Consider the following 72,089-nt stretch of genomic DNA (forward strand, 5'->3'; position numbering starts at 1 on the left):
GCTTTTTGACTCTATTGCATAGTTCTAGGAATTTCTGTCTAGCTGAGGGAGGTTTGGTTTTGTGCCAGTGCTCCCAGGCTTTATCCCTGTTTTTCATTTCTGACTTACTGGTTTTCTGTAGCCATGGGGAGGGTTGTGCTTTGGTTCTGGAAAATCTTATGGGGGCATGATAATTAAGGATGTTCAGGAAGGTAGTATTAAAAAATTCAACTGCGTCATCTAGACTGAGGTACTTTAGAGGATGCCAGTTACATAATGGTGTAACAAACTGAAACAGTAGCTGGTGTTACACGTGTTGTTGTAACATAGCATCCCTGAAGGATATGATGTCTGGAACACTAATGAATGTCAACAGTTACTGACTACAATCCTCACATTATCCTACCAACCCCACAAAAACAGATGTTGTTTGAGGAACAGACCAAGCATAACAGGCAGACATCTGCCCAGTTTGTGGACAACATGCCAGTTGAGAGGTATGTCAGAGGCATATCACTGTCAGATGTTAAGTCATCCAGTAAATGCATGTCCAGATGAACCCTGTCAATCTAGCAACATTCGATGTCTATATCAACACTAATAACATACAATTTGTACTAAATTCTGGAGTTTTGCCCCCCATGTTATTGGGTTGTCTCCACATGTCCTGTCCTGTGAGGTATTTCCACCTGCTGTCTATGAAGCTGAACTCCCCACACCTCCATAATGTTCCCCTGCACAGGTAACAAAAATGGGCAAGGCCCACACGAAGGGTGTCCCATATGTTGGAACTAGCAGCAGTGTCCAGTCCTACACCACACTACTATGTGGGGGACCTACATAGCTTAATGGCCTCAGCAATACTGGACAGGACAACATCAACCCCCTCAAAGTAGGCTGAATGCCTGTGTTGGACATCAGCAATATATAACTACCATCATAGGTGGAAAAAATTGCAGGACAGGCCGGGAAGAAACAGATGCCTCATTGGAAGCCATGTCACTTTGTTCTGCACAAGCAAATAAGGTCACAGGTGATGCACCCAAAGGCTGTCTATGAGTGCAAAATAAAGGCATCCATCAAGGCCAATCACTAGGCCTTGAAGATCTGTGTCTGCAATTACAGAGGCAACACACATATCTGCTCTGTAGTAGTGGTCAATAACACCACATACACATATGCCATGGATATAGGCAACTGGCTGCAGATAGGTGAAGTGTAAACATCACTCCCTGTCCCCCCATAGGTACACATGTGCATATACAGCACCTGCCTCCCCCTCATGATCAGGAAGCAGGTCTGTAATGCCATTTCAAAGGCAACACATAGAGGTCTCCATAGGCCTAATACCATTCCTGGCATCCAACATGAACACAGGCATGGGCTCTCAGACCCATTCTGCAGTGTAGTCAACCACACCCTGAGCACTGTTGTCATCCCATCTGCACAGAGACAGACAGAAAGTTGACAGAAAACATGCTATGCATTAGCATTAATGTTAACAAGGATACAAGTCTGAAACTGAAATGTATGCCATCATGTCATGACAGCAGTCCTCAATGACATGGCCAAAAACTTCAATACTCTCCGTTTAATATAGTAATATAATATTAATATACAATAGGCAAGAAATAAAAATATACAGCTCAAATCCACAAACCAAGATAGTGTAGTGGTCAGAGTCCCAGCTTTGTATGTAGGTGTACACGGTTCGAGTAATACATCAGGCAATCCAAATTTACATGGGAAAGCAGTGTCAAAAGTGCTATGTTCATATTAAAATATGTGGTAAGTTATTTTTGTCACCCAGGGTAGTGTAGCTGGTGTAACATGGATGTGTGAGTGCATATAGCATGTGAAAACACCCATGTATACACATGTCCCATACAGTATAGTTATACTCCTTGCTACTGCAATGAAAGCACATACAGCCATGTCATGTAATGAAAATCATATACACTTACTAAATGAAGTCATTAGTGTGGTATATTATGAGAATGAACTGTGAGCAATGGTTAGCAATGCTAAGCAGGTTTAACAACACATTTCTGTTGTCCTCACATCTCCCTTTGGGGTTTGAGTGTCCAAATTCACCTCCAAATTCTGTACAAATGCACAGCTGTTGCTGTATAAGAAATTGACAGATATGGACCTTCTGTACACCTGTCCTGCACATCCGTTGCTATCTGTCATATTGTTTCTCCCTCGGTGAGCCTCTTTTCCACCACTTTCCTATCACCCTTTTCTCTTTTCTTTTAAAGAATCAGTGAGGGTGTAAGAGCAACAAAATTATCAGCCCTTCCAGGTCTTGAATGCAGGACCCTGTAAACCATAGTCAGCACAATGTACCACAACACTATTTGAGCTGTAGGGATTGCTGATGCTTTTTCAAACAAATGCTCATTCATCAGTAGGGAAAAGATTCCATAGAATCAGTCACGTTTTGTATTTATACATATACACATTTATATATGTATGGAGATGCATATATATATATATATATATATATATATATATATATATATATATATATATTGGCAAATATATACATAATATAAATAGTGCTATACATATACAATATACAGATATACATATATATATAAATATACACATGCACGCACACACACGCACACACACACACACACACACACACACACACACACACACATATATATATATATATATATATATATATATATATATATATATATATATATAAAAAGAGAAACTATACAAATTTAGAAAAACAAATATATATATACATGCTCATAACATGTATGAGACATACCTCAGAACTATACCTTCCAACCCCTTACTGCAAGAAATCTGGCCCAAGGCTGTCTAGATGGGGGGACATTGGGACCAAACTAGGGACATAAGTCAAATATCGCTCTTATAAATATAGAATGTTGCCAGAGTGACAGGGCTTGTTTCAGCATACATTTTCTGAAGGATGTGAGTTCTGAAACTGAAATGTATGTCATCATTTACTGTCAGAAATCCTCAGATCCTCACAGTGATTTACCAGTGATATGAAAAACATGCATCTGTAGAAAAGACCAAAAATATGAGCAATAAACCTGGACATACTGCAACAATCCAGACAGTCCCAAGGTAGGCTCAGAACCCCTTAGTGCAATGAACTTGGGCCAGGCCTGACAAAGTTGGGGGAGAAAGCAATGGAAATAGGGACATATCTGAAATACTGGAGTAGATAATCTGACACAGTTGCTGCAGTAACACCCTCATGTCTGTCCTAACATATATTGACTGAAATAGCACAAGTCCAACACTCAATTACTTCCCACTAGTTAGTGATCAAAATCCTCACATCAGCCCACTGATGTGTCAGAAATATACAACACTTATGGGGACCAGGCAACACTACATCTACAAATATCTGGACATAATATCACATTATGGAAACTACACTCAGCTGCTAAGCATGTCACTAAGCACTGTCCAAACTACAATTAGACTGACACAAAACTAACCCAAATCTTCTAGGGGGAATTACACATGTATTGGCAAATATATCAGGCACTACAGGCATGTCACAGCACTGAAAAAAGGACACCAGTGTGAAAGTGCTTAGCCACAACCAGTTCAACCAAAGTCACAGTGACATACCAGTAAGCAAAGAAACGGTACAATATAAGAACTGTGTGAACAAAAACATCTCAACATGTTTGCCACTCACACACAATTCGCAGTGTAGTATGATGCCTGACTGTGGTATGGGACATGTTTCAGTCTGCCCCTACAAATATATAAAGCCAGTAGACCACCAGAAACAGGAACAGCGTGCACAGTCAAATTGAAAAGGAGCCATAACACATACATCCATGCCCCTCCCTACACAAGCCAAATAACATTGACACAACACACTGCTACACAATCAGGACAGTCTGTCAACAATTGCCAGAAATACAGACTTCTCAACTCTACAGAGTCCCACAGAATGTCCAGGCTTTCCACTCATATATAAGGCCTCTTCCACATAACTTGTCTGGCAGTCTGATACATCACTGAGATAATGTCAGGAATGTAGCCACTAAATAATCATATACCATACCTATCAACCTCTTACTGCATGACATCTGGACAAAGCATGAAATAATTGTGGGATAGAGGCCCCAAAACAGGGGCATATTTGAAATACAGCTGCTATAAACTGAGAATGTTGCTGTTGAAACAGGGTCAGTTGTAACATATATTTTCTGAGGGATATGAGGTCAGAAACACAAATGGATGTTAGCAGTCATGGACTGCAGTCCGCAGAGTATGCTAATGATTTTCCAAAGACAAAAAATGTCTGATGAACACACCAAACATAGGACTCCAAATTCTGGCCATTCTGCGGATAGCTCTACAGGTGAGAGTTATGTCAAACACATAACACTGTCAGAGTTAAAATCACCTGGGAACACCATGTCCATACAAACCCTGTTAGACTAGCATTAATCCAAATGTATAACAGCAATACTTACATTGTGTCCCTATGTCTGGAACATCCTCCCCCAGTCTGTTGGCCTGTCTCCACAGACTTGGTTGTAAGAGGTATTTCCAAATAACTTCTGTGATGCTGTTGTTCACACACCTCCATGAAGTCATCCTCACTGTCAAGGACAAGGGCCAGTGCTCACATGACATACTCAATGTTAGGAGTGTGTTGCCATGCCATTGGCTATATAGATTCATAGGTTCATAGGTGTGTACTAGGCTAATGGCCCTGGAGCCTTTACAAGCCTAGCCCATAGGATTACCCTGGCATCATTGCACCCAACCTTAGTTCCCAGTGGCTCTGTCAAGTAAAGCCACTGGAGTGATCCCTAGGGTGAATTTTTTATTTCCCATCCACTCATCAAGATTTCTCTTGAAGAGGGACAGTGAGGTGCTCTACTTGACATGTATGGGAAGTCTATTCCATAGCATGGGCAGTCTCTGGGTTATGAACCTGTCCCTCCAGCATGTTCTGTTGATTGTGGTAATGAGGTTGAAGTCTTTGGAGCATGTGGAGGGATTGGGATTTCTTTATATGTAACATTTTTAACAGAGCTGGGCCAGACATTACTTTGTAAGTCAAGCAGAGATTGTCTCTATGTAGGCAATATGAGATGGAGAATAATTGGAGTTTTTTTAGTCTATCCATACAGGACAAATGTTTAAGACCTAGTATCCTCTTTGTGAAGTACTTTTATGGCCTCTCCAGTTGTTGCAGGTGTTTAGTGAGGTACATGCCAAATGGGGCATTGTACTCAATGACTGGCCTAATGAGAGAAGCGTAGAGGGAGACAATGACCTCTTTCTTCCTGGATGCAAAACTCTTAGCAATGAGATGTGCCACATAGAAGGGCTTTCTGACCACAGAGGCAATGTGGTGGTCAAAAGAGATGTTGCTGTCAACCTGTGTTCCCAGATCTCTTATAATGCCTTCTGTGTTCTGTAGACTAAAATTGATGTGGTAATTTATGGGAACCAGATTTTTCCTAAATGGGACGATGACACATTTTTTGGCATTGAGCTTAAGGCCATGGTTCTAACACCAGTCATTGGTCTCAGTGAGGCCTTTCTGTAGGACATCAACATCACTCGGAAAGTTAATAATAGCTCCCAACTTGCAATCATCTGTGAACTTTGTCAGCCAGAGTTCCTTCGTGTTGGCCTGGAATTCAGAGAAGTAGATACCAAACAGGAGAGGACCCAGGACCGAACCCTGTGGGACCCCACTCGTGACTGGTCGGCAGTGTAACTTGGAGATATTTTCACACTGTGGGTTCTACCTGTGAGCCAGTTGGCATCCCACCTAGTGATATAGGGTTTGATGCCTAGCTTAGTGAGATTTCTATGATTCCTGAGTGGGGAATGGTATCAAAGGCCTTGGCCAGATCAAGATAGGATGTATGAACCACCCTGCCTTCATCTACAGCTCTGGTGACTGACTCAAAGAAGTTGACCAAGTTGAGCAGGCATGATCTACCCTTCACAAAACCAAACTGTGTGGGATACAGAGTTTGGAGATTCCCTATATCCTTGTTTATTAGGTCCATGATGATGATGCATTCCATAGCTTTGCATATCAGGCTCATCAGGCTAATGGGGTGATAGTTCCCAGGGTCTGTAGTCGTTCCTACTTTGTGAAGAGGGATGAGACTGTAGCATTGTGCCATTTGATAGGGTTAAAGCCTAAGGTAAGGCTGTGATTGAACAAGGCACACAGGTGAGGTGCCAGTTCATTCTGTAGTTCATGTAGAATACAGCCCGGTATATTGTCAGGTCCCATATAAGCTGTATTCCTGGCAATGGAAGGGCTGTTTTAACCTGTGCAGCAGTAATACTGGGTGCATGACAATCTACTGGTATTGTGACTGGTCCCTTGGGGGAGGGGTAAAGTTGGCACTGCATCTGTCAGCCAGTATATTGGCAATATCTGTTGGCTCAGTATAGGAGATACCATTGTGCAGCAGCTGAGAGCAAATCTGGGTATTGCTGTGAAGATTCTTTACATAACTATAGAATAACAATACAGCTGTCCTGTATGCAATTATCAAGTGGGGGACACCAATTGGTGCACAGGCCATCAGCTGCTCATGAACATTACCTACAAAAGGCAAGCTGCTGCCTATGCAAACCAGATGTACACCCTACTTCCTTGAGAGAGAGAGAGAGAGTGAGAGAGAGAGAGAGAGAGAGAGAATCAGTGAAAAGAAAAATAAAAGGCGAGCAGGACATAACCAACTTCACTTGAATAAAACAAACAGATATGTCAAACAAGTAAGCATGTAATGGACTGTATTAGGGGGTATGTAAGAAAGGGGAATAGGAACTCGATGAACCAACGTAACTTCCTGCCCATACGGCAACTGCACAGCTCAAACCAAAATCTAATAAAGCAAAACTCAGCCAACAGATGGTGGCAAGCTGTACTCCTTTAATGGCTTATAGTAAAGCACAAAGAACAAACCGGTTTTGGCTCCATTACATGTTAGCCTTCTTTCGTGTTAAGAGTAAAATAAAAAATGTTGTAAATATCCATATCTTACTTGTGAATACAACCATGATATACTTGGTTGTCTCAGAAATGTGAGAGACCTATACATGGTCTTTGCATAGTAAAGTACTGTTGCACATGTGTGTGTTGAACTGCATGTGATATATTGAGCTCATACCATTAAACTGTCCAGTGTCATGCACACTGACCTCATGTGTGCCTCATATTTGTAGTCCTTTACTCATACAGTTGTGTTACTTCTGGCAGATCAGTGGCAAATTGAAGACTGACATTACAACATCTCCTTCTTTTTCGTCTGGCTGTTCCCGTTAAGGCCACCAAAGTGCATCATCTGTTGCCATTTCTGCCTGTCCTCTGCATCCTGTTCTGTCACACCAACCACCTGGTGACCTCTCTCACCATGTCCAGGAAACTTATCTGAGAACTTCCTCTTTTCCTCCCACCTGACAGCGTCATTCTTACCATCCTTTTCCCAATATACACAGCATCCCTCTGCAGCACATGTCCAAACTGATGTAATCTTGTCTCTCTGGCTTTGTCTCAAAACTGCCCAACATGGGCTAACCCTGTCATAGACACATTGCTACTCCTCTCCACTTTTGTTACAACCAGTGCAAATCCTAACATCTAACTCTGCCATGTCTAACTCTGACTCCTGCCTTTTTGTTGATGGCACTGTCTCCAAACCTATAACATAGCTGGTCTCACTACCCTGCTGTAGGCCTTCCCTTTCACTTTTGCTGCTACTTGACTGTCACAAATCTGTACTGACACTCTTCTCCGCCCTCTCCATCTTGCCTGTACTCTCATCCTCACCTGTCCTCCACAGTTGTTATTACTCTGAAATGTTAATTCACATAATTTATAGTCATCCACCTTTGCCAACTCTACTCCCTACATCCTCAGCATTCCAGTACCCACCCTCTCATTCACACACTGCTGACCTTAATTCCTCTTTTCTCTAGAGAATATCTCCACCTCTACAGGGTGTCCTACATCTGTACCCTACTCTCAGTACAGCTCACAATGTCATCTGCAAACATTATAGTCAATGGGGACTCCTGTATGATCTTGTCTGTCAACCTGTCCATCGCCATTACAAATAAGAAAGGGCTCACAGCTGATCCCTGATGTCATCCCACCTCCACCTTAAATGCATTTGTCACTCCTGCCGCAGACCTTACAGCTGTCACACCACCCTTGCATATATCCTGTACCAGTCTTACATATATCTCTGCCACTTCCTCATACAATACCACAACTCCCCTCTAGGCACCCTGTCATATGCTTTCTCTGCATCCAGAAAGAGACAAAGCACCTCCTGACCTTCTCTGTACTACTCCATCAACACTCTCAGAGTAAACATCACATCTGTAGTGCCCTTACCTGGCATGACAACATACTGCTGACCACTACTCATCACCACCCTGCTTAACCCAGCTTCCACTACTCTTTCCCATGACTTCATGTTGTGACTGATTAATATTATCCCTCTGTAGCTACTACAGTTCTGCACATCAACCTTATTCCTAAAATGGTATTCAAACACTTTCTCTCCACTCCACATGCAACCTCTCACCTTTCAAAATATCATTAAACAATCTGGTGAAAAACACCACTGTCATTTCTCCTAAACACCTCCATGCTACCACAAGTATGTCATGTGGACCAACAGGCTTTCCAGTATTTATCCTCTTCATAGTGATCTGTACGTCCTCCTTGGTAAGCCGTTGCACTTCCTGAGTCAACATACCCACATTATCCAACCATCTCTCTATCATTCTCTCCATTCATCAGCCTCTCAAAGTACTCTGTCCATCTGCCCAACACACTCTCTGCGCTTGTGAGTACATTTCTCTCATTATCCTTTAGCACCCTTATCTGCTGCACATCTTTCCTGGCTCAGTCCCTCTCTCCAGCCAACCGGTAGAAGTCCTTTCATCCCTCTTTAATGTCCAACCTGTCATATAAGTCATCATATGCCTCATCCGTAGCCTTTGCCACCTCTCTCTTTGCCATACACCTCATCTCCTTATACTCCTGTCTACTTTCCTCATCTCTCCGACAATCCCACTCCTTCATCCCCAACCTCCTTCTCTGTATACTGTCCTGTACTTCCTCAGTTCAACACCAGGTGTCCTTGTACTCATTCCTCCATCCGCATGTCACACCAAGCAACTTTCAAGCCGTCTCCCTTTCTAGCTCTGCTGTACTTACTCAGATATTTGGTAAATTGTCACTGGCACCCAGTGTCTGTCTTAACTCTTCCCCGAACTCCACCTCACAATCACCCTTTTTCAGTTCCCACCATTTGATCCTTGGTGCTGCACTCACACTCCTCCTCTTCTTGATCATCAATGTCATCTTACAGACCAACAGTGTCTGCTGCCTAACTACACTGTCCCCTGTCACCACTTTACAGTCTGCAATCTCTTTCAAACTGGCCCACCTACATTGGATATATTCTACCTGTGTACATCTCCCTCCACTTATGTATGTCACCCTATGCTCCTCCCTCTTGTTATAGTATGCATTCACCACAGCCATGTCCATCCTTTTTTGCAAAATCCACTACCATCTCACCGTCTGCATTCTTTTGTTTAACACCATACATACCCATCACTTCCTCATCCCCTCTATTCCCATCAACATGCCCATTAAAATCTTCTGCAATCACCACTCCCTCACCCTTGAGTACAGCCAACACCATGTCATCCAACTGACATCACATTCCTCTTACTCGTCCATCGCACAACCAGCTTGCGTAGCATATTTACTAACAACATTCATCATTACACAATCAATTTCCAGCTTCATAAATATGACTATCAGACAGTCATTTCATCCTCCAAAAACACTCTTGGCATACTGTTCCATCAGGATAACCCCTACCCCCTCCCTTCTCCTCCCATCCACACCATGATATCACAAGCTTGACCTGCCTCCGATACACCTAGTTGTACTCCCATTCAGTCTGGTATCTTGCATACACAGTATATCATCCTTCCTTCTGGCCATTATATCAGCTAGCTCTGTCCCTATACCAGTCATACTGGCAGCATTAAAGGTTCCTACCCTTACTACTATACTCCTAGCCTTTCTACTCCCTTCCTGCCATATGAGTGTTGGACATCCTCCAGGGTATGTCTGTCAATACAAAGGCTACTGTGCTATCGAATGACTCTGGTGTGTTACAGCAATATGAAGACAGTGTCACTAATTTTGTCCCATTGCCTCCCATGTATGTGTGGCATCCTACAGATGTCCTGCTGTAATGGGTGGAGAGGGATGAGTGGGCATCAAGGGTGTGAATACAGTGTGCCATACTGATATAGAACAGAAATGTCTATCAGGTATTACCTGTGCACATGTTAGTATGAGTAGTTGTATCTGGCTGCCTCATAACAACAGACATGGGATGCAAAATGTCAGTTAAATAAGCTGTACATGTTGTATGTGTGTAATGTTTGTTACTGTACATCTAACAGAGTTCGATTTCTACAGCTACTGGTTGTTGCATTGCCCTGACACAGACATGGGTAGTAGAATAAGCATGAGTATCATGTTGACATGTTAGAGGTGTCCAACCATGTTATGAGCTTTTGTCCATGCCTGCTGCACACAGCCATATGGCCACCAACATAGCTGTATGGACTCAGCAATACCTTACCTGTAAAACCTTTCTCAACCAAAGTAGAGTAATCCCCTTTGCTGGACAGCAGCAATACACAAAACACATGACTGATTGCTATGTCAACTGTACAGTTCAGAGTAATTACAGGCACCGACTTGGCAGTGATTCAGCCTTTGTCTGAACGACCATATGAGGTCCAAGGTGGATTACTCTAAGTCCAACTATGAGTACAAATTGGACACATCCACCAAGGGCAATCACAAGGCCGTCTTCACATATGTTTGCAATCTCAGAGGTGACAACACAACCCACCCTGCAATGGTGATCAATCACACCATATACATACACACCATACCTATAGGCAACCTGCTGCAGACAGGTTTAAGACAAACATCACCCCACTGGCTCACAATCAGTGTAGGTGGATATGCACAAGACTTGCACCCCTCCCCTCATCATATGGGAGCAGGTACATACTGCCTAATTAAAGTCAACAAAAGCAGGTCTTAATGGGACCTGAGAACATTCCTGTCTGCATGCTACATGAACTCAAGCATATGCTTCCAGCTCCATTTCACACTGTATGCGAGCAAAGCCTGAGCAGCATTGACATCCCTTCTGTAAGGAAGATGTCCACTGTCATCCCTCTACACAAAAATGAATGATGAATGGTGGTTTATGCAATGCACTGGCCCTCACTGGGGGGAACATGACACATCAGGACCAAGAGTGCAATGCAGGTTCATATCGTGCTGGTAGAACAAGAGTATGATGTGGTGGTACATGGTGGCTGATGATAGCCAATGCTGATGTGTTTGGTCTGTAAATGACTCTGGTCAATGTCTGAGGTCCTGTGATGTGTTTTCCCGTTTATGTCTTCCATGTGCCATGCAAAGACAACCGTCTTACATTTCTCAGGAGAATGCAGCAATAACTGAAGCCATCCTGCAACACTATGCAGTGCTGTTTGGCCGGAGCCGACAAAATATGCAGGAGTGGACTACCCTGTTAGATGAACTTCTCCACAGAGTCAACACCTTGGGCTACCATGGCCGCACATATGAACAGGTCAGGCATCATGCAACTGACCTGCTATGTCATGCCAAGCATAGGGCTGCTGCCATGGCCAGGAACCGTTTCATGACAGGTGGGGGCCCACCTACACAGGTCCCACTCACACCAATGGAGGAGCTCCTTGCCAACATTGGGGTAGCCCCCACACAACAACCATCACATGTAACACCAGTCATGGAGGTGGGTGGCACCCAGGCAACAGGCGAGGAGTGTCCAAGTAAGGCCACAGTGCACATAATTTTAATATTGTTGCACTAATACTGCCTGCTATAGAGTATCCAGATACATATTTCAGGAAAAACTGCATTTGTGGCTGGGGTTTAGTAATGCACACAAGTGCACATCTATGGTGAAGGATAGCAAATTGTGTACTATCACAACCTGTGATGTACATGTGCAGAAAAGTAGCATTCATCTTGTAACACAGCCAAATGTGAGTCTGCTGACAATACATTTCCCCCACAACTATATAAGTACCTCTGGTCTGCATGTGGGACAGCAGCCTGAAGCTGGTGAGTATTTGATTTTCCTGTTGTGGCTCACCAGTACCCCAGTAATGTTGAGATCATGCATGTTACCATGCACACACTTGTTACTCTCAGCTATTCTAATCTGCATGTTCACTTGTGGTGGGGATAACTGCAGTGCATCACAGTGGTCATCACAGGGACCTACTTGCAGGAGATGTCACATATCTGTAGCATACCTCACAACCTGTCATTGCATGGAATGTGGACAAAGATTGACAACATGGCGTTACAAAGGGCTAAAACTAGGGACATATTTTATAATTTAGTGCTATACAGTGCATATACAATGTGTACACACAACTGTTTTAATGGCAGGTATTTGTGAAATACAAAAATGAGAGTAGAAGAACACAATTCCAAACCCTTCCAAACTTTCATGTGACCTATAATCTGTACAATTCCATTGTTAAATACACAGATCTGTTAGGGGAACAATTATGACACATGAAAAACATACAAGAAGCTGGATGTATACATGTGGCTAGGCTGAAGGTGAATTAGCTTTGCATATGATGACATCATTACATCTTTTTGGGTACACATCCACCATCACTGACAGAGACTCTTTGATTAACAGCCTATAACAGTCAGCTGCCCTACCAAGATTATCGTAACATTTACTCAGTTGCCTGCAACAGCCATAGTTTGCATAGAGCTTACAAAGCAGCAAGGGATCACATCTGTGAGAGTTATCAGCCCAGAGAAGGGTACACACACATTTCCACAACATTGCATATACCATGAAACACAGTGAAGACAGTCATCAAACAGCGGTGAACATATGGGTCAACAGTGACATTGCAATGAAATGGGCATCACTCCAAATGTATGGAAAGACAAGACCCACACTGGTCAGTGTAGCTGCTAGGACACCTACAGCAATAGTAAAGGATTTGCAGGAACTCTGGCAAGTAATGCTTGTGTACTACATATGACAACATTCTCCTGTATTCTCCACATGTCTGGCCTATGGGGTAGGGCTGGAATATGGCAGCCTTGTCACACACAGAACAACATCCAGGTCTGGCAAATGTCTCAAGAACAATACATCAGGCTTCCCAAATGCATGTGGAGAAATGTGTTATGGTGGAATGAGACCAAGGTTGCACATTTTTGCCATAATACCAACAGGTTTGTTTGGCACAATAACATCACTGTGCATCACCAAAAGAACACCATCCCCATGGTGAAGCATGGTGATGGCAGTATCCTGCTTTGGGGTTGCTGTTCATAAACTAGAAGTGTGCCTTTAGCCAAGGTGGAGGGGATTATATACAGTACCAAATACCAGTCCCTTTTGGCCCAAAATCTTCCTGCGTCTGCTAGGAAGCTGTAGCTAGGGAGGAATTACACCTTTCCACATGACAATGACCCAAACCATACATCCATATCCTAACATGGATGTGTTCACCACAAGACAATACATGGTTTGGAATGGTCCAGCCACAGTCTACACCTACATCCAATAGAAAACCCATGGGGTGCCCTGCAGAGGGCTGTGCAGAAGACATGCCCTTGCAATCTGATAGAGTTAGAGGGCTTTTGCATGGAGAGTGTACAAATATTGGTAAGTTGAGATGTCCCATGGTGATACACACCTTCCCAAGAGGACTGACTGCTGTTACGATATTCAAAGGTGCTTTAACAAAGTAGTACCTTAAGAGTGTGCACACTCATGCAACCAACCTATTTTATGTATTTCAAATATTATATGTCACCCCTAACAAATGTGTTTGTTTTTCTATTGGATTGCACAGGTTATAGGTCACAGTGAAAGTGAGAATAGTTAACACATGATTTCTGTGGTCTCGTGTCATATACCAGACAAACCTGGCACGTTAACGGGGGTGTCTACACTTATGATATCCACTGTAAGTTTGGGAGGTTGTTCTTGTAAATGGTTCTGGTTTAACATACATGTACTGCAGGTTTTAGTGTGAAACCCAAAATACATCATTAATTAGTGACACCAGTCCTCAGATCATCCCAATAATGTGTCAGACTAACACAGGATGTATGAGGAATAGACCAGCAATATGAGCCACACATGTACACATTCAGCAACACTATATACAGTTGAGAGTTATATTCTGTAGGAGTTGCCATTGTGTTATACAGGTGAACAGCAATCATGTGTACATGGATGCAGTGTGTGCCATGTGAAGGCCCTTTATCTACTAACAGTATGCACGTTTCACAGAGGTGTAAATAAGTAATGATATTAATTGGAAAGGGCTGAATAGCATGATGTAAAGGGCCTGTCCAGGGTGTCTATATAGTGGTCTGACTCTTGTGAATGTCACCATTTGGCTGTTGTGAGGCCTGTGTAATGCCTGGCTACCACCTCACCTCTGTGTGTGTGTGTGTGTGTGTGTGTGTGTGTGTGTGTGTGCGTGTGTGCGTGTGTGTGTGTGTGTGTGTGTGTGTGTGTGTGTGTGTGTGTGTGTGTGTGTGTGTGTGTGTGTGTGTGTGTGTGTGTGTGTGCATGTGTGTGCATGCGTGTGTGTGCGTGCATGTGTAGCAGCAAATGTTGTAATGCAGGTAGTAATTTACATGTGTTGTCTTTCCTCCACAGGTGGTCAAGGTCCTGCCTGCTCAGAATCTGATGTCAGTGTTTCTGCAGACTCTGACAATGATAATAGTCATAGTCAGGCCCAGGTGGTTTTGTCAGGGGCTGAATCTGTGCCATGGGTTGGCATCCAACAGTACTCACCACTGTCCTCGCACACAGTCACAATGCCCACACATACCGCGTCCCCAGTAGCAACAGATAATGGACAGTTGGCAGATGGTGGCATGAAACAGGCTAGTGTGGTGACTATGGCAAGTGTGCCTGCAGCCACTAGGCATAGCTAGAGTGCTGATGACGTCCCACACAGGCAGATGGACAGGGGTGCCCAAAGGAGGACTGCTGCCTGTTAAGTCACTGTCTTAAGAGCCACAACAGGTGTCACCAGATGCATGTTTCAGGCTGTAATGGATGCACAGGCATGTAGTGAATGCAACACCGGACACATACTCAGGGTGGTGGATGAAACTCTTCCTGCTTTACGTGGTGACATACATGACCTAGCTCAGGCCACATGTCAAAATACTGAGGTCATGAATACATGGTGAGGTGAGATGCTGGCGATCCTTGACCATGCTATGTCTGTGATAGAGCATGTGGTAGGTGATGGGCATTGGCCATGTGGACATAGGTCAGCAATGACATCAGCTGACAGTCTATATGTGCCCCTTCACAGTCCTTTACTGGCAGTGACATCAACACTACTGAGGGTGGGAGGGCTGTCTACATCATTGCTGTCCACATCACACCGGAGCAGGCCATGGGCATGCGGTCCTGGCCGGTCCTGTCAGGGACATGGATCCAGCAGACAACAGTCACCCTCAGGAATCAGTACTGCATCTGGCATTAAGCTTATTGGTTTAAAACACTAATTGATTTTAATTGCATTTAGTGTATATGATATAAAATGGTTGAGTTTGAAGTTTTGTTTGTATCTGATGAAGTCTTGACTCTCAAGATGAAAGCGCTTATATTGTATTTAAAAATAATAAACTTTCAAGACCGGAAAAACAAACTAGCGAAAACCACCGCTAATTCAAAAGCCAAGAACTCGACTATATAAATATATAAATTATTGGGCACTTGCTCATGGTATTGGACCTCTATTGTGTTTTCTGTTTATTAAGCTTGTTGGTGCCAGTGAGACCCATGGCAGGACCAGTTCCCATGTCCATGACCAGAGATGGTGAACTAGACACCCTGCTATGTATGGTCCACAGCTGTACAACATACCCCTGTGTAGGGCAGCCACATGGCATGACTGTGTGCATACATACACACACACACACACACACACACACACACACACACACACACACACACACACACACACACACACATCTGTATCACACAAAGGTCACCCCCAGACACACACAGAACTTCTCCATGGGCCATCTACTGCATACCTCTCCACACACACATGCACACACACACATATGATATCAGCCGTATGGCCTAGCCTAGGCCTCTGGCAAACTCACACCGCACCCTGTGCATATGATGATACCTGTGCCACATTTCTATCATCCATACCATCGATGCAGGGACATGCTAATATGAGCTTGATGCACAGGGTGAATGTAGTACAGTGTAGCTATGTAATACTGTATAAAATGCTGTCTGCTTGCATTTGTTGTGGGTACACACACAGGTGTGTGTACCTTTTAGCCAGAATGCATTATTGCTGTTAGTACCACTGACGGCCTGTAGTCTGACATGCTGTACTCTGTTTGTCTTCCAGGTGTCTGTGTGTCTGCAGACTGTGGCCCGGCAGACATGATCAAGAGGGTGTATGGTAGAGTGGGAATACACCACCAGTGTCATAAGTAATTTACACCTTTATATGTACATCTACCAGGTGTGTATGCATGCAACAGTGTGTGAGTGACACTGTTGTCAGACAGTGTGACTTTACATACATACCCATGTCACAGACAGGTAGCCTTCGTACACGTCACCTCAGTGTTGTGTACTGCCACAGGCTCATACATACAGAACAGGTTACTACATTACTATCAGCAGGTCCCTCACAAGCATAGCCATTACATTAACCGCAACAGATTCACCTGGCAACACCTGTTGGCCCTGCCATTTTTTTCCCATACACTCAACCCTGATGCAGTTGGTGAGGGTATGCATGAAATGTGTATGACAGGTTTGTGCTATGTATTCCTGAGTTCACAGGGTGGAACATGGAAACAAAATGGTATATATTTTGCATACACACAGTCAAGACTGATACAGGGGATGTGCATACAGCAACACAAACACAGCTGGCAATAGAGAGATTATTAAAGGTACATATCTACTTTGATGCACTGTACTACTACATACACAACATGCCCCACTTAGATGATATGCATGGGACATTACCCACTACCTGTTACAACATGTACTGCTGTGAATGCCCTCATGGATGGTGAGTTAACCCACCAGAAATAACATCTAGAATCATGTATTGCTCCTGCAAACATGTACATGTGTTAGGAGAGTAGATATTGTATCAGCATGATTTTTCAGTCAGGTATGATACTTGATGCTGCCATATGTGTCAGTACACTCACTGTGGCCTATTTGGCAACAATATCACATACATGGGCATTGTTAAGGGACACAGACCACTTATAGGTTGCAAACATCTGGATATTCCAGATATATTTGTACAGAGGACTGGCATGGCCTGCACAATGTTTTAACATGCTGCAAGTGAGGCAGCTGCTGTTACCACACTATATAAGGTAATGCCATCAGGAGGTGGTAACCAGCCGTGTATGGTGCACACATCAAAATGGTATAAGCCACACAGTATATGATTCACACATACACACACAAACACACACACACACACACACACACACACACACACACACACACACACACACACACACACACACACTTAACTGTATTGAGATTAGAAATCCTGCATATCTACTAGACATGCACACACACACACACACACACACACACGCACACACACACACACACACACACACACACACACACACACACACACACACACACACACACACACACACACACACACACACACACACACACACACACACACACACTTAATTGCCAGCATTGAGATTAGAACTCCTGCCTATCTAGTTATTGCTACTATGGTGTTATACAGTTATCAGACGTGCCAGGGAGCTTATACAATTTTACCCACTCCAAAAGTATTTCTAAGCTGAATGACATCAACAGGACTAGTAAATTAGGGTGAGAGGATGTGTAGAGGGTGGTACACAACTCAAATTGGTATAGCCCACACAATACACGATTCTCACACAAACACTTACCAGTACTGAGATTAGACCTCCTGCCTATCTAGTTATTTCTATTATAGTGTTACACAGTTATCAGATGAGCCACTGAGCTTACACAATGTAACCTTATCCAAAGTTACTTCTAAGGTGAATGACATCAACAGGACTAGTAAATTAGGGTGAGGGGAAGTGTAGAGGGTGGTATACAACTCAAAATGGTATAAACCACACAGTATATGATTCTCAGACACTCGCATGCACACACACACTAGAACTCCTGCATATCTAGTTATTTGTATTACAGTGTTACACAGTTACCGCACACACTACAGTGCTTACTGGATTAACAGCTGGCCAAAGGTGATGATAACTGCACAGCTGAGTTAAAGTATTACAGGTGGCATAAAGTCTGCCTTCAGTTTTTCCCTTGGATCTTGCTAGTTCTTTCTCTCTTGCACTTCAAATAGCATAATAGCTTTGCATTTCAACAAGTTATTGTATCAGTAAGTGTAGCACACCTGGGAGCCATCAACAGTAGTCGTTCCTCACAGAATTAGCCACAGTACTTAGTAGTTATGACCACCCCTCCTGGCATGAATGAAGTGCAGTTTTCTGTGCTTTTGCCCATTAACCTGATGCACTTGTCCATTCTGAGGCACTGTTGCAACTGCCTCATGTACACAGACAACCCTCTCCACTAAACTCCAAACACTCAGACTTGTGAGAGTTACCAATATTTCACCCAATTTAGATATATGCAGTCTCCAGCAAAGCCTGAACTAGCTGGTTAAGAGGATGAGGTCAACAACTGCACCACACCATGGGGAACACATAGCTCATCACAACACTATCAAAATGACACACCTACCTTCATAGAGGCACTCAGTGTACATTTACCCACACAGCACAGACTAACAAGACAGACACCCACTCAGCCATCACAACACAGCACATACCAAAGGAGACATATATCACCTAGACAGTCTGCCCCTCAACCTAAGCCTGTAAGGCTAACAATCTTGCCCAATACAGTAATCATGGGTGACTCAATACTGAGGCACACAGATGGCCAACACACTAGGCTGAATATGGAGAAGGTAACAGCCAGCTGTCTATCACATGCCAGCATCCAACACATGATACACCCAGTCAGGTCACTCCACAACAAGTATCACTCTGTCATCATCCATGTGGGTGTGAATGACCTGAGATGCTCCACCCTGGACTACATGACAAGAGACATGGTTGAGCTCTCGGATTATGTGGTCCAGGCAGGTATGACAGTAGCCCTGTGCAGTATGCTACCATCACTCAGAATGATGCTGTAGTGCTATCAACAAATGATTGACTTCAACATTGGCTTACATGTTGTTTGTCATTCTCAGGTGATCCAGTCTTTCTCTGCTTATGATAACATGATTGACAGACCTCAATGTCTTACCAGAGATAGCCTGCATGTGTCACTCCTGGGTTTCCAGGTATTGGCTAAGTCTCTTGGCAGCCCTATAGTCCCTTTTTAGGCAGTGTTCCAAGTCACATTACCACTGTAACAATTAGACATGAATGTAATTTGGGGGTCATGCTGCTCAACAGTAGACATCTAACTTTCAAGATGCAGTCACTCAAAGCACTCCTCAAAATGGATAACATTGACAGTTGTGCTGTAAACAGAGACCTGGTTTAAAGTAGCAAACAGCAGCCCTGTGAGTTTGAGATATCTGTTCATTGAGCACTGAACATTGAATCACATCTTGTTGTCACCGAACAGAATCCAAGTTAACTAACTCAAAGTAATTAGGTACATACAACTCCCCCCAACACCATGAAATGACACCCCCTTTCAAACAAAAGACAAAGCTGACAACACAAGAGGTCCACAATCAGAAGTAATTGGGGTCAGTTTAATTTTAAAAAACAAATGCTGAGTGTACATTCTTCACATTAAAAAGTCCTCCAAGTGACAAGGCGCATCAATACAAACAGTCAGTCAATCATTTCTAAGAGAATCACTCAGATGTCAGAAAGAAAAGAATGCTTAGAACCCTTGACAAATTAATATCTATTTGTAAGTGATCGACTACTAAATAGCATAATGCTGATCCAGTCTGAACTTGTCCACCAGAAAGAAGGAACATTAACATTTACTCCAGCGATTCACTTAGTCCATCTGAAGACATAAAGCTCACTGTCAAACATCACTCACATAAAAATAAATGGATAGGTAATAAACAAAGTGAGGAAAATTATCCAAAGATGATATTTATACCTTTATATAATTTATCAAACATCCATGTTGATCATTTCCAACAGACTCCAACAAAAGCTGGTATGACTTACAAAGCCATGTCTAACCCAGCTCTGTTAGAAATGCTACATCTAAAGAAATCCCAATCCCTCCGCACTACATGCTCCAGAGACCTCAACCCCATTACCACAATCAAAAGAACATGCTGGAGGGACAGGTTCATAACCCAGAGACTGCCCATGCTATGGAATAGACTTCCCATACATGTCAAACAGAGCACCTCACTGGCCCTCTTCAAGAGAAATCTTGATGAGTGGATGGGAAATAAAAAATTCACCCCAGGGATCACTCCAGTGGCTCTACTCAACAGAGACACTGGGAACTAAGGTCAGGTGGCACAATGCCAAGTTAATCCTATGGGCTAGGTTTCTAAAGACTCCAGGGCCATTAGTTTAGTATTTTTTATTTTTTTTTTTATTTTACATTTGTTGACTGGGCTAGTCTGACTGGATGCATGTCCATTTTCAGCGGAGGCCCGGGGAGAAAAGCTCCAAGGGTAAGCAGATACAGCATTACATAATACCAGCATTACATATTACAAATAGACTATTTACAGTGATTACATAAGTAAGCAAGTTAAACAATTCCACAGATTAGAGTTAATCCCGAGCGTGAGTCAGGATTAAATTAAATTACACAGTAAACTCGTTAACAGATTTTTACACATTCTAGAGAAAGTTAGCCAGGCTTGATACATTTATATAGCCAGTTAAGTACCAAATGTAGTTGGAGTCTAGTTTTAAATTGACCTAAGGTAGAAAGTAAGGTAATATCAGCTAGAAGAGAGTTCCAGGGTCTACTTACAGAGTTTGCAAAGAGAGAGTCACCGGCTGTGTTATTAATTTTGCTAGTCTGAATTAGTAGTTTGTTAGAGGATTGAAGCGGTCTAGGATTGTTATTGGAGGTGATAATATTTTTAAGTGCAGGAGTATTGTCCGGATTATAGAGGATTTTATTGGCCATAATCAGTTGGTTATACTGGATTAGGCTGGGTAGTTCAAGCCACCCAAGCTGATTTAGATTGATGCAATGATGTGTCCTAAAAGGCATCCCAGTGGCAAACCTGGCAATGTGGTTGTAGCAAATTGAGAGTTTGTTAAGGACAGTCTTGTTTAAATTCGAGAGTAGAGGGGATGCATACAGAAGGGTTGAAAGAAGGTGAGAGTGAGCTATGGCAATTTTAACTGGAGGGGTTAGGAAGGCTTTTATTCTGTAAAGTGACCCTAGTTTTTTATTGATGGTTTTGATAGTTTGGTTAACATGTAGGTCGAATTTTAGATTATTATCTATGATGACACCTAATAGTTTTGTAGAAGGGTTAGGGTAGATTATTGTGCCATCATTTGAATTTATGGTAAAGGTGAAAGCGGTAGACCTATGTGTTGGTGAAAATAACAGCATTTTAGTTTTTTGGGATTTAGGATCAGACAACGTTCAGAAAGCCAGTTTTCTATTGTATTAAAGATGGTCTGGGTAGCTGACCATAACACTATTGGAGATGTGGCTGAGCAAATCATAGGAGAGTCATCAGCATATTGGATACAGCTGACGTTTGCGATGACAGTATAAAGGTCATTAATGAAGATGGAGAACAGCAAGGGCCCTAGTATAGAGCCTTGTGGTACTCCAAGGGTGTTAGGTAGAAAATTAGAGAGTTTGCTCTGCCAGAGGACAGCCTGCTTTTGACCATTCAAGTAGGATTGAAACCATTGAAGGGCTCTAGTATCTAGACAGAATGTTTGCAGGGTGTGGATTAAAAGTTGGCGATCAACCATATTGAATGCCTTGGAAAGATCCAAGAAGAGGGCTGAGGATATATAATTATTGCTGCGATAATAATAAAAAAAAAAAAAAAAAAAAATTTTAATGGTCGTCAGTAATTGATTCATTTGATTGAATTATTGGTAACAGTTTTTGTATTTAAAGGCTGGTTTTCTACTGTTTGATTGTAACCTGATGAAGCGCACCGGAGGGTGCGTGAAAGCGCTTGTTTTTCATTAAATTGTGAGCTTTTCACTTCATGGCGGTTCCTTGCAGTTGATTTTCTTCCATTTGTATGCTTTGGCATTTGTGTTGGAAGGAACCTTTGAATGGTCGGCTTTTGTTTGCTGCTAATATTGTTGTTATTCATCTGCTTGGCTGACTGTTACATGATGGATGTACCGAACATTGAACTGGACTATAATCCAACAGGTACAGGCGGTACCGATGGTTGGAATGGTTTGTTTCATCAATGGGAAAACCCGCTACTTAATCTGGACATTAAGTGTGATACTCCCAAAATGGTAACTAATAGTACTGAGAATTTACATGATTTTTATGGGTCTTTGAGAAGCCTAGAAAATGATTTATATCAGCTCCATAGACTCATATGACAAAGGAGGCACTTGGAAGCCTGTCTACATTTTAAGGTTATCCCACGCAGCATGCGAGTCCTGTGCATGCCGACCTATGGGGATAGCCATCCTGAACTGTTACGGAGATGGCAGCAACTGAACATCGATTTTGGTAACAAATATATTCATCTCTTAATAGACTATTTTTCCCCTATAGAGACAGACTTGATTACTAAAGTTGAAGAACAGCATGAGCGCCTCACTATGAATTTTAAAAGTGATTTGTGTGTCTCCAGAATTAACAACATGTGTAGACAACTCACCCTTTATAGTAATAGGCTTGAGCAGATTAAACTTAAAAAATTAAGACGTGACTGTCAAGATTTTCAGTTGGGCCGTATCTTTGTTTGGCCGAGAGTGAATAAAAATGAATCGGAACATGCAAACTCTCCGACTACATCGCAGATGACAACTACGGGTTCAGCTGCACCCATTGAACTTTCAACTGTATGTTCCATAAACAATGAACATTTGGGCGATACTTTAACCCGGGAAGTTACTTCCTCTAATGTCTCCATTCCATGCAATCAGCAATGTCTTCAAAATAGTGAAGGTTTGGGAGCTAGACCTAAGTCAAATACTGCTACGAGCTCTCACATGGCTCCTGTACCTTTAAATTTCCCCCTCCCATACAAACACAGAGCGCCAACGCGCTCAACCAGTCGAAGCAGAGGCAAAAGAAAGATGTTGGGGGAAGTCCTGGAGCCGAGGAGGAAAACAAGAAACTGAACAGTTTATTTTTCAACTTAACATCCAGAACATTTACCAATGATGAATTATCCATCCTGAACAAAGGACTGTCGTTCATCCCTTCCAGGGGAAGCACGCTATCTGACACCTTAATAGCTTTACACCTTTTTGCGAGAAAATTATCATTGAAGGTATTGTTTAATGACACTAATACTAATAGTAATAATCTGGACTATGACTCACAGGCTTGTAAAAGGAAAAGTTGCTTTATGCCACCAATGCCTAACATTGTTGAATGTTTTACACGTGCTTGTGAAAATGATTTCTACTCTTATTTCAAAGAGAAGAAACATAAAGGCATTTATGTGAATTTAAGTCATGCTCAGAAAAGCTGTTTGAATAGCCTTTGTGAGGATAAGGAGATTGTATTTAAACCAGCAGACAAAGGTGGAGGCGTTGTTGCCATGGACACCTGTTTCTACTCTGAGCTAATGCAGAGGTTGCTTAATAATGATCTAGCTTATAAATTATTAGACAGATCAAAAGTGGAATCTATAATAAGATATGTGCATGATACTATTTATGACATGCTTATGACCAGATGCATTGATAAATCTTTGTATGACTTTTTGATAATAGACTCCCCCTTAATTCCTCTAATCAAAGGACTTCCTAAAATGCATAAAGAGGAGGATCCACCCCCTTTGCGCCCTATAGTGTCGGGTAGACACTGGGTAACAGAAAATGCCTCCATCTATATACAGTCTAAACTAGGTCCACTGGTAAATACCATCCCTACCATTTTGAAAAACACTTATGACCTTCTACAAGATTTTGAACATGATACAATAAGGAATAACTTATGCGAAGACACTTTGATGGTAACCTTAGACATCAAAAATGTATTCACTAGTATTCCCAGTGACTTTGGCCTTGATGCTATAAGAACTTGTCTCCTTGAATATGGTACCATGGACAATAATGATCAAATGGTAATATGTTGTCTACTTGACTTAGTACTAAATAACAACATCTTTTTGTTTGAAAACCAAATTTATGCACAAACATGGGGAGTGGCCATGGGCACTCCCTGTGCCAATGCTTATGCTAATTTGGCAGTCCATCAATGGGAGAAGGAATTCATTTTTAACGATACAAGATTTAAGAACATCATCTTGTATAGGCAATTTGTAGATGATATTCTGTTGTTTTGGAATGGTGATTTAGATTAATTACGTGATTTCATAGCTTACATGGAATCTACCACCTCTTTCCTAAGCTTTACTTATGAATTTTCAGCTTCAAGTGTGAATTTCCTAGATATCACCATCACTAAGGAGGTTTATAACAGCATAACCACTTCACTTTACAGAAAACCATGCTGGAAAAATAGCATTTTGCATTTTGACAGCATGCATCCACGTTACATCTTTCGCAACATCATAAAAGGACAAATGATTAGAATAACTAGACTCTGCAGAAGTGAACAAAATGCCCTGAGATTAATAGAACATCAGAAAGATTGTTTCACTGATAGGGGATATCCATTGAATATGATAGATAAACTAACTGAGACTGTTCCTGGAACCCCCTTTTATAAGAGAGGAAGAGGCTGTGATAATTACCCAAGAAGGAATGGAAAGCATTTAGCTTTTAGTGTTAAATATACAAATGATGTGGAACATATTACACAGATTATAAGGAATAATTGGAAAATTCTGCTTCTTGATCCCATGTTGTCACTAATAGTAGGAAAGAAACCTGTCTTTAGGTTTAGTAATTGTTTAAATCTCAAGAGGCTATTATGTAAGGAGAGGATGGATATTCAACCAGTGGATATCAGAGTGAATTATAAAACTGGTACTTATCCTTGCAAAAAATGTTGTATATGTAAGTTTCTACCTACGACCCAGGGATTTGAAATTCCAGGCATTAGCATGGCCTTTAAACCAACTTTTTATGCCACTTGTGATACGCGCAACGTCATTTACTTAGCCACATGTAACATGTGTAATGCGTATTACGTAGGGATGACCTCACGTAGATTTAGAGATCGTGTATACAACCACATCTATGACATTAAGAAGGGTAACCTTACTAATGCCTTGGCTAAACATTGCCATACTTGTCCTCAGCATGTTTTTAGCTTTAGAATAATACAAGTAGTGAACCCTAATAGAAGGGAAGGTGATCATGTAGGCACACTTGAACTATGTGAGCTGAGATGGATTTTGAACTTAAGAGCACACATAGAACCAGGTCTAAACTCTACTCTTAGTATGCGACCGGTGCTTTTGGGATCCATTTAAATATGAGAGCACACATAGAACCAGGTTTAAGCTCTACCTTTGGTACTCAATCAGTGCTTTGGGGTCCATGTAATGTCATCACACTGAACTGCTCATTTTTGAATTTTGTTTTATATTAATGTCTTCAGTTCGATGACACTTTTTTAATTCAAGATATAATGTTCAAATATGTCTTGGCTTAGCCAACTTTACACTATATGGCAAGTGCTTTGGTTGTCCAATGAAAAGTGCATATTTATTTGTAATAAGAACCAATCTGAATATTATATTTATGCATATGCATAAATATATGGTTTCTTTGATGCACTTAGAATAGACATTGCACCTATATATTAGGATAGTTATGAATTCTTCTTTGTTTTTAGCGAATATATTTTTAATAAAGTGGAATTGTTTTTTAACTGCTTTCTTTTTAAAAAATTTTTGTGAATATTTGACATTTGCATTTAGAGGCAGGTCATACAATTACATCATTAATGATTTGGTGCAATTAAATATTGTATATCTTTACACAAATCTTCCTAGGATGATTATTGGTTTTAAGATTTTATCGTTCTGATAAACCCTAATATATCTATTTGTTAATGAATTGTGTCAAGAAAATGTTTCCCCGTCCCATTAGAAGATTTTCACTGAGCATATATACATAAGTATTGAATGTATGATAATGGGATGTCATCGCCCTTTTTAGAAAAGGTTTTAAAATTTTAATGGTCGTCAGTAATTGATTCATTTGATTGAATTATTGGTAACAGTTTTTGTATTTAAAGGCTGGTTTTCTACTGTTTGATTGTAACCTGATGAAGCGCACCAGAGGGTGCGTGAAAGCGCTTGTTTTTCATTAAATTGTGAGCTTTTCACTTCATGGTGGTTCCTTGCAGTTGATTTTCTTACAACGTTCAGAAATCCAGTTTTCTATTGTATTAAAGATGGTCTGGGTAGCTGACCATAACACTATTGGAGATGTGGCTGAGCAAATCATAGTAGAGTCATCAGCATATTGGATACAGCTGACGTTTGCGATGACAGTATAAAGGTCATTAATGAAGATGGAGAACAGCAAGGGCCCTAGTATAGAGCCTTGTGGTACTCCAAGGGTGTTAGGTAGAAGATTAGAGAGTTTGCTCTGCCAGAGGACAGCCTGCTTTTGACCATTCAGGTAGGATTGAAACCATTGAAGGGCTCTAGTATCTAGACAGAATGTTTGCAGGGTGTGGATTAAAAGTTGGTGATCAACCATATTGAATGCCTTGGAAAGATCCAAGAAGAGGGCTGAGGATATATAATTATTGCTGCGATTATGGTTTATGGTGTTGGTAAAGGCTAGGAGGGCTGAAGTAGTGCTGTGATGAGGACGGAAGCCATGCTGAGTGCCTGCTATAAGGTGATTCTGGATTAGGTGTTGCATGAGTGGTCTGTGAGTACATTTTTCCATAATGTTTGCAAGTGGAGAGAGTATAGCTATTGGCCTATAACTGGAGAATTCAGTAGAGCTGCCTTCTTTGTGAAGTGGGATTACATAGGATATTTTCCAGATGGTGGGAATTTTAGCTTCTACTATGGTTCAATTGATTAGTACTGAGACGGGGTAAGCAATAGCATCAGCTGATTTTTGTAGGTACTCGGCATGGAGTTGATCAGCAGAAAGTGTAGTGGGTTTTAATTTTTTGATCAAGGTACAGATAAGTGAAGTGGCGACTGCTTGGAAGATGAACGCGAGTAGGCTTCTAGGGATGGTACTTTCAGGACCAGGGGAGCTAGGAGGTAGTTGGCTAGCTAGGGCTTAAATTGTCTCAGTAAAGAATCAGTTAACACTGCCAGAAACATCTTCAGGGGTTTTATCAATAGTAGCAGCAGGGATTGGGGTTGAAGTTTGTCCAAGATGTAGTAGATTATTTAAACCTGCCCAAAACTTCTGAGGGTTATTTTGATTTACTGTCTGTAAATTACAGCAGTATTGTTTTTTGTCTTGTAAAATGGATTTTTTAGTTTTGTTCCAGGATTGCCTGTATTTAATGTGATCTTGGGGGTCTTTAGAAGAACACCATAAAGCTTTGTTTTTAAGGGTAATTTTGAGTTTAGACTCTTTAGAAAGCCGTGGTGCAGTTTTTGCCTTTGTTCTCTTTGAACGAACAGGTGCATGCAAATCAAGGATCTCAAGGAATTTGTTGTTAAAGTATGCTACTGCTTCCTCTAAGGGGAGGTGTTTTAGAACAGACCAATTACATGAGTTTAGTTCTTGTTGGAATTTGGCAGGGTCAAAGTTTTTATTGTTTCTAACCTTTCTGAGTAAGGGTTGTTGGGAATTAATGGCTTTGTGCTTAATTACATATGTGAGAAAGTGATCGCTTAGGCCATCAGGTAGGCTACCAGAGGTGTACAGTTGGGGGTGACTATTTATGAGTACCCAGTCAAGTATGCTTTCTTTTTGGTTGGGTTTACCTATCCTGGTAGGGGTGGATATGATTTGTGTAGATGCATGCAGGTTAATATGGGTGGTTGGGGATTCTGAGGAACAGGTGACCCAGTCTATGTTAAAGTCTCCAAGTAGTAGAGTTTCTTGGGGGTAGTGACATGATAGCCAGTGCAGAATATCTTCAAGTGTAGATATATTGTTACCTGGGGGAATGTACATACAGATGATATTAATGCATTTATTTGTATTAAGTTGCAATTTGGTGGCAAGAATCTCTGAGTTATTAATCTGAGGTGGTTGTATTACATCTATGGTGACATTCAACTCAGATTTATAGAGTACAGCTACCCCACCCCCCTTCCTGGAAGCACGATCCAGCCTGTGTATGTTGTACCCAGGTGGTAACACTTCATTGTCTGTAGTGTTAGGTTTTAACCAAGTTTCAGATAAACAGAGACTCTCAGGGGAGTAGACATCCAGAAGTGCATGCAATTCACGTACCTTGTTATTAATGCTTCTAATATTGAGATTACAGGCTAGGAGAGAGTTAGTTGGCCTATTAATATTAGGTTTGTAGCTTAGATTGCAAGTAGAGGGGGTATGTGTATCTGAAGTGGGTGGGCTAGAGTTGGGGTGAATATCACCACCAAGTATTAGGTTAAGTCTATACTTGGTGATGAACTTCAGGAATTTGTTTATTAGTTTGTGGTAGTGTTTGGATCTAGAGCTAATGTACCTGGGGTTCAGATGTTGATAGACTGAACAAGATGTTGGATAGGACCTGGTACTGTAAATATGGTTGAAGGTTGGAGGATTTACAGCTGGGGTGATAGTATGGCCTTTCTGGACCTGAAATCCCGTGAGAAACTAGTTTTCATACAAAGTAAGGAGGTATGGTGCGAACAAGAGGGGTAGTAAAGAGGAGTATATCATTATTTGTGATTCAGCTAGTGAGTTAAGGAACTGTTTTACCTGGTGATGCAACACCAGAAGATAGAGTGGTGAAGTAAAGATACTGGAGGGGGGATGGGAGAATGCCAGATGAAAGCTAATAGGTGCTACTAAAATGTAGGTAGAAAAATGGGGGTGGGAGGAATTATCCCAGATGAAAGCAGATAGGATCTACAAAGTGGGGGAGTGGCTATAGTACTTTAAATTTACAGGTACTAGGGGTGGGAGGTAATTGGGAACAGGGAAGGGAGCGAAGAGAGCCTGAGCATAGCGTATACACCTATGAACCTATATGAACCTGTAAGGCAGACACAACTGTTCCACAATGTCTGCAATTAAACTCTTGCTATGCACTAACTCAATATCAGGAGACTCCAGCTGGAAAAAAAAGAATGAACCAGGTGGTGATCAAGGCAACCACTAATAGAAAACAAAGTCCACAGTATATCCAGAGCATTCTACTTGCATCTTGATACTTGATGAAGCACTGCTTGACATGAAAGTTTATTTGCACACGTTTGACTGGATATTTAATAAGTTGGTGGTTCCTAAGCTTGGATTATTTTATAAGTCACTAGAACACCTGCTGGGAATATTTATTTATTTATTTATTTATTTATTTATTTATTTTACATTTGTTGACCGAGATAGTCCGACTGGATGCATGTCCATTTTCAGCAGAGGCCCGGGGAGAAAAGCTCCAAGGGAAAGCAGATACAGCATTACATAATACCAGCATTGCATATTACAAACAGACTATTTACAGAGATTACATAAGTAAGCAAGTTAAACAAGTTCCACAGGTTAGAGTTAATCCTGAGCGCAAGGCAGGATTAAAATTAAATTACACAGTAAACCGGTTAACAGATTTTTACACATTCTAGAGAGAGTTAGCCAGGCTTGATACATTGACATAGCCAGCTAAGAGACAAATGTTGTTTGAGTCTAGTTTTAAATTGACCTAAGGTGGAAAGTAAGGTAATATCAGCTGGAAGAGAGTTCCAGTATCTACTTACAGAGTTTGCAAAGAGAGAGTCACCGGCTGTGTTATTCATTTTGCTAGTCTGAATTAGTAGTTTGTTAGAGGATCGAAGCGGTCTAGGATTGTTATAGGGGGTGATAATATTTTTAAGTGCAGGAGTATTGTCCGGATTATAGAGGATTTTATAGCCCATAATCAGTTGGTTATACTGGATTAGGCTGGATAGTTCAAGCCACCCAAGCTGATTTAGATTGATGCAGTGATGTGTCCTAAAAGGCAGCCCAGTGGCAAACCTGGCAATGTGGTTGTAGCAAATTGAGAGTTTGTTAAGGACAGTCTTGTTTAAATTTGAGAGTAGAGGGGATGCATACAGAAGGGTTGAAAGAAGGTGAGAGTGGGCTATGGCAATTTTAGCTGGAGGGGTTAGGAAGGCTTTTATTCTGTAAAGTGACCCTCGTTTTTTATTGATGGTTTTGATAGTTTGGTTAACATGTAGGTTGAATTTTAAATTATTGTCTATGATGATACCTAATAATTTTGTAGAGGTGTCAGGGGAGATTATTGTGCCATCATTTGAATTTATGGTAAAGGTGAAAGCGGTAGACCTATGTGTTGGTGAAAATAACAGCATTTTAGTTTTTTTGGGGATTTAGGATCAGACAATGTTCAGAAAGCCAGTTTTCTATTATATTAAAGGTGGTTTGGGTAGCTGACCATAACTCTACTGGAGATGTGGCTGAGCAAATCAGAGTAGAGTCATCAGCATATTGGATACAGTTGACTTTTGGGATGACAGTATAAAGGTCGTTAATGAAGATGGAGAACAGCAAGGGCCCTAGTATAGAGCCTTGTGGTACTCCAAGGGTGTTAGGTAGAAGGTTAGAGAGTTTGTTCTGCCAGAGGACAGCTTGCTATCGACCATTCAGGTAGGAATGAAACCATTGAAGGGCTCTAGCATTTAGACAGAATGTTTGCAGGGTGTGGATTAAAAGTTGGTGATCAACCATATCGAATGCCTTGGAAAGACCCAAGAAGAGGGCTGAGGATATATAATTATTGTTGCGATTATGGTTTATGGTGTTGGTAAAGGCTAGGAGGGCTGAAGTAGTGCTGTGATGAGGACGGAAGCCATGCTGAGTGTCTGCCATAGGCTGATTCTGGATTAGGTGGTGCATGAGTTGTCTATGTAAATACATTTTTCCATAATCTTTGCAAGTGGAGAGAGTATAGCTATTGGCCTATAATTGGAGAATTCAGTAGAGCTGCCTCCTTTGTAAAGTTGGAATATGAATTTCATGTCATATTTAGTTCTTGAATTATGCTTTTTACAACCATATTTCAGGGCTATGTCACCTTTGTCATTCTTTCGTGAAGGAAGTGAAAAGCAGGCATTTGTAAGTGCCAAATGCTGACTTGCAATTTAACCCCAAATAACAGCATGACAACTGCTAGGGGGGTTATACGTATTTCAGGAAACATTTCTAAACCACTGTCATGTGGAATGCTGAAAAATGAATCAATCACATCTATAGTCAAACAATTAAACTTTCATCCCATAATTCAGGTTTAATGCTATCTACAAAGTCTCCAGTCTTCCAATAGGTAGTGAGTTGTTCCATAAAATTCAGTATACATATATATATATATATATATATATATATATATATATATATATATATATATATATATATATATATATATATATATATATATATATATACCACTAATGGCTGGGTTTTTCAGCCTGGATTGTAGGGCCAATACTGCCTTGTAATAAACAATCATTCAAAAACAAGTCAATGTGGTGTATGAGATATAAATCTCATTACCTGATACATGTTGGTATTGGCCACCATTATTAAACAATGTAAATAGACCGCAGTGGTGCTAGGTCATGGTGGTGCAGCGGTTGATGTTGTCTCTTCACAGCAAGAGGTTCTCCATTTTGATTCTCTGGAGTGCCTTCTGTGGCGGAGTTTGCATGTCCTCCCTGTGGTCAAGTGAGTGTTAAAGACATGCAGGTAGGTGCATGTGTGTATGTGCGTGCCTTCTATGAAGGTTGAGTACCAGGCTGGCAACTTGACACTGTAAAAGCACCACTGCCAATCAATCTGTGAACCAGTGATCCACTGTGGTGACCCCTTAATGGAAAAAGCCGAAAAACATTGCTTTTAATTAACAATGTGAACATTTCATCTATACAGTCTGTACTATCCAATAATACCAATCCATCTCCATTGTCAAGTTTCATGAGATGGACCTTGTGATTTTTGACAAATGAGTCTAATAAAATTTTCATCCTTATTTAAATTCCACCTATAACATTTGTTCTTATTTCTGTCATGGTGTAGTTTGGAAATATCATTCTGACAGGCTTTTTCGAACACCTGAATGAGTTGATTTAATGGAGGGTTGTAAGTACTTATGATGCTATAAGTCTCACTTCTGTTTTCAGCTAACACTTTGCAATTGTTCACACTGAAAACATTTTTAAAATTTAATTTTCTAGTTAACAACTTTAAAGTGATCAAGATATCGACTACATTACCTTTCTTCAAAGGAATACATCCTGAACAATTTTCAAACAAATTGAAGTATAGATTATTGATATCTAAATGACTATATTTGAAAATGTTAGAACTGTTGCTCATAATGGCAATTTCATTACTGTCTAATCCTCCTTTCTTACTTGTCCCCAGCCATAACTGGGTCTCCCACTGCCTCTGCCTTTTTTCCTGCCTCTCAGATGGTAAGCCTGTGGTAAGGCATTTATGCATCAAGAGAATCCCTTGGCTGCATAAAGTAAGACAGTCACTCACAGCTGCTCATGTTAATCAATACTGCCAAAGGCTTGTGTTTACCCATTGTGGTAGAGGTAAATGACAGGGAGTGTAGTGGACAGGTTGTTCTGAGGTGAGTGTGCTTATGTATATGCATGGGGAGCTGGGGTTGGATGCGTGACTGTATGTGTAAGTGTATGTGTCTACCTGGGAGGTCACAGTAGGGGAGTTTAATTAGAACTTTGTGTGTGTGTGTGTGTGTGTGTGTGTGTGTGTGTGTGTGTGTGTGTGTGTGTGTGTGTGTGTGTGTGTGTGTGTGTGTGTGTGTGTGTGTGTGTGGACTGGGAAAAAATATTGGGGATGGTCTAATAACTCAGGGACAGAAAAGAGGTATGTCAGAGTGTGTGTGTGTGTGTGTGTGTGTGTGTGTGTGTGTGTGTGTGTGTGTGTGTGTGTGTGTGTGTGTGTGTGTGTGCGTTTGTGTGTGTGTGTGTTTGAATGTGAGTATATGCATGGGAGAGTGAACAAGTGGGCGTGCCTGTGCAAAAAATATGCTTCAAACTTATTATAGCAGTAGAGTCAATGACGGGGTTTACAGGTATTGGCGTATATTACATGATTTATTGCTTATCTATATGGGTATTTTTTTGACTGTATGTTTGTGAGTGAGATGTGTATGTCAGATTATAAAACTGTATGACACACACCTTGCACCCATTTTGTGATCGCTGACATATATATTATTCTGATATTGTGATGTGATTATTGTATTTTCTGTGCATTGAAACTTCTTGATAATGATGCCACACAAATTAATTTTGCTACAGTGGCAACCTCTGGTTTGCCAACATAAAATACTGTACGTACAGTGAAAAAGTACATACATTTCCATATAAATTGATGCTTTACCATGCAGATGGCATCTGTTGAACTATCTGAGATCCAGTACAGTCAAAAAGATGGTTACTTTTTGATGACATACGTTTCATTTTTTCAATTCCGTTCAGTTTTTGCACTTGTGTGATTTCTGACGGACAATAAAGTTTACTTTGATGTTTGACATTGACATTATCAATTGTAAATATAAATGACAATACAATATATTTCAGACATTGCATCTTCAAAGTGAATGTTTGCTGTTTGATGTAGACTAGAGTTAGCTTGTGCCATGACAGCGGGTATCTGTCATTGTATATATATATATATATATATATATATATATATATATATATATATATATATATATATATATATATATATATATATATATATATGCAGAAGACAGGACAGAGAGAGAGATGTTCATTATTTTGTAAATCAAAATGATGGATCACATGGTCACTGTAAGCGTGACTGCCAATCGTATATTCTATGGATACTTCTGTAGGTCAACATGACACTTCCAGCTGTTCATTTGCTGACATATGGGGTGTACATATGTACATGTGCTGTTTATACAAAGTCTAACACAGAATTCCTATTATTCGGTAATACATTTCACATAAAAGTAGCACTGATATTGCTGGTACTTCTTGGCACAGTTTTAATGTTTTCAACGTCTCAGTGTTGTATGTGTCACTGCTGCACGTTTATATATTATTTACATGAGTTTTTATATAGTGAAGTGAGTGATATTTGCATCTGCCTTTCTGTGTTGCACATTGTTACATATATCGTGACACATTAGGCTAATGCCGTGACAGCTTGAAGTCTTACTTAAGTGCATATGACTGTGTGATATGTGTAAAGTGTTGAGTAATTTGGATTTTTACTGCATATGTGACAACCTAACAAATGTTCTCACTGGGTATTTTCTCCTTAAATAATGCTAATGTTATGTTAATTTCATTATCAGGCATACATACATCACTGTAATATGTACTGTATACAGCTTACATCCATGATTACCTGTCAGGGTATATGTATTGCATCCACATGGATAAATCACGAGTCATCACTTATTCTGGAGGATCAGGGTCCTGGATACAGATACTAGCACATATCCTCTGCGTATTGTTTATATATCTAATGCTATTGTTGAATTCATAGCTACTCTTCTGCCACTTATTTGGTAACCATATGTCTTTTTCTGCATTGATGTATTTGAGTAGTCACATAATGTTTTAGAGGAGAGCAATCCATAATGCAGATTGTATGTCGTGGTACTGTCTTGTTATCCACCGATCATATTCCTCATGACACAAACTATTGTCAAACAATTATGTGTAATAAGTTCATAGGTTCATAGGTAGGTACTAGGCTATTGGCCTTAGGGCCTATATAATTCTAGCCAAAAGGTACCCTGGTTTTCGCCACCCAAGAAAATTATTTTCTTGTGCCACTGTCGAGCAGAGCCACAGAAGTGATCCCCGGGGTGAATTTCCTATCTCCCATCCAATCATCAAGATTTTTCTTGAAGAGTGCTAATGAGGAGCTTTGTTTGATATAGATAGGTAGTTTGTTCCAGAGTATGGGAAGTCTCTGGGACAGGAATCTATCCCTCCAGCATGTTCTGTTTATTGTGGTGACAAGGTTTAGGTCCCTAGAGCATGTAGCTTGTAGGGATTGGGATTTCTTTAAGTGGAGCATGTCTAAAAGCTCTGGATTTAACATAGCTTTGTGTGTTAGGCAGAGATCGCTTCTGAGTAGGCGATATGCGACAGAGCAAAGCTGCAGTTTGTTTGAGATGGTCTGCGTAGGGCATCTTTTTGAGGCCGGTAATCCTCTTTGTGATGAATTTCTGTGACCTTTCCAGTTGTTGTAGATGTCTTGTGAGGTACATACCAAAAGAGGCATTGTACTCTATAATGGGTTTAATGAGTGATGAGTAGAGGGGAACAATGACCTCTTTTTTCCTGGATACAAAACCTTTTGTGATGAGTTGTGCCACATAGAAGGATTTCCTGACTACTGTGGCGATGTGATTATCAAAGGAGAGACTACTGTCCACCTGTGTCCCAAGGTCTCATCACACTTTCGGTGTTAAGTAGACTACCGCCTATGTTGTAGCTCATAGGTGGTAGTCTAAGTATGAATATACTTATTGTTAACTGTCACTAATACCTAGGATTTGATGCTTGGCACATTTCTGTATCACTTATCTATTTCTTATCTTTGCACATCTATCTATGTTATGCTTAAAATCTATGATGTCCACATATAATTTTCAGCACTGGAGGTAGAGTTTATTGCTCATTTATACTGCATATTGATATGGCAATGTAATGACATGTAACATATTTTTATTGCATTTTACAGAGTCCATAACATGTGACCACCCCCCCTCATCAGAGATGACACAAGAGAGGACATGCTCATTTTCAGTCTGAGGCAGAAGAAGCAGACAATGATGAGAGCTCAGGAATATTACATGCTTTTGTTCTGGCACACTGAGTAGATTACCTTCACTACCTGCAACTAATGACATAAGGGACCAGCCATGAGACACCACAACAGATGTATCCTGCATCCAAATGCAGGCCATGATGGTGAATTTCTTCCAAGACATGGTATGAGCCATGCATGATGCCTTCTGGAACATTGCAATAGAACTTATCCTTGAGCTCTGATCCAGCCTGGGAAAGGCATCTTAAGAGTAAGTATAGAAATGTAAATATATATACATATTCAAGTATACTTCCTTTAATGTAATTTAGCCAATATGTGTTTTCATTGTTTCACAGAATTAGTGTCATAGCATATATTTGTTCTCATCTGTCCATATGGCAGTTGCGCATTCTCTTTTGATTACTTATATTATGCCACAATTTGGTTCCCCATGGTATTCATTGCTGTGTCACCATTTGCTGTACTTGCCAGATGCTTATTAATGCCTGTAACAAGGCAATCCCTTCTAGTATTCCACACATATCACAGTGCAACTCGTGTACCAGTAACATTTGTCTGCTGACATGCACATTGCCCTTTGCAGCATAATATATGACATTTCCTTTCACAGACTTATAAGCTGCATTCCTCTGAACTGGGAGTGTGCCAGATATTAGTGGTTCTTTCCAATGATACCTACAACAGTACAGTAGCACCACCTTCCTATGCATCTTTTATTATCTGCATTTGTGTGTCCTATGATCTTAGGTGACCATGTCCAGCTACTTTCTCCCCAGACTCCGGCCTGTTTCCACTTTCCTATGTGCAGCTGTGGGGTTGTACAGCTGTTAGAGTATGTCACACATGCACCTTTCTCCCAGTGCTCCACATGCTGCCTGCACACATTTCTCTTTCATGTAGTACTGCAGTAATTGCATATTCACCTGAATTAATGACAATGCTTTATCTGTTTATTTTCTTTTACTTCTTTTACTTACATTGAGTCTTACTGGGGATTATGAGGGCACTACTGTGGTCATTCTACCTTTGCTTCTCTTTCACCTATAATTAACATCACAAGTATGTGTGGTCAGCTTCCCCATGACTTGCATTGTCCACATTTAAAGGCATTCAGTCACCTTGATATCTACCATGTTATAGGCACATTTCAGATTCACATGACAGTGTGTCTGGGGCTTCAGTGACTACTTTTGGGTTGTAGTACTACAAAGGGTCTTCATTGTCATGCACATCTGTTGTGTGTTCAATATAATGTTGATACACTTCCAGATATTTGTGTACATTATGCATGGGTTATGCTGCAAATATTTGAGTGCAACTTGCAACTGTTTATATTTATCACCATGCAACAGTGCCACTATGCTGCACAAGGCATTTGCATGCATCACATATTTGCAGCATATCTTTCTTTAGCCATGGTCTGCTATATGTATGTACATGTGTGCTTATCCACACTCTGATGGAACATATTTTTTTGCATATGTATTACTACAGTTCCCTTTCAACACATGTGCATGACATTCTTCTCTCTGTGGCAGTACATATGAAGTATCCAATACTACTATTTCTAACTTGCAGATACAGTTTGTATTGCTGTACATGAGTGTCTTGTGTAACTAACTTGTAGTTATATATGCATCTGACAGATATTTACCAATTTTCTACATTGCATGTGTCACTACTAGGCCAATTGTCTTTGGCTCTGAGCTGTATTACTGGATCCATGCATGCATGTTTTTTTTTACTGCAGGCATAACAATGCTTCCTATTCCCTGCAAGCATCCTTCACAGTGGCATGCTGTGTATTATATGAGAGGTCTGTACATGACTGATGCAATTTCCACATGGACATTGTTGCCCATATGATAAATGTATGCATGGTAATATGTCTATTCTGGAGGAGTGACTGCACATCTTTGTGACAGTGCAATGACCAGGCTGTAACAATAATATACTGTAGGGGCTGTTTGCATGGCTATATATAGCTGGCACTTGTGTGTACCACACAGACATAATATTGACCCAGATGTGAATTCCCCATGTGTGTTTCCTGTACTGGGATCACGTGATCTCATTTGGCTATAGTCCTGATTTTATAGTGTTATATATGAGTTGTCATGTTTGTGATGCTGTGCTGCAGGTCTGTGGCCAGTGGGTGCCCCCCTTATCCTATGGATAATTCACAAAGACATGCTACTCTGTATGCTGCAGTAGGACAAGTGATTGTAGCATATTAGGAATGCACGTGTTGTACAAGTCACATGCAAGACATGTATTTGACTGCATATTGAAATGTCAACACTAGTAATGCCAAGAGCTGACAGAATGAAAATAAAAGATTGAAAATCCAAGAGCAAAATGAATCTTGATCATCTCTCTTTTCCTTTAGACTTCTTTTTCAGCTGGGGGGGCAAGCCCCGAACCCCTGAACCTATATATACCAAATCTGAGATTGCCATACCACAGAGATAAGGGATTATTCTGGGAAATGGCCACCATTCAGTCTCTGTGTTTTGGGACTCACACTAGCAGGTCCCGACATTTTAGATGGGTTACCTATTTATTTCACAATCGCCAAATCTGTCCTCTGTCATTTCATTAGCATGTTTATGACATTTACTGTGCCTAGGCTGTAAAGCCTCTTCTGTGCTGCTGGAACATGTCACTGCTGATATGACAAGACAACTATTTATCCTATGGAGCCCAAAAATTCTGTGAGTCTTGCTGCAGATATGTTTGCCTCAGTACACTGTGGTTGGTGGTTCTATCCTGACCCCTACCTCTGTGATTTTAAATTGGTCTGGATTTCTATGTTATTTTTGGATATTTCTAGAAATGCTAATTGAGAACATGGTCACATTTATACGTGTTACGGTTCTGTGTTGTCCTTTTTGTACTGGCATTGCTCTCTGTTGCAAGCATAAAGTCATTCCTGATCCCCTTGGAAAGAGGTAACACAGTGGGCAACATCCCAGCAATGCTGTTGTATGCATCAGTGAATCAGTTTATATAGTTTTGTATGGTGGACTATGCTTAGATTGCATCCCTGACATGTATTTTTAGCATCCTGTGACCCTTACTATGCAGTCTGTATATTTGTCTGTGTTCCATACCCTGTCCCTTTTGTATGGAGCCACCCTGTGTCTGTAACATGATGCCCTTTCTGTTATATGTTTTCTACCCATGGATTCCCAACTCTCACCAATCCTTCTTTTCTTAACAAAAATAAAAATAAACAAAAAAATAAAATAAAATAAAAGGGGGACTCTTCCCACCAAAATAAATTAATATGCCTCACTGGTCCTCCCTCTGAACCTCCTTTCCCTTCATCCATCATATGTGTCCCTTCTCTTCATAATCATGCATGTTCTATTGTCATATCTTTCCCACTCCTTGGGGTATGCATATAACATATGCTTCCCCATCACATCCCGCTTCCCGGGGTGTGCATATAACATCTGCTTTCCTATCCAATCCAGTTTTTAGATAAACAATTGTAATGATTATGGTAATGTGCTAGCTTATGTCATATCTTGGTTATTTTTTTAATGTCCTGCTCTATCTGTTGGAATCTGTACAGTTATTATGATGCCAGTAATATGTCTTTCTATGTCAGATCACCAGCAATTATATATATATATATATATATATATATATATATATATATGGATCACCTTTAAAACCTCGAAACCGCGTTTGCCCGACACACTAATGACCGAAACGAAAAGACCGACAACATAAAACGCCGACAACGCAAAACACCGAAAACCATTACACCAACACACTACACGTAAACAACACAGTACACTACATAACATATGCACTATCCCTAACCCAAACCCTAACCCTAAGGTCCGACACTACCGCACACTTACCCTACCTGCACCCTAACCCTAACTCACTTACCCACCCCTAAACCCACAGTCCCTCGCTATCGCACACACCCTACCTGCACCCTAACCCTAACTCACTTAACCCACCCCTAACCCACAGTCCTCACCATCGCACACACACCCTACCTGCACCCTAACCCTAACTCACTTAACCCACCCCTAACCCACAGTCCCTCACCATCGCACACTTACCCTACCTGCACACTAACCCTAACTCACTTAACCCACCCCTAACCCACAGTCCCTCACTATCGCACACTTACCTGTCCGCTCCCTAACACTAAATCCCTCACTCGATCGCACACTTACCGATTCCGTCGGGTTCTCACCTTTTCGGTCATCTGCGTTTTCGGTATTCTCGTCCCGTCGGATTCCGTTTCGGGCAAACGCGAGTTCGAGATTTTAAAGGTGACCCATATATATATATATATATATATATATATATATATATATATATATATATACATATATATATAGACATTGCTCGCGAGGGATATCTTCCATTGTTTCTGTATCACTTTGACACATGTACCTGTTTATTCTGAATTTTGGTAAAGTTTTATCTGCAAGCAAGTTTATGCCTTTTGGAAAGGTGACCACTTCATTGCTTACTGGTAACATGTTGCCTTCATAATTTTGTTTTTCTTTACTACTGATTTCAGAGTCTGTGAGCAAGCAAGTACAGCTCATGGTTAGACCTTGAAGATTTGATAACACACTTTATTAAATTCTTTACTTTATTTAATATAAATTTGTCTTGTAATAACTAAGTCAAAGTAAACTTTATTCTCATTTAGAACTACACACATGTACCTTAAAAGAAATTTTGTGCATCAGCTCAGTTCTTGAGATTACAAAGGAAAGTGAAAAAAACCCATACAAGAAGAGGAATAAACATAACTAACAAATACAATACTACTCCTAATACACACAAGAAAAAGTAGAGACATTTACCAACACTCATATACGAAAAGAATACCCTCCCCTGAGTTAAATTAACTACCCTATTTAAAGTAATACAAAACACACTACAGATTGAAATACATAAATTATTTGTCTAATACTGCACTTGAGTGAGTTAAATAATACTCACTAGGAATCCCTGTATACTTCCCTTATAAGGCCAATAATTGAGTACAACGCCCCCTTCGGCATGTACCTCGCAAAGCACATGCAGCAGCTTGAGAGACCACAGAGGTTCCTCACCAGGAGAATCCAGGGCCTCAAACATCTACCCTACACTGATAGGCTAAAAGCCCTGACCCTCTACTCAGTTTCACCCAGACTACTCAGATGTGACATCTGTCTGGCATACAAAGCAATCTCAGACCCCCACCTTGATGGGACTGCTGCATATCCGCAAGTCAAGCTTCACTCGAGTAACCCACACACGTGACCTCAATCTGGTCTGTGACATAAATAGGACTTGTTAGTAGGACATATTTGTGTCACAGAGACTTCCCCATCTGTGGAATAGACTCCCTTTCCATGTCAAGCCTCATTATCTCTTTTTAATTGCAACCTGTATAACTGGATGGGAGACAGAAAATACACCCCTGGGATTCCACCTGTGTCCCTGCTGGACAGGGGCTGTGGGTGCTGACTTGTCTAAACATGGGCTAAACTCTTGGCTAGGCTTATAAGGGCCTCAGGGCCAATAGCTTAGTAACTTCCTATGATCCTATAATAAGTAAATATTGCACTTACTTAGGATATATGTAAGTATATATCGTATAAACAAATAAAAACTAACTTATTACTTGTCCAGGCCCCTGGGACTAGTGTCCGATATCAGAAGTGTAATCGCTGTAGGGTAAAAACTGTTACTGAATCTTGACTATGGAAGCTTTTTAAAGGTAGGTGGCTCCCTTCTTTTTTCTCTGTTGTGTATCATATTAATTTTCTGCTTCCACCACTGGGTTTTTGTTGAATTTGCATGCAAATCTGTCTTGACAGCATGTGTTTATTATTGCTGAAGTTAAAAACAGCATCATAGACCTCATTAACAGTATCATGAGGATACCTATTTACATCACTGAGGAGAGTGTCTTGGCCTATTTTCACAAGCATGCCATTTATTGCATATGCTCCACCGGCCAAATCAAGGATAGATTTTTTACTTAGGATTAAATACACTAGTACTCGTGGCTCAAATGGTAGAGACATGATATGAGCTAATTACTGAGCTGTTTTTGTCTGTTATATTTCTTTTTTGCTTAGAATATGAAGAGGTGTAAAAAAGATACAATGAGGATGAACTGTTCCACTTCAGTACGTGTACTTATCAGGTGCTGACATGAAGTCTATCAGAGGCAAAGCAACCTGGTTATTTATACATCTCGCTCCAGGCTGGCAGGCAATGAATTCTGTGTCATTATGTCATATATTTAGCTGCCATACAAGTGGCGGAAGGATTTTACTAAGAAGATATGAGTTTCCTATGTTTGTAAGGATATTTAATAATGTCACCATACCCTTTTGCATATCAAGAAGGGAGGCCTCCTTTGATTGTTTAGTCCTACATCAACAACATTGGTGACATAATAATACTGAAGTGTAATCCTTTTAAACTATTAACTTGACCCCAGGCAGACATGACACTGTCGTAGTGTAACTACAAAGTCTAAACAACTATGTGTCTGTCTTGCACATAATGGAGTTACCAGTATATGGGATGTTTTTGGTGTTGCAAAGACATAGCATCTACCTTAATGGTTTCCTAGCCTCCAATGGTACATTTAACTCCAGATATTCTGGTGTCATGGACTCTCACACCACCATTGTTATGGGGAGGTTAAACGGGTTTGATATGCTGTGACTATAGAGAGGTCTTCATAGTATTTTATATGTACATGGTTCTGATTTTATTGAGTGTATGGCTTCTTGTGGTTCAGATAAAAATTTAGTAGGTACAGACATCAAAATGTTGCATGTATAGTTGTATGGGTGTGTGTGTGTGTGTGTGTGTGTGTGTGTGTGTGTGTGTGTGTGTGTGTGTGTGTGTGTGTGTGTGTGTGTGTGTATATGTGAGTGTGTATGTGTGTGTGGTTTGTGAGACAGAGACAGAGAGATAGGACACTGTTAACAACAAAGTACTGTTGAGCCCTATTCTGAAGCACCTTATGTTGGGTGGTCCCAAAAGGAGCTGCAACAGTATGCACTGCACTTTACAGTAGCAGAACAGTAGCCTGCAATAACTTAAAATAATACCTGAAAGCAGTATTAGGCATTACAGTGCTCTTCTGAATGGAGCTGCCATATTCTGTTTGCATTTTATTAGTTGGAATACCAGTATAGTGCTAATTTGTGGTATGAAGTGCTATTCTGAAATATTGAAACTGTACTTCTTTATTTCAGCATAGAAGTGATTTGGGTCAGGCTCCAAAGGAAGGCATGGTATTTTACATGCATAACATTGGTATCCCTCCCTCATTAGATACTAGAATATTGTCATGACTAGTGATCTTATAATAACAGTGATTTTGCTTTTCAGTGCTATGTGACACCCATGTTACGTATCTATGAAATATATATATATATATATATATATATGTGTATATAACATATATATATATATATATATATATATATATATATATATATATATATATATAAATAGGTTCACTATATAATTTTGAAATACTGATATCTCGACTATCAGTATTTCAAAATTATAATCATGGACTGCCAAAGCTTATTTGAATGAAGTATGATAAATCGAAGACTTGAAATCATGAAAAGGTTGCATTTGCCTTTATTAGTTGCAGTTTAAAACCCTCCACCATTACATTACACCCTCAGAGTGGAATTTTTTAATGTAGGAGACCTTTGCCAAAATAAATATAGATGTAGACATTTGGAAACTTCCCGTCCGTTATGCTCAAAACTTCAGTAGCTGCATAATTGCTTTAAGAAAGTTCACAGTGCTATATTCATGTCTGTTAGACAACACATTGTCAAACTTCCTTTGACGAATCACAAGCCGACTTCTTTTTGGACTAGATGGGCTTCCAGTAGTGAGACGCACTCTCATTTCATTCACTCTGTCTTGATCCTTAGCTAAAGTTTCCATTTACAACATCAGTAATTTCTCACATCTGATTTTTTCTGTAGATTGTAAATGTAACCATCTATTATTAACACATTGCTTCCCTTTTGCGACTCAATACATTTGTAAATCCCGCTAATTGTTCCCGGCGGTGGATAGGTTACTGACACCATATTTAGTGTGGTACAAGGTACAGAGCTTGTTGTACACAGCTGATTGTCATTAACAGCTTAGTGATTCTTGCTTAAGGTGCAGAGTGTGCTTTACACAACTTCATTTAATTAACGGGTTCATGATTCTTGGTTTCAGGATTCTTTAGTTTTGGCATTTTGGCGGTTTGTGATTATAATTTAGAAATACTGATATTCGAGATATCAGTATTTCGAAATTATATAGTGAACCCATAAATATATATATATATATATATATATATATATATATATATATATATATATGTATGTATATATGTCAAATCATGCACACACTCAAGTCACTCAGCAGCAATTACTGTTATGACTCTGTCATACTATATGATGGTGTGAATGACTTGAGATGTACCTCTCTGGACTATATGAAGAGAGACGTGACAGAACTCTCAGATTATATGTCCCAGGCAAGTATGCACCTAGCCCTGAGCAGCATTCTACCTTCACCAAGGATGATACCACAATACAGACAAAAATTGATTGATTTCAATAATTGTCATAGCTTCTGGTGTCACTCCAGGGGGATCCAGTATCTGTCTGCCTGGGAAGACATGGATGACAGTCCACGCTGTTTTGCCAGAGATGGCCTTCACCTGCCTCCTCAAGTCTTTCAGATACAGGTAAAGATGCTTGCCTCCCCCCATAGTACCAGTATTAGGCAATGTCTAAACAGCAAAACTTCTGATGCAATGAAATCCACTAAAGACAAACTCAGGGTCATGCTGCTTAATGCTAGAAGCTTAAACAGTAAACTGCACACCCTGGAAGCACTCCTAAGCTTGGAAGATACTGACATTTGTACAGCAACTTGGCTCAAGGCCACTGAGACTACTGCAGTTGTACAAGGCTACAATGCCTTTTACACATTCAGACCCCAAAACAAGTGTGAAAGGACCAAAGGTGGATGTGTATCTATCTTCATTAAATCCAAATACACCTCAAGACTCGTGAAACAGTGCAAATCTCTTAATCTACTCCAGGTCCATTTAACTATAGCACACCAAAATAAATGGTGGTAAATCAGTGCTCCAAAAACAGTAAAACAAAAGAATAGCACCAATGTTGCGAGTCCACGTACTCTTTTATTGTCACCAAATAATATAAAACACCTTGGTCATGGGAGATTTTGACTATCCTTCCATTGATTTGGCAACTTACATGAGCACAAACATGATCACTATGAGGATCCTGGACTTTCTTAATTTAAATGTCATGGAACAGTTGGTCTGCACCTCCACAGGGTGCTCAAATGTCCTGGATATAGTACTCACCAACATGGGGGGGGTCACTGCACTATTCCCTGTGTGTTGCCCTCCCTGGTAAGGTCAGATCATAAATCTGCCTCATTTGAACTAAAGATACAACCTAACACCCCCACAGGACTAAAAAAATAAAAAAAATTTCCAAAGGACTCCATTGCCTACTAAGTGATGGTGTAAAAGGTTTCAAAGCCCTTGCCAACATAGACAACAATAACTCCTATGCAAAGGAATACACAATTGTCCTATGTAGTCACTTAAACAAATGCATTGACTCAGGTGTACCTAACAGGAACAAAAGCAGGTCTTCCTGAAAAAACAAGCCACCCTGGAGGACTGTAAGTATAAATAAGTTACACAACAAAAGAAAGAAACTGATATCTAAGAAGAGGGGAAAACTAACTCAACAGGGGAAGAATACCCTCCACAGCTTCAGAAAGCAAATACGATATCTTGTTAAGCTTTCTAAGGCTAGCTACAGGTCTAAATTAGCATCCCTAACTAAAGGCAATCATAAGGCATTCTTTAGCTACATCCAAAACCCAGGAGGGAATACTTGGCTGTGTGCCAAACTTATTCTGGATGGTACCACTCACATTGAACCCAAGGAAATTTCCAACCTGCTAGCAAAGAGATCTGGCAATAACTTCACCCCTCTGTCCCCACCTGACATGCCCTAAAGCATTCACGACACTGGTCTTCTACCAAATATGTCCAAAGAACAGGTCATACAAGCACTCTCCAAGGCCAAAAATGCAGCCTCTGTGGGACTAGGTAACATCCCAGGCAGCTTCCTAAACAAGCTAAAACAAGAATCAGCAAAACCACTTGTCACTGTCTTTAACCATAGTGTGAGAATTGGCATTTTCTCAGCAAAATGGAGAACAGCAAAAGTAATCCCCCACAAAGGGGGTCTATCAACTGACCCTGGCAACTATAAGCTCATAAGCCTAACCAGCCTTATCTGCAAGGCCATGGAAAGAATCATCATGCACCTTATGCACAAGGACATAGGTGAACTTCAAACTCTTGAGTTGACCCCAGTTTGGCTTCGTCAAGTGTAGAACTTGTTTACTAAACCTGGTAGGCCTCTTTGAAAATGTCACCAAAGCCCTGGATGAGGGCAAAACAGCACATACTTCTTATCTTGATTTAGCCAAGGCTTAGGGCACAATCCTCCATTCGATCATCATAGAGAAACTCTCCCAGCTGGGGATTAACATATACATTACAAGATGGGTAACCAACTGGTTCATTGGCAGAACACGTACTGTCAAAATTGGGGAGTCCACCTCCACCAGTAGACCAGTTACCAGTGGGGTACCACAAGGATCTGTGCTGGGTCCTCTACTGTTTGGAATCAATTTCTCTGAATTCCAGGTGAAGGTAGATGGCCTGTGGCTTACCAAGTCTGCAGATGACTGCAAACTGGGAGCAATCATAGAGTCCCCGGACGAAGTTAACATATTACAGAAAAGGCTGGTGCAAACAAATGATTGATTACAAACATGGACTACAACTTAACTCAAAAAATGCCTTTTTGGCAAAGAAGTAGTCCCTGCTAATTATGATATAGCTAGCACCCCTCTAAGCTCAAACTCTGTGGTATGAGACTTGGGGACACAGTTTGATAGCAATCTAAACTTTGATCACCATGTGTCTGTTGTTGTTGTATCTTTCGGCTTTTCCCGGTTAGGGGTTACCACAGCAGAACTCTGGTCTGCTAATGATTGGCAGTAGATTTTTACGTACCGAGTTGCCAGCTCTGGTGCACAACCTTCAACGAAGGTACACCCATTCACGCATGTCTCCACACAGAAGACGCTTTAGCTGAGAATCGAACAGGACAACATCTTACTGTGAGGCGAAAACGCTACCGCAGCACCACCACCGCAGTCGATCACCATGTGTCTGTAGTGGTAAGAAAAGCATTCTGATCTTGGATGCAATGCCCTTATTTATGAGATGTGCAATGTAGAATGCTTTTCTTACCACTATGATCACCATGTGTCTGTAGTGGTAAGAAAAGCATTCTACATTGCACATCTCATAAATAAGGGCATTGCATCCAAGACCAGGGAGGCTATAGCTCCACTGTACTCGACCCTTATCAGACCACTAATTGAGTACAATGCTCTCTTCTTTATGTATCTCACCTGACACCTGCAACAACTGGAGAGACCATAGAGGTTTCTTCCCAAGACAATCCAGGGCCTCCAAAAAATGACATACATGGAAAGACTGAAAGCCTGTAATTGTACTCTGTATCATACAGGCTGCTGAAAGATAACCTGTGCCTGACCTACAAAGCAGCTGCCCATCTGCAAATCAAATGGGACAAGAATAACTCACTTCAGGGACCTAGCCTGTGACATTAACAGAACATGCTGGAGATACAGATATATCTCCCAGTGATTACCAGTCCTCTGGAATAAGCTCCCACTCCATGTGAAGCAGAGCTCCTCAATGGCCTTATTCAAGCATAACCTTAACAACTGGATGAGTGACCATAAATTCATCCTGGGAGTGGTACCTATGTCCATCATGGACAGAGGCAGTCTGTGATTATCACAGAACTGCTCTGCTAACAACAACCATCTAAATATTGTCAATAAGGATACTCAGGTTTTTAAATGGCTAGGCTTGTAAGGGCATAAGGGGCATTAGCTTAGTAACTGCTTATGACCCTATGAACCTATGATGATATTGATTTACTAGGCATAACGTACTCTGGCAGGTTACCACCTTTTACATGGGTGCCTACATGTTTTGTTGCCCATCTCATGTGTTTATTTTCCTCAGCCTTGCTAATAGGACATCATTATGAATTTGGGCACCCTCCATCTCTAACGCTGTGTCTTTGTCAATGCTAATAAAGCCTGTAATTGCAGATCTTCTCTCTACTGTAGCAAGTAATAATGCCTACAAATGTATAACTTTTATATATGGGCTGTCTTTTGTCATTTATATGTGCTGTACTCATCCAACGATGCCATTTATTAGCATGGCTGGCATTACAACTGCATGGAGTCATACGACCAAGATGTCCATGAATGCAGTGCATTTTCATTGCTAATGTAATCCATGAGTCATGTCAGTATGACATAAAGGCGTTACCTAATGCTACACCCTAAAGTACAAATTATTATTCCATTTAAGTATTCACTCACCTATATGACTCTTTTTAGCAAAACATATAATCTCTGTGAGGCTTATCTCTGTCTTCAGATTGCCAGTTGTTTTTATAATTCAAAATCTTACATATACTTCACACTGAGCAATTGTCTTGTTGAGGATATTTCCTTCTTAAAAATACTAAACTTCCAGCATTTGGCTTGCCACCCACATCTGTGAATAGCAGTTTTCTGAATATTCTAGTAGACCTGATTCAATGGCTGAGAAAGGTACCAATAACATACCCAGACAATAAATGATTACTTAGTAGTTATTCCTTTTATTAAGTATTGTGGTTATGCATACTGAATTGTAAATTGAACTTTTATTAATTAAAAGCAGCAGTACATAATTTTATTTACCCTTCTACAATGTAGAAAGTAAAGGTGCTGTTTTTCATCTGGGGAGGAGGGAATCTAATCTGCTAACACATATTACATCATTAAAAGTTACTGCTAAAGAGAAATGGTTGTACCCGATTGGCACAATCATAAGTGAAATACACTGAGTGTCCAGTATTAAATCATATTTCAAAGTTCTAAGAGGCTAATCAGTTTTCTGCAAATAATGCTGTCGTCTGTAGTATGCTTAATAACATTCCCCAGCAGGAAGCTATTAAGCTCAGCAGGCACATTCATATGGAAATGTTTTTATTTTAATTCCCTGAAACATCAGCTATTCTGCTCAGTATTGATTGGTTTCTCTCTAGTTTTCAGTTAGCATTCCTGAAATCCGCATTTCATTCTTGATTTCATATAGTTGAAAAGTAGTAACATCAATGTATTCTCTAATCATTGAGGAAAATCAACTTTACATTTTGATAACTTGCACGTCTCCCTTTCAGTATTTATGCTGAGTTCCTCTTTCTCATAGAGTTGTGATGATCAGGCTTTAAATTTTCTTGTACCTATTGAAAATGAATATTAAAGAAATTATTCCATATCTTAAATTTTAGTTCTGAGATACAACTATTCACAAAATGAAGTACAATGATATGTCAGATCAATAAATTTGAGATCTTCAGTAGGATAAAAACAATATAAATATAGTCACAAAAGTGTGGAAACTCAGCATACATTTTTATAATTTTGCTGATGCTGATGTGATGAATAGCAGAAACACATTTTCTTATAGAAAAAGAAGCAATCGGAATCAATCTGGAAAACATTTGTCTCCTCATATGCACAGCAAACCTGAGAATATAACTTCATCTTTGTTATCCATTAATTATACATATTGTAGAAGTACAGAAGAGCAAGGATGGACTGCAGTTTTCTTGTTTCATGTACATTTCATGTGCATCAATAGTCATTCAACATCACTCAAGTTAAGGTTTGTGATGCATTATTGCATTTTTGGAAGATTTGTGATAGTAGTAGGATTTTTTTGTATATACATTTACATGTGTATATATACTTATAGAATTTGTATGTTTTTAGGAAGTTACTGTGAAATGCCCCACATGTTCCATGTGGAAGTTATATAATTGTTACACGATGAAAGAGTTTTAATTTGTTCAGATTTTTTGGCTATGAATGTCATGTGATCACTGTCTTTTGATATAAAACAAGCTACGAGTGTATTTTGGTTTGAACTTGTGCTGTGGTTCATGGAATTAATATCAGACCTTGTTTACTCAGGAACTTGTCCTTTTGCTTGTTTGGGCTGATAATACCACCCGAACAGTTTGCGCTTAGAGTAGTTGCCCCTCTCACCCAGCCCTATCTATGCTACTGGATAGATAGAGGGTAAAGTGATGATAGTGCTAAAGGTATGTGAAAGCCAAGTTAGAAACATTCTGCAATAATCGAGACAGCTAAGAGGTATACACAGCACATCATACCTTGGCTTTTAGATACACCTTGGGCCAGATTCACGAAGCCTCCGTGTAAGAGTTATAACTCTTACACGGAGGCTGCAGTTAAACGGTGTGATGTCAGCATGTCATGCATATGCATGAGGTGCATGAGGCATGCTGAATCACACCAGTAACTCTTACACGGTCCGTGTAAGAGAGTAGGGGGCGTGTCTGTAGGCTAAGCCCTGCAAGCGGACACGCCCCCGGAAGACTATAATGGCTGAAAGTAAACAGCCACGAGAGAGGCCATGGAAATGTGAATAAACACACTACACAACACATGCCCCGACTGACCATCAGTGTATAAAGTGAAGAGATGTTATAAAATTAAATTAAAACCTTTTTTTTTTTAAAACCCCGTAAATGTTTGCTACTGTGTGCGCTCGTGTGCGCGGGTGTGCTACTAGCGCAATCACAGTTAGCAGTCAGTGGAAAAGGATATAAGAACTAAATATGCAGAGTAAGTCAATAAGTAATAGCTTAATGGTAGAGTTGCCGGCCTAAGAGTAGGCAGGCAGGGTTTGAGCCCCCACAACAACCTTTTTTTTTTTTTTGTAAATAAGCACTAAAAAGCCCCCTGACAGTATTGTACAAATGTAAATGTATTCCCTTTTGTAAAATGGAATGAAATGGAGCATATATTTTGAAGTAACACAATAATAAAAATAGTCAGAAATGTACTGATAGCTAAGCTGCTGTGAGACAGACTGCCCGTAGCTCAGTACTGTTTAACAAGCTGCAAACTGCATGCCCGTTGCTAAGCACCGGTTTAATAGGCTGAAACTGTTTGCAACTAGCTGTGCTTAGCTGAACATGTGTGTCACTAGCCAATTAAGATTTATCCCAGCGCACACCGCTTTGCGCCGCTCCCACAAGCTAACTGCCAGTGCGCATCGTTAGCTCCGCAAACGCGCAGACCTGGTTTTAAGTGCTTAAAAGTGCTTTTGGCATGTTTGATTGACAGGTCCTCAACTCAGTTCTGTAAGGAAAATCAAAAATCAGTTGCCAGATTTGAACCCAGGATACCATGCACTAGAGTCAAGGTACTAAACCACTAAGCCATGACAGCAGTACCTAGAAATGCAGAAATAGCATATATATGTGATAAAATCGAGAATGGAGCATGATAAAGCATTTTCAGTGAAGTAGATACAATTCCAAAATGGCCAATCAGAGAAATGTGCGGGAAAAGAGGCATATATAAGCCCCATAGGCAGGAATACACAGCAGAAATGATTGTAGAACAGACCTGCAGTCAGAATGAGTGAAGTAGGTGAGGGACGTTGCTTTCGAGCACAGCGTTGGGGCGTTGAGGAGTCCAGATACATGGTCTGGCTCCTTGTCCATCATCACGAGGCCCAACTCATGCAGGGCCAGGTCTCATGGGGAGCGTACAGGGCAGAGGCATGGGACCAGTTGGCTCGTGATCTGACCAGTGCTACTGGCATTCCACGCACTGGTGAGCAGGTCCGTCACCACCATGCGGACCTGAAGCGACGCAAGCAAGACCAGTTGACCGAATGGATCCAGGAGGCCCGGGATATGCCCAACGCCCCACTACTGAGTAAGTTACATTTTACTTATGTATGTAAGGATTTCAACTGGCTGATACTATGGAGATGTGTAGTCCAATATTACTTCTTTCGTATTACAGCTGCAGGTGTCCACTCTATGAACCACGAGATGCATGGCCATAGGCTGGTGCGGCTGCACCACCATGCAGGTTAGTAACCCCACCCAGTACTTGTAAATAAATATTATACTGTAGCATGTATCAGAACACTGCAGTGTATTGATTAAAAGTAATATAATGTGCAAGCAAGATTTGAAAGTCTGCAGGTATGGCTGCAACATGTTCATCAGTATGCAAGTGTAACTGGAAATATAATTGATAGAATTAAACAGTGCTGTAATACAGATGTCCCACCATTAATTAAAATAGTGTAACCTGCAGTAGTCTCAAGAGTACAGCTTCAGAATCTGAGGTAGTCACATGTGAGATATATCCCCTGTTGAAATGCTGAATCATGACAGAAGTGAGGCTGTTGGAAAGTGTTTGAATCACCACCAGTCTAACATGTGAACAAAGCCTAGAAGTAGCAACCTGAACTGTGAAGTTTTAGGATGTGTGAGAGTGACAGAAAGGGTCATGTATGAATAAATAAAGTAGTAATAACCCCTGAATATATTAGCCCCAGTGTGTTTCTACAGAACTAAATGCATGTGGGAAGTACAACTTAATATCCCAAACTGATTTGAGTGTGTCCGAATCTGGAATGTCTAGGCCAAATTCTGTATATGGTGATCACAGTAAACAATTTGGAGATAGAATGAATGATTATTTGACAGACTAAACAGCCATAGTTGTCCCCTGTCCTGTCATCAAAGTGTAGCAGGATGATGTATCTGATCAAATTCAAAATAAGTAGGATAGTGATGTATTTGTAACAGGTCTAGCATGATAGTCAAATAAAAATTATTTTGAAACATCAGCTTCAACTTAATTGTGTACCTATTACAAATGTAAATCAATGTGTAACATATGAATGTGTCATCACTTTCTATCTCCACCCAACCCTATAATTCCATATAACAATACCCACTAAATAATGGTATGTGAACATTTCATTAATCATGGACATTTGTCCGTTCAAAAATATATGCATGTCTGTTCGTGCATGTGCCCTGTTCATACCTGCAAATTTGATGGCCTGTTGCCATTAATCAACCCTGCATGTTGTTTGACTGTGTATTTCTGTTCAAATAATGCATGTGATATTGATATGCCCCTTGTTCAATGGTGTTAATATCTGGGTGTTTGTTTGATGGGAATACCAATGCATGCTGTTACAACTAATCTGAATGGAATAAAATGCCACTAACCCAAACTAACATAACAACTCACAAACCTAGAACGCTTGGGAAGGCGGGTCCCAGCGGACCCACCTCTCCCACCTCAGCTGGCGCCTGCACCTGGCACTAGTGCCCAGGCGGACCCTCCGGTGGCCCTGTGCCACCTTCGGGTGGAAGCGCTGCAGGGGATGGGGCCGGTCCCCCCTCTGCAAGTGTGGCCGGAGGGGTTCGTCCACTCACCCTCCAAGGTGTCCGGTCTGTGGTGCGAAGGGAGATCCAAGACTCTGTTCTTGGGCCCCTACGCCAGCTTGAGGCTCGTGTGGCACAGCTAATGGCCCCGGCCATTGCCCCGCTTACACAGCCCCCAGCACAGCCCCGTCCTGGGCTGTGAAGGAACAGTGGCAACTGCCTATGGGTGGGGATATCAGTTCCACTGTTGCCATCTGTGGGCTCATGCATCTAGGATATCCCTACCTCCGTCCCCATCAATTGTGTAACCCCCCCACGTGTGTCATACACCGCCCCTGTATGCGTCTTGTCTGTCTTGTCTGTTAACCTACCCAACCTACCTCCCCAGCTATACCGACTTCCTTCACCTGACATACCACTCTCACCTGAAAAAAAAAAAAAAAAGGGCACTCTGTACCCACAAACAAATTACGCCCCATACATAGCTGTCCATGTCGCACACATGTCTACTTGACAGTTAATTACTATTGGCTCTACAACAAATATTAATGTTGTCCTGACACCTCTTTCAGGGGTGAAAGGTTTCCAATGTCTCACCAAAATACATGGAAATGCACAGCTGTTGCTGCCAAAGACATGGGCATCTATGGGCCTTACCTACATCCCTCCTGCAAATCCCACGCTTGTTTCCCTACTGTCTTACCCTCTATGTGACCCCTTTTCACCACTTTCCTGTCACCCCTTTTTCTTTTCTTTCAAAGAAATTAGCGCGGGTGTGCGCTTGTGTTAGCGGAGCTCACTGCCAGTGCGCATGCGTGAGCTCCACGCAAACGAGCACAGACCTGGTTTAAAGTGCTTAAAAGTGCCTTTATGGCACTTTGATTGACAGGTCCTGTACTCAGTTTGAAAGTTTGCAAACAAAAATAAATTCCCACTGTCAGTCTCGAACCCAGGACCTTAGTAACATTAGTCTGTATGACCTACCACTAAGCCATGCTTGCCTTTCAAGAGCACAGTGCTAAAATAAATATAACATGTAATAGTAGGAATCAGTATAAAGGCAATATAGGAGGTGTACTATCCAAAGCATGTCAGGTAGAGTTTCAATGGCCAAATTACTGGATTCCTATACTAGTTCAGTGTTAACAGAAACAGCCCTGCTACTTGTTAGCTTGTACATAATAAAGTAAGGTAATGTACATATATGAAGGTATGTATATCTACACATACAGATATATAAATATATATTAATACATATGAAATATAGTTGTAGGTGTCAGTATCCATACACACTCACTACAGGAAACAGTGAAGATAAATGCAGCAACCAGAATCTGCAACACAGCCTGGCTCCTGTGAGACCTACTAACCCCTTTAACTGCTTAAAGGTGCCTCCAGCACTTTGATTGATAGGCCCTATACTCAAGTCACAAGCAGAATATAAGCATACTAGTAGGCCCTACCCAAGACCATTGTAACACTAGTCTGTATGACCTACCACTAAGCCATGACTCTCATACAGGAATATAGTGCTAAATAAGTGGAACATGTAATAGTAGGAATGAAGATAAAGGCAATATAGTATGACTACTAACTAAAGCATGTCAGGCAGACTTTTATAGTCCCAATTACTGGATTTTCCCATACTAGTGTAGTGTTAACAGAAACAGCCCTGCTAATTGTTAGCTTGTACCCAATAATGTCAGCTAATGTACATATATGAAAGTATGTATATGTACACATATATATATATATATTTATATAGCAATACATATGACATATAGTTGTAGGTGTCTGTATGCATACACACTCACTACAGGGAACAGGCAAGAGAAATGCAGCAACCTGAATCTACAACACAGCATGAAGCATGGGAGATGTACTAACCTTCACACTCACAGAACACTGTCAACAGCATACCAGCATGGTCCACGCCCTACAATCTGAAAGGGCAACGCCTATCTCACATACCCTTTTATAGCAGTGTCCTGAAATCACAGTGAGACATGCAATCAGTACACACCTGGCTGCATGCAATTAGCAAATGCTGTCTTACAATTGGTGCAGAGGCCATCACATGGACCTATGCAGATACCTACAAAAGCAATGAGTACCCACACTACACTCATGCAATACATTCATTGCACAAAACCGACAGAGAAAGAGAGAGAGAGACAGAGAGAGAACAAACAGAAATAAAGACAGCCAGCAGCAAAACCAGCAGCAGCAGCAGCAGCAGCAGCAAACTTCAAGCAGCACCAGTGACACACCAACAGCTGCCACAAACACAGGTAATGCAAAGTAGCAGGTTAATACTGCGTTTACTGTGACACCTCCAAATGTATCATAGTTCACTATCTATAGGTATGTGCATGAGATAGGTTGTGTGTACATAGTCCTGAAATATAAACATATGTAATATTGCTGTACATGCTACCCATACTTAACACTTCCATAGCTTAGAACACAAGGCCAGTTGTGCATATGATGCAGTAGTTCCCAGGGTCAGTAGAGGTTCCTCCTCAATGGTGTGGGACCACTGTGTATGTATGGCACTGTTCAGGTACATATCCTGTAGTATGGCCAGGGATTAATATCAGTCTGTCATGTGGTGCTATGTCCTCCAGGGGTGAATGTAGCACACATCTAGGGATACCATTTCATAACAGTGATGCTATGTGTTCTGCAATAATGAAGGTGGCTCTCACCTGGACATGTGAGAGGATAGGGAGGTGACAGTCATTTGGGATAACTAATACCACATGTGTAGGAGAATGGGGGGGGGGGGGCTGCACCTAAACTGTCTGAAACAATGTTGCCAATATCTGTGCATGTGGTGAATGTGAAGCATCTTAACACTGCTGACCACAGATGCCTTGCTGTCATGTGAATCTGCCCTGTGCTGCAGTAGCCTCCTACTATTTTTATGCAATATGCCTGTATCTGTACTCCACTGGACATGATTAATAAGTGGTGTGTAGTTGTTCTGGGTTAGATATGTGTGTGCACAGTACATGCAGTATGTGGGATGTCTGTGGTAAGCATATGCAAAGGTGCTGGCGGTGTGTGTTGTGGCTACCACTGGCCCAATGGGCTGCATGGATAGCATCACTGTCATAACTACTGAATAACTGTGTAATTAAATGCATACATAGCAAGGTAGTGTACTGTGCTTGTGGTGTTGTTCGATATGTAAATCCAGGCTGAGTAATGTGTGCACATCACAGGGTTGGGTTGGATGGCAACACACATCCAGTATGTAGGGATGAACACCCAGAATGTGTCAGACGTGTCGCCTGTGCAGAAGTATCGGCCATTACCTGTGCATCCCCCACAACACACACACATGCAACATATGGCAGAAGTACTATAGCAGTACACACATGTTCATAGGTTCATACTAGGCTATTTGCCCTAGGGCATTGGTGAGCCTAGTAGAATGTGTTTGTCTTTCACCACCCAATTACAAGTTATGCTGCTATGCCCTTGTCCGATGTTAGTATACTGTGCCTCTGTCTAACAGTGACATAGAAGTGATACCTGGGGTACAACTATGATCTACATCCAGTCATCCAGATTCCTATGGAAGAGAGTCAATGAGGGACTCTGCCTAACCTGTAGTGTCAGCTCATTACAGAGTGAAGGGAGCCTCTCAGTCAGGAATATGCCCTTCCAGCATGTCCATGGATGTCAGTGCTGAGGTCCAGCTCTCCTGAGCATGTGGCTGTATGGGACTCTGATTGCCTGAGGTGCAGCATGTTCATTACTGCTGGGTAGGACATGGCTGTATATGGCACGCACAGATTGCCTCTGAACCGCAATAAGCCACTGAGTCCAGCGGGATTTACTTTACCTGGGAAGCATATGACATCTGTGTGAGCCATTGCATCCCCTTGATGAGGTACTGTTGTCCTGTACCAGTTGCTGTGGGTGTCTGGTTAGGTACATCCCAAAAGGTGCATTGTACGCAATTATAGGCATGATGATGGATGAGTAAAGAGGCACAATGACCTCCCCTGCCATACATGTGAATCCCTCATGATTAGCTGGGCTATATAACATGTCTTTCAATCCACATTGGCCATGTGGTTGACAAATGACAGACCGCTACCATGTTTCTACCCCAGGTCCCCAACTACGTCTTCTGTACTCAATGGCCTAACACCTATGTTGTACTGTGCCACCAATGTGGAGGCGTGGGAATCTGCATTGAATACTGATACTCCCCCTCCTTTCTTCAAGTGTTGTGGCTGACAAGAATGGTAACAGCTATAACTTGGTAGTACTGGTGTGCTCCTGTGAAACCTGAAACAGGTTCATGTTACTGCACAGATATCGATGCCCAGCATGTCAAGTAGGGTTTTGAGTGTGTGCATCCTTAGGTCTAGACTTCTGGTGTTGAGTAGCATCACTCTCACTTCCTCATCCTTTGTGATACAAATGGATGTGGGTTTGCCTTATGAGCCTTGCCTAATACAGGCACTATGGGTGTAGCAAGAGTCTCCGCCAAATTCCAATGGGACAGGGGTGACAGGTGCAAGCTGTCCCTAGCAAAGCATACCACCCCAAGATGGCAGGCATTGGCACACCTGTGAATGACACCAGTATGTCAGTCAATTGTTGGAAGGGATCATCGTGCCTTGATATTGTGGCATGGTTCTAGGTGAGGGTAGGATGCTACTCAAGGTCAGGGTCAAACTGTCTTGGGCTACGTGCTCAGAGAGCTCTGTACTGTCTCATGTCATGTAGTCCAGGGAGGAATGTGTCAGGCCATTCACACCAGCATGGACAGTGACTGAGTCATACCTGTACTTGCCTTGGGATTACCTGAGTGTTTGTGTTATGTGGCAGGTCATAGTGGCCGACAGGCTGCACACCGTGACCCTCACCTCATTAAGCCTGGTGAACGTGATGTTAGTGTGCCTGATGATAGAGGCACCTAGTACAGGTGTATGAGGTGTGTTGTTTACTGTTAATGGCTGTGAGTGTTCAGCACATTGGCTTTGTGTGATATGTGTTGCACATGTTCGTTTCCGTGGTAGTGGTTGCATGGATGTCTGCTTAGGAGGTCGCTGCTGCATAGGCATAGCTGTGGTCCGAGCCTACAAGTATGTTTATATGTGATCATGTGTTAGGTCCGCTGTTGTGGTAGGTCTATGTGAGACTGGAAGTGTAGTGTGTGGTCTCCTTGGCCACCTGACTGGTTATGGCGGTATTGAGTAAACAGAGCCTAGCCTCCAGTTCGGTATATGGTTGCATCACTCACATGAGTTTGAATTTGTTGTTAGGAGGAGGGGGTTGTCTGTGTACATGCATCTGTTCCAACATTGTCTCTGGAGTACCACACTCACCAGCTGGACTGGGAGGGAACTGACAACTGACCTCTGGACATGCTAGAATACTATTCTGAATTCTGTAATAATTAATGATTGAAAACAAGGTACAGTGGGGAGTGAGGGTGTACTGACATTACCTACAACTGCTGACTGATATAAAAGCGTCAGTGAGCAAGTGCCAGGTAACCTAAGTGCAATGTGTCACAATTAAGTAAATGCAACAATGAGAAGCAGTCACTTGCTGTCATGTGTAACATGGAAATACGTACAGTAAGCAATGCAGATATCAGTAGTGAGTCACAGACGTGTTGACAAGCTGTGTACTATGTGGAAGTAGCATACCAGTGAAATAACAAGCTAACAAATAACAAGCATATAAACAAAGGTAGATCCAGGAGGTCTGGATGTAGTGGTTGCTACAGCAAACAAGGTGTAGCAATGTCAGTAAGATACAGCTCAGATATGCAGGCACTATAAACCTGAAACCAGATGTCCCCAGCTATGAATGGCAGAGTACAGCCTATTGTCACACACGAGTGCAGACCACAAACCTTGTTAATGTTAAATAACTGGCCTGAAGGCCAACTGCCCATACCAGAACTAATACACTTGTACACTGGACCCTCAATCAGCAGTGCCCAACATCAATGGATGAGAGATATGTGTCCTGCCACCACAGTGCTTGCCACCAACCTCCCTAATGTAAAACAACTGGTCTGAAGGCCAAGTGCTTAGTACAAATGACATAGAATGATAGCTACACTGTAATCAAGTTTTAACCAAGCAGTAATAAGTAGAAGTTAATACTCCCTGTATAGAATGTGTGCCATGTATTGTTGAGATACTATGCTGATAACCTGTTTGTGTACCTTTCCAGCTTGACATGGCTCCAAAAAGGAACCCATCATATTCTGCTGCAGAGGATGACGTGATTCACCAGAGCCTGGTGCGTGACTATGCCATCCTGTTCTCACGCACCACCCAGAATCAGCAGGAGAGGTCTGCACTGTGGCAAAACCTCGTTAGCAGGATAAATGATGTTGGCATGCATGATAGGACATATGAGCAGGTGAGACATCACTGCAGTGATTTGATAAGAAATGTCCGCCAGCGTGCTGCAGATATCCACAGGCAACAGGTTGCCACAGGTGGGGGGGTGGCCACACATCCCCCCCTCACCAGACAGGAGGGGCTACTGCTAAGTGTTGTGGATCCAGCCCCAGAACAACAACAGCAACACCCATGCATCATGATGGAGGTCGGATCCACACAGCAGCAACACACTGAGCGTGCAGGTAAGATGCCATATTCATTTATTGTTATTACTTTTACATTTATTGACCCAGATAGTCTAGCTGGATATATGTCCATTTTCAGTAGAGGCCTGTGGAGAAAAGCTCCACACATAACGTAATAAAGGCAGAAAGACAAGTTGTTAATACAGACAGCCAACATGATAGGATTGTACACCAGCCTGTTAACTAAATCAACATACATGTAAGGAACTCAAACAGTTTAGAGTCATACACATTATACCGTTGGTTTAAAAGCAATCCTACCTAAAGCATAACGGTTATGCAATAAGGCAAAAGCCAGATACATAATAGTTAGGGCTCAGAAGGGTAGAGAAGTAGAAGGACTATGAAAGATACAATGATATGGAAGAGGCAGGAGTCAAGAAGGAAGTGAGGAAAGGAAGGAAGACAGTCAAGAGGATGTGGGAGGGATGGGAGAAGTAGGTCAGAGCATAGAAGGACATCAAGGTGAAAGAAACAGGGTAGAAGCTAGTTTCTATGCACAATGAGGGGTTAAAGGTAAAGAGAGGGTAGGGAGAGGGACGTTAGCCTGTACTCCAAGAAGAACAAAGCCAGTGGTTTGGGAAGTACAGTTTGCGGTGTCATTTGAAGAGAGGTAAGGGTGAGATTAGAGTTAACCCCTGGTATGTACATATGACTGTTCTGTACACTGTTACTTCATGCACGCATAAGGTGTGCATGTGGTATGTATCTGTCATCATGATATATATACAGACATTATGTGCAGCTGATGTGTATAAGGGAACTAGTGTACTACTGTACTGTATCATGTGCAAAACAAATGGCACACATGTGCCCACTGACATTACTCTCTTCACACTTCCAGGTCCCTCCCATCTAGCAACGAGGCAGGCCATACATGCTGGTGAGTCTTTTAACATTATCTGTAAAGCAATTTAGAAAACTAGGAAGAGTAGTGTAACTCTGTAGTAGACTTGCTGGTGACTGTGTTCACAATACCCGTAATACAGTTGTAGTAGATTGAGTAGTGTAACACGGTACTGATGTTTGTGTTTACTGTGGGGTGTGCATGTGTGCAAGCGTGCCTGTGCCCAAGTGTGCATGTGTGTTAGTGTCCATGAGTGCATGTGTCCATTTCTGAATGTGTGCATTAGTATTGAAATGCATCTCTGTCAAATATGTATGGAGACTGTAATCTGTGTTCCATGTTTTCCTCCTGTAGGTTCTGGTGCTGCTCTGGTGACCTGCAGCAGGGAACCTGAATCTTGTGCCCCAGGTACTGATGATGATGAAATGTCTGTAATGGTGCAGGAAGGTGTGTCTGGGTCCACCATTGGTCAGCCAATTGACAGTACACAGCTTTCAACCCCGTCAATGCGCACAGTCATCCTGCCGTTACATCCTTTGTCACCATTGTCCCTAGGTGATGGACAGTCTGCAGTGGGCATAGATCAGGGTAATGTGGTACCTGTGGTACATGCATCCCCACAAAGCAGCCATGAGCAGGGGCCTCCAATGGTACCACGCAGACAGTCGCCCATGGGTTCTCGTGGGGGCATCCGTGGCCGTACTGCCTCTGGCCGACGTGCCCAAGGAGGTATGTCAACCTCCACTATGTTTCGAACTGTCATGCAGGCACAGGCACGTATGGAAAGGTACACCAGACAGGGTCTGAGGGAGTTGAGAGAATGTCGCACAGCCATGACAGATGGCATGCGTGACGTTGCGAATGCTATCCGTAACTTCACAGATGTCATTGACAGACGTTGTGGGGGCATAGAACAGCTGCTCCACAACCAGATGTCCATGGGCCAGGGCCATGGTGTGCATTTGCGACGTCGACGTGGCCGTATGCCAGCAACAGCACCAGCTGGCAGTGGCCGCGGACGACAACAGGCTCACTCGCGCACCTCAAGTGCCAGCACCAGCCCCAGCAATGCTGGGTCTGTGCCGTCATCAAGACGCCCCAGGAGACCATGTGCACGTGGCTCTGGACAGTCCCAACAGGGAACTGTGTCCAGTCAACACACCCCTGCTTCCGATGACAGTACCCAGTCTGGGTTAGTACCAGATACGGCCCGTAGCACCCCTGCCAGGCACAGGTACCGTGTCCGTGCCCACAGACACTGATCTGGATGACCTGACAGGTGCAGTCTGTGGCTGTCCACAAAACCCTGTACATGGCAGCCATTATGTGGGACTGTGTGCGTGCTTACACACATGCAGAAACCTAACACCTAGGGCAAACACATACACACACACACTGCACCAACACTGGTCCACCCTGTACTGCTGCCCCTCACAAACACACATACACACACATGTCAATTGGTGTTACCAGTGGCTGGCTTGGGCATACCTAACCCACACCCTGTGCATATGATGACACTGTGCCACCTCCTGCATACTACCACATCGGTGCAGGTAAAGGTAAACACGTTGCTGATGCACAGGGTGACTACATAGATGTGTATAAGTAGTAACATGTTGGTAACTGTTCACTGTTCCAGTATAATTGTGTGTATATCCCAGCAGTCCTGCTGCAGTAACTGTATGACTGTCCTCAATTGTTATATGCACCCATACTACTTACCAAAGTGTACCAGCTGCACACCATCACATGCTAACATTGACTATGGCAATGCGCATCTTGTGCTGTTACGTAGATTCAGCTATATGTAACTGTTCTGTCACACATGCATTTATACACACCTGCTACCCACACACATGCACACGCTCACCTGCCATTCCCATTATTTATCACCCTACATGAGTAGCCGTTGATACATGACAGGTACACATTTGAGAAGTGCACTATGTTGTTTACTACTGGCGTCCCCTTCTCTACCTGTACTCACAGGGTGCAGGCAACCTCATCGGTTGAAAGATGTAATGTGCATCAGGTACTGTAGTACCCTGATTGCCACATCAAACATGTTTCCCATTTGGAAATGCACACACAGACACATCCCACATCCACACACTTGCCACATTCAGGCTTCAGAGCACTATCTAGGTATATTTGGGTACATGTGCGTGTTACAGTAGCATGTAACACTATACTGAGTACTGGCAGTTGCCTGTTGTCATGTTGTCTGTATAGAATAAAAGAATTGTTTGATTATCCTACTCCGTTTTGTGGACATTACTTGAAGATGTGTTACCTTACATGTGTTATTGGTACCACCACCTTCTCTTTTGTAGTTTTGTTTGTATAGGGTGCTATCAACATCACTGCTTGTGAAGGGTAATGACCACCCTGGAGTGCATAGCCCCATGTGGCAAAAGCCACATCCCACCCCATCATTGTGCACACATACTAACCCCACCAACAGTAAAACACATACTTTCCATTTGCAAGATTCAAACCCATACCTAACTGTGTTATGATAGTAGAAACAGACACATTAGCAGAGTGTGCTATTTGCAGTAGTTGGAGAAATCCCTACTAATGCTGTACTTAGAGGGTGCTGACATCATCTGTGTGTAGGAGGAGGGATGTGCACCCTGTAGTGTGTTCTCCCAGTTGTCAAAAGGCCGTTAACCCTCCCAGCATAGTGCACACACATAAACCCCACTCATACTAACACACATATATTCCTTTTGCAGGATTCAAACCCCTACCTAACTACGTTATGACACTGGAGAAAGACCCATTAGCAGAGTGCGCTATGCGAATTACTGGAGGACTTTACTACAGGTAATATAGTTATACAGTCCTGACATCATCAGTGTTTCAAAAGGGGAATCTGCATCCTGTACTGTACTGTCACAGTTGCTAATAGGGACATTTCCAACACACACATCGATGTGTTTGAGGTTTGCATATGTGGGGGATCCAGTACTCCAGTGTGATGAGTATATGGTTTGATTGCAACAATGAGGGACATACTCCGAGTGGTGAGCTGTTTGTACTCATGGTTGTGATGATCAGGTCTAGTATATCTTCCCCTCTTGTGGGAAGGTTGGTTATCTGTTCCATAGCCAAAGAATGTATGATCTATGTGAACCCTAGAGCTTGGGTATTGTGGCTTGTGTAATGTTCACAGTCTATGTTTGGGTAGCTAACGTCACCCAGTATGATGGTGTTTGCAGAGTAATCTAAACTGTCCTGTGTCAGCATGAAGGCTGTGTGGGAGTCCTGAGTTTGAGAGGGTGCTGTAAGAGCCCGTGTCTCTTGCCATGTGGTCCAGGGAGGTACGTCTCAGGTTGTTTGCACCAGCATGGACAATGTCTGCCTCATAGCTGTACTTGCTGTGGAGTGACCTGTGTGCCTGTGTTATGTGGCACATGCTATCACCCGACAAGTAGCTAACTGTGACCCTCACCGTGCTCTGTCTGGAGGGCGCACGTCTGTCAACAGCTCATGTCAAGCAATTTCACACCCCTCATAAATGATGTGGAAACCGTCAAAGGCCCAAGGCCTGTTGACAATATGGACCAGACTGCAGATACCTCTATAAAGGCATTCTATGGACACATTCAGGAATGCATGGATCATGAAGCCATATATGAAAGCATGACCCAATTCTCCAAAGGCAGATGTCCTGGGTGCCGGACACCAGCCATAAACACACTATACAATAGAAGGATGACGCCACTACATGATACAACAACCTCCCAAAATGTGAAGGCACCACTGATGAGTATTGGAAGACAACTACAGGCACCCATATGATTGTCTAAGGCCATCTTTGAGAGAGGGTTCCACAAGCCACTGAGGATAATCACAAGTCTGCCTGTAGTTATGTTAGTAACCTGGGTGGTACTACCCAGATATGCTCAGAGGTAATCCAAGATGTCACACAAAATACAAAACATGTAGACATTGCCATCATCCTAGTGGGCAGGTTCAATGCTGCCTTCTCCCCCCACCACACCAAAAGGGCACATATGTCTCGTGGCACAGTGCTGCCCCCCTGACATCACAGATGCTCAGGTAAGAGATGCCCTTCCCAAAGCAATAAACACTGCATCAATGGGACCAGACAGTGTCCCAGGCTGTGTCCTACATGAACCATGAGAAGAGCTACACCCAGACATAACACCACTGTTCAATCCCAGCCTTAATACATGGTATGTGGCCAGAGAGTGGCATACAGCAACAGTGGTCCCTCAACATTAAGGTGGTGCCTTCAAGGATCCTGGACACTACTCGACCCATATGTCTGACTAGCTTTGTCTGCAAAGCTATGGCAAGGATCATCATGAACCTCACATATCTAGATATTGTGGACCTACAGACATGTCACCATACACAGTTTGGCTTTGTCAATGGCAAATCCTGCCTCTCCAACCAGTTTGATTTCTTTGAAACAGTCACCAAGGCCACTGTCAAGGGGAAGGAGGTGTACACAGCCTACCTGAACCTTGCATAAGACTTGGATACAATACCCCAGTTGTGCATTCTAGGGAAGCTCACCAGTGTACATATTAACCCCTATGTCACTATGGGTATTGCACAGTGGCTCAAGGGCAGAACACACATGGTAGAATTGCTGGAGCCATGTCAGCCTACAACCTGGTACAAGTGGTGTCCCACAAGGCACAGCCCTGGGAGCTGTCATCTTCATTATATATTTATCATAGGTACAGGCCAACATGGAAGTACTGTGGCACAGCAAGTCGCAGGTGACTGCACACCGGACACCATAATCAACTCACCAGCTAACACACGCACCCTCCAAAAGGGACTCTTGGAAACACACGACTTGTGCCACAGCCATGGCCTCAACGTGAATGACAGAAAGCGTATAGTCATCCCCTTTGTCAAACACAGAGTGACCACAACGTACCACATATGTGTTAATCCATTAAGTGCAGATGAAGGAATTATGGACCTTGGGGTACACAGGTTGATAGCATTCTATCATTTGACAACAACATGGACAAAGTGGTTAGGTAAGCATGTTATATGGGCCACATCATCATGGGATCCACATGTAGATCAGGGGTGGACATTGTGCTTTACTCATCCCTCATCATGCCCATAATTGACTATGATGAACCTGTCGGCATGCACCTTACCAGACACCTGCAGCAACTGGAGATACCACATATGTACCTCGACAAGGGGATCAAAGGGCTCAAACAGATGCCACATACTGACTGGCTAAAGTAACAGCAGCTCTACTCAGTGACATACTGCCTCTTCATAGGCAATCTGTGCCTGACATAGAAGGCCAGGTCATACCCTCAGTTAATGGCCATGCTGCATCTCAGAATATCCAGATCCCACCAGGATACACACTGGAAATACTTGAACCTCAGGAGTGATATACACAGGACATGCTGGAGGGGCACATTCACAACTCAGAGGCTCCCTTCATTCCGGAATATTATCCCAATAGAGGTTAGGCAGACTGACTCAGTGACTATCTTCAAGAGTGATATTAATGACAGGATGTGACATTGTAGGGTTACCCTGGGTATCACTTATGTGTCACTGTGAGACAGAGGCACAGTATACTAACCTTGGAAAAGGGCATAGCAAGACAGATTCACAATGCATGTTGAAAGGCACACACATTCTGGCTAGGTGGATACATGCCCTGGGCAGACATCCCTGTACGAACCTATGGACCTATGTATCTTTATCACCATTGTCCCTATGTGCTGTTAATCACCAATGTAATCTCAATACTACGGTAGCATGTGCAAAGGTCAGTTGTCAGTCACCTCTATGGTACAGTTACATACAAGTCAGTCAGATGCATGGACACATATGACTCAGTCATTGTCCATGCCACCACAGCTGATGTGGGATGTCCCTCACTGGGATACATGATAGGGAACATGGAAGGGATCACTGAGCAAGTGACACAGGCTGGAAGATCCCTGACCTTGGTTGGCATCAGACCCTCACCAGGGATTCTGACAAATTACTGAATGCTAATGACTTCATGTAGCTACAAAACCTAGCTGAATGGTTCTTAGCATGCAGTCACTGCATTGCTATGGAATATTGTCTTACCACTCCCACAACAGGTGAAAACATGCAGCCCCTGTACATCAACAACATGTAGACTATATGCCCCAGACCAGGTGTGCATCCCTCACTACTAGGCTGATAGCATCTACATCTCACACTGTATGTACACATCCCATATGCTGCACCTGCACAGAAGACCACGGTCATAATGTTACTCTGTGCAAATACCATGTATTCACATGTGGCAGGCATCACACATGGTAACTATTGAAGGTCACAGGTAGATATGTGTATATGGTACACACATACATCATGTGTGCATTGCCATAACTGGTTTAATCAATGTCTTGCATTATTGTGAGTGACAACCCACACACATGGGCATTCTGTGTGTGCAAAACACACGTGGCATGTCTGTAATCAAAAGCCATACATAATTGTGATATCGTTTAGAAAGGGGTATGTGCATCCTGTGGTGTATTTTCCCAGTTGCCAAAAGGGATGTTTCTTTCATACACACTTACCCCCCTTCACACACACTTGCCACCTGCTGGATTCAAACCCCTACCTAACTAGGTTATGACACTAGAGACGGATGCATTAGCACAGAGCGCTATTCGCATTACTGGGAGTTTCCCCTTCCCCTGATATACTTATAGGGTGCTGACATCATCAGAGTTTAGAAAGTGGAATGATCATCCAGTGGTGTGCTTTCCCAGTTGCCAAAAGGGATGTTTTTTTCATACACACTTAACCCCCTTCACACACACTTGCCAGCTGCTGGATTCAAACCCCGACCTAACTAGGTTATGATACTAGAGACGGACGCATTAGCACAGTGCGCTATTTGCATTAGCTGGAATTTCCCCTTCCCCTGATATACTTATAGGGTGCTGACATCATCAGAGTTTAGAAAGTGGAATGATCATCCAGTGGTGTGCTTTCCCAGTTGCCAAAAGGGATGTTTCTTTCATACACACACACTTACCCCCCTTCACACACACTTGCCACCTGCTGGATTCAAACCCCTACCTAACTAGGTTATGACACTAGAGACGGACGCATTAGCGCAGCGTGCTATTCGCATTACTGGGAGTTTCCCCTTCCCCTGATATACTTATAGGGTGCTGACATCATCAGAGTTTAGAAAGTGGAATGATCATCCAGTGGTGTGCTTTCCCAGTTGCCAAAAGGGATGTTTCTTTCATACACACTTACACCCCTTCACACACACTTGCCACCTGCTGGATTCAAACCCCTACCTAACTATGTTATGACACTACAGATGGACACATTAGCAGAGCACGCTATTCAGATTACTGAGAGATTCCTTTTCTCCGATATACTTATAGGGTGCTTACATGATCAGTGTCTAGAAAGGGAAATGAGCATCCTGTGGTGTGTTTTCACAGTTGCTAGGTGTAACATTTGGACCAAGTGTGTGAGCATGCCCAGTTCAGCCTTCCCATGGCATGTTGTGTGAAAGATGTCTCATTTATCTAAGTGTGTGAGCATGCCCAGTGTGGGCTTTACATATGTTGAACTCTGCAGCCCATCACATTTGTGGATGAGTGTGACCTTCAACAAATACCTCCAGTTTATGGTTGTGTGTTGTCTGCCATGTTGTGTAGTTACTGTCCGAATGCTTTTTGTGTGAACAAAACAGGGAGTATACTGCGCCTGCAGGTTTTGCATGGGATACTTTGCACACAATTGTCAACATCCGTTCATACTGACTTAACACTGTAGCACTGTATAGTGTAGTGTTTCAGTACTTTCACTGTGGTGGTCAGTATCCTGGGCTTTAGTCCTATCACCGCTTTACATTTCCATAGTGTGCACAACAGCCTGGTTAGGGTCCAGTTGTGCACATCTGCACAAAGGCAGTGCCTCTACAGACCCTGGTAATTACTGCCCCATAAGCTTAACAAGTGTAGTCTGCAAATCTATGGAGAGGATCATAATTGAGCTCATAAACAAAGATATAGGGGACATGCAGACATTGTACCCATCCCATTTTGGCTTGGTCAGGGGCAGATCATGCCTTTTGTACTGGGTTGACATCTTCAAATTGGTCACTTAGGCCATTGTTGGGGAAAGGCAGTCCATACAGCCTACCTTGGCCTTGCAAACACTTTCAACACAATACCCCAGTCAGGTATTGTGGAAAACCCTAACAACTGAAATGTAAACCCATATGTCACAAGATGGGTTGCAAACTGGCTTAAGGATGGGACCCACAGGGTTAGAGTTGCTGGCACTATGTTAGACTCCAGGCTGGTCACGGGTGGTGTCTCACAGGGCTCAGTCCTTGGCCCCCATTGTTTGTCATGTACTTCCCAGAAGTACAGGCCAACATGGGAGGACTTTGGCTGACAATGTTTGCAGATGACTGCACACTGGGCACCATGGTGGACAGTGCATCACACACGGATATCCTTCAGAAGGGACTCACAGTAACTGATAGCTGGTGCCAGGGCCATGGCCTGAAGTCAAAGTGCACAACATGTGTAGACATACCCTTCAGGAAAAGCAAGGTGACCCCAAGCTACCATATAGGTGGCAATCCTCTAAGCACAGAGAAGGTTATCATGGACCTGGGGACCCAGGTTGACAGTCGCCGTTCTTCTGAGACTCACATTGCTAAAGTGGCTAGAAAGACCTTCTACATTGCCCACCTGCTCAGGATGGGATTCACATCCAGATCTAGTGGGTCATTGTTCCCCTGTACTCTTCACTTATCAGACCAGTGATCGAGTCAAATGCCCTATTCTGGCTGTATGTCACCCAACATCTGCAGCAATTGCAGACACCCTGAATGTCCCCCACCTAAAGGATCAAGGAACCCCAACAGCTGTCATATGCTGCCAGATTGAAGACACTCCCACTCTATTCACTCACATACTGTCTGCTTAGAGGTGACATGTGCCTGACATGTGAGGCCATGTCCAAACAGGGATTAATGGACATGCTCCACCTCAGAATCAGAAGATCCACCTGAACCACTAGTGCAGGTGACTTACACCTTAGCAGGGTTGTATGTTGGACATGTTGGAGGGATGAAGTTATCACCCAGAGACTCCCTATGCTGTGTAATACTATCCCGGTCCATGTGAGGCAGAGCACCTTGCTGGCTGTGTTCAAGAGGTATCTTGACCTGTGGATGGAAGGTCATACGTTTAACCCGGGGATTGTCACGGTGTCACTGCTGGAGAGAGGCATGACACACTAATGGGCACAGTACTGTTTCCATATAAGGGGTGGTGTATGCCAATGAACTCTGTGCTAGGCTTATACCTGCCTTAGGGAAGATAGCCTAGTATAAACCTATGTACCTATGAACCTATCTGACCATGTTGCATTATGTTCAGATGTGAACTACTTACAACAGCCTCATCCAACATCGGCAGTGTATTCCACAACATGGGTGTACATTGGCGAACACTACCGATGTGCCCTAGGCCATTTCTAATGCTAGTCGGAGAGTGTGTTTGTCCATCAACACATTGTAAGTGATGTTTGCCATGACATATGTCTTGTTTAGTATACTGTGCCTCTGTCTACCTGTGACATAACATTGATACCCAGGGTAAACCTCCCATCTCCCATGCACTCATTAGGATTCCTGTTGAGGGACTCAACGAGTGTCTCTACGGACAACCTGTACTGGTAGTTTACTCATGTGGGGGTGGCTACTGTGTTTTGGATAATGCAGTACAGCCTGTCCTATATATGTCAGTGCTGGGGTTCAGGTCCCTCATGTGCATAGCTCCCTGCCATTCAGATTGTACAAGGTGCAGCATGTGCATTGATTCCAGCTTGGACATGGCTTTCTACATCAGGCACAGCTTGCATCTGGGTGGACAGCATGGCAGTGTGTGGAGCTGCACTCTGTGTAATCAGACTACACATTACATGTGTTCCAGCTCTGTCATACTCCTGGTGAGGTACTGTTGTGGACTTTACAGGTGCTGGATGTGTCTGCATGAGGTACACTCCACAGGGGTTGTTGTGGTAATTTCTAATGCTGATGAAAGATGACTGCAGAACCACAATGACCTCCCCTTAGCTAGATGTCAGACAGCATGGACCATGCAATCACAAATAAAAACAGGACCGTATCCACAAAGGGAAAGTGTCCTGTCTGGTGGACCCCAGCCATAAACAGACTGTATGACAGATGATGGTTACTAATGCAAGACAGAGCTACATCTCCAAAAGGGAAGACAGCTGTGATCAGCACTAGTAGAAAGCTACATTATCTCATAAAGACATGCAAGGTCAACTTGGGGACATAAATCACCAAAGACAATGAAGGTAACCACACTGATTTCTTCAGTTATGTCAGACACCTGGTTGTGAACCCTCGGATATGCTCAGAGTTGGTACACAACAACATATATTCCAGTGACCTGACAGATATTGGCAACACTTCGGCGGACAGCTTCAGTGCGATTTACCCTCCCTCACCCCCAAAAGAAGATAGTTATCACTGCTGTATGTAACCTCACTGTCATCTTGGATGTCCATGTGAGAGCCACACTCAGCAAAGACAAGTACACAGCATCCATGGGACCTGCTGGTATCTCCAGTTGCATGCTATGTGAACTCCAGAAGGGCTGGACCCGTTGATACAACTGCTATTTAACCTTAGTCTTGCTACAGGATATGTACCTGAACAGTGGCGTACGGCAACAGTGGTCCCACTCCACAGAGGAGATGCCTCCACAGACCATGGCAACTACCACCACACAAGCTTAACCAGCCTTGTCTGCAAAGATATGGGGAGAGTCATTATGGAGCTCTTACACAGACACA

This window comes from Protopterus annectens, chromosome 2.part0, assembly GCF_019279795.1.
Source record: "Protopterus annectens isolate FY-2018-M chromosome 2.part0, PAN1.0, whole genome shotgun sequence".
Lineage (NCBI taxonomy): Eukaryota > Metazoa > Chordata > Ceratodontiformes > Protopteridae > Protopterus > Protopterus annectens.